The following is a 64,715-nucleotide window of genomic DNA, read 5'->3' as shown; positions in this document are numbered from 1 at the left end:
GCCCTAGGGAGCTGAGGGTCCACAATCATGGCTACAGAACCTTCTGTGACACCCGTAGGAGATGACTGCCACTTCTGGCGGGACTGTAATCCAGGTAAGTATAGCCGAATGAAGCGGGCCCAGAAGTGGTCAGCAAGCACTTGTGCATGCTTCCACCGCCGACGACTCAGGAGCTCGTCTTTGGCATAGACAACCTGAGGCAGGGAACCGTCCGGCCGCCCCATCAGCAGGCAGTTTGGTGTCACTGGATCTGGATCGCTGACATCAGATGGAACATAGCCCAGTGGCTTCGAGTTAAGGATCCCTTCCACCTCGACAAGCACTGTGCGGAGGACCTCTTCTTGAAGTGGTTGTGCACCAACTGTGGTGTAAAGCGCCGTCTTCACCGAGCGGATCTCCCGCTCCCACACACCCCCAAAATGAGGTGCAGCTGGGGGATTGAAATGGAAGTGGATTATGCTTGGGGCTAAAAGCAGCTGAAGATCTGAAGACATTGCCACAAACGCCTCACGCAGCTCTCTCTCACCAGCTCTAAAGTTTGTCCCTTGGTCAGAATAAATCTCAGCAGGTGTCCCCCTCCGGGCGACAAACCTACGGAGCGCCATCAGAAAGGAGTCTGCATCAATCGAGGTCAGGATGTCCAGGTGCACAGCTCGGACAGTCAGGCATTTAAATATTATTCCCCACCTCTTCTCTAAGCAACGTCCCACCCTGACTTCGAATGGCCCAAAGCAGTCAATGCCTGTAGAATAAAAGGCTGGCTTAAAGAGGCGAAGACGAGCTACAGGTAAGTCGGCCATTTTGGGCACAGCAGGCTTTGCTCTCCATCGGCGGCATTCAGTACAGGTTCGTTGGAAACGACGAACTGCCTCTCTGCCTCGCAGGATCCAATATGTACGCCGGATTTCAGCGAAAACGCGCTCTGGTCCTGGGCGTCGCAGACGGCTGTCGAAGTCCTGTATGAGCAGACGGGTGATTGGATGCGAGGGATCTAGTACCAATGGGTGTAGGTTTGTGTAGGCTAAGTCTTCAGATCGGCGAAGGCGACCGCCAACCCGAATGAGCTCTCCAGTCTCATCAAGCTCTGGGGACAGGGTCAAGAGGCAGCTACTGCGTGGGATGGGTTTCCCTGCCCTAAGGAGACGAAACTCGTCAGGAAAACTGTCTCGCTGGGCTCTCTTCAGGAGCAGCGTCTCCACTTCACGGTAGTCCTCAGCAGTTGGACAGCTATCCTCTGCAGCCGCCCCGTACAGCTCCTGGACAGTAGCTTCCAGCAGCTCCTTTCAGGTGTTATGCCGGTGCAGGTCTGTGGCCGCTTGACTTCCAGATGCGGATGACATCCCACAAAAGGTTGCCCTGCGTAGCTCGGTTGGGTCTGGAGGGTCTCCCAGGGTGCTGGTAGGGTCTGCTGGCCATTGACCTGAGTCCATGAGCAGGAAGGGGGGCCCTTGACTCCACCGGTTAGATCTTATCAGGTCCTGTAGGGTCTTGCCACGAGTAATGTCGTCAGCAGGGTTTTGCACAGAATCGACATAGCGCCATGTGTGGGGGTGGGTCAGCTCTTGGATCTCAGCTGCGCGGGTGCCAACGAAGACTTTGAAACGGCAAGATTCTGAGCGCAGCCAAGTCAGCACTGTTGTAGAGTTGGTCCACAGGATGGTCTTCTCCGTCTGCAGAGTAAGCTCATTACCTAGGAGCTTGGAGATCTGGGCTCCTATAAGCGCGGCGTACAGCTCCAGTCTGGGCATGGAGTGTAAGCGTTTGGGGGCTACCCTGGAGCGAGCCAGCACAAAGGCCAAGTGTACTCCGCGATTACCTTCGACCATCCTCAGGTACGCCACTGCCCCATAGGCCTGCTCAGATGCATCGCAAAATATGTGTAGCTCTCTCTCTCTCACTGGTGTAGCAGCATTCTTGGGCAGGTATGGTCGAGGTAGGACGACCTGAGGAAGAAATTGCAGCTCTTCTTCCCACACTCTCCACTGCTGTAGGAGGTCTGGAGGTAGCTGCGGATCATCCCAACCTCTATGCTTGTCCCACAGGCATCTAACTAACATCTTAGCCCTAGTGGTGTAAGGTAAGATGAAACCCAAAGGGTCATATTGGCTGGCAAGCACCTTGTAGATATTACGCATAGTGTGCGCACCATAATGGACTGGGCGGCATTTATATCCTAGTGTGTCAGTGGGGAAGCGCCAGCTGAGGCCAAGTGTTGATTCAGGACTGTCAGTCTTGTCCTGTGCAAGCCAGAGTTCAGTGCTGCTAGACCGAACCTCCTCCGGAAGGTGGCTAATGACATCTGGTTCATTGCTGGCCCACTGGCGAAGCACAAATCCAGCTGAAGAGAGGAGGGCTCTTAGCTTGTCCACCAGGGCTCTCGCTTCTGTGGTGGTGGGCAGACTCTGGAGGCAATTATCAACATAAAAGCATCTCTCTATAGAACTCCTCACCTCATCTCCAGGTTGACTGTTCTCTCTCACATGGCACTGTAAGGCGAACGTAGCACAGCACGGGCTACATGTGGTGCCGAAGGGGAGTACCTGCCATTCATACACTGCAGCAGGCTTGTCTTGGCACAGGTCACGCCACACAAAGCGCAGGAGAGGCCGGTCCTCAGAGAGCAGCCGAACCTGGTGGAACATGCTCTTTATGTCTCCACTTACAGCTACCGCATGCTCGCGGAACCTGAGTAGGACTCCCAGCAGCGACGCCCCCAAGGTTGGGCCAGGCAAGAGAAACTCATTAAGGTTCTGACCTTGGTGTTGGAAGGAGCAGTTAAATACAAGCCGGTGTTTGCCATTATGACTAACTAGGTGATGGGGAATATACCACGCCTCGTCTCCTATTTTCCACTCTGAGGGATCCAGCTTGACGACAGACCCAGCCTGGATCAGCTTCTCCGTTTCCGCCTGGTATATCTCTGCCCTTTCAGGATCTCTCTGGAGTCTTCTCTCCACACCCCTCAGGCTGGGCATCACAGCATCGAGAGTGGCCTGCAGGCATGGCATGTCTTTGTGGCGCAGCAAGGGAGTGGCATAGCGCAGTATGCCATCGATCTCCACCCGGGTTGTCTTGCTTTCCAGCAGGCTAAGAGCTAGGTTGTCTTGCTTTGAACGTGTCACTATCTTGTCATTCCTAAAGGGAATGGTATCGACCTGCCAGAGCTTCTCAACATGCTTCATTAATTCGCTCACCTGAGGTGGGACCGAGGCTACCAGGCACTGTTGTGGTCTGGTCAGCTGGCAGATGACACTTGAGGGGCCTTGTAGCGTCCAGCCCAACCTGGTGCGGATAGCAGCAGGACCACCTGGGGGCCCCAAGCGTACAGGCTCAGTAGGAGTGATGAGGTGTGGGTGATCACTGCCTATGAGCAGTAAGGGTTTGATTCTCTTGAATGGCTGGAGGGGTAACCCGTTCAGATGTTTATACTTCTTCTGGAGTGATTCTATGGGGTAAGTGTGATCTGCTAGATCAATGCGAGCTGCTGTGAAGGCATTGGTGATGCGATACTGAGCCTTTGGCCTTGCCCTCTGTGAGATGGTAAAGGATACACAGCTGGCATGGAGCGTTTGTACATCCTGTCTGATTGTGCGTAAAGGTAGGGTTTCAGGGGTGCCTTGGAGACCTAGCCTCTGAGCAGCGGTGGGGAGCAACATGGTCCTTTCAGACCCGTCGTCTGATACTGCATATGTATCAAGTGTTCGGCCGCCATGACAGAGGAGAACTGGGACAACCTTCAGCAAGACTCGGCTGCTTTCTGTAGGTCGGTCTAGGTACAACACATCTGTTGCACTCTCACCTCTATCCTGGGACACTGCTGCTTGTGTTGGTGCCCTAGGTCGTCCACTATTAACGTCATGAAGAATTTGTAAGTGGCGTCCCTGGCACAGGTTACAAGGCTTCTTCAGGTTGCACTGTGCCACATGGTGGGAGCGGGCACAGTGCCAGCACCTTTTATTGGCTTTTATCCAGTCGGTTAACTGGTCTTTGTTGAGTCTGCTGATGGCTGCACACTGACTCAGATGGTGATCTCGGTTACCACAAAAGGCACAGTAAGGTGATGGCTTGACCTTGGTTGGACAGTTGCTTGGAGATTTCACCGCCTTGGGCGTGTCGTCTGATCCATGCAGCACTGTGACAGAGCGTTTTCCTGATCTCAGGCTTCTGATTATTCTGTTTGTCCTTTGCCCCTCTGGGGGATAGCTGCCCATCAAAGTCCTGGCACCAGGACTCATACTTCAGCCAGGCAGCTAGGTCAATAAGGGTGTAATTGTGCCCAGAGCGATTGAACATGCATCTGCGGAACTCAGCTTGCTGCTCTGGCGGTAACTTGCTAAGCAGACGAGCGACATGAGAGCCGCACTGCAGCTCTACCTCTCCATCAGGGCCCAGTGTCTTTAGCATCCCCACCAGTGACTGAATCTGAAGAGAAAATTTCTCAAAGGCAGCAACATCACCACGTCTGACGTCAGGTGAGTCCATTACTGTGGCAATTCTCTTAAGGGCTAACTGATGTGGCTGGCCAAACTTCTCATTTAAAGCCATCATGGTGTCTGTAAAGGGTGTCTGGGAGTGAATGTAGGCATCAGCTACCAATCTGGCTTCCTCCAACTTCAAGTGGTCTACTAATACTTGATACTTGAACAGTTCAGTACTGTCTGGGGGTAACAGGTTCTCTAGGGCAATCTTGAGATGAGCGAACTCACCAGGGTCTCTCTGGGAGAGGTTCGGGATGGTTGGACGGGGTCCCCGGTAGGCTGTGTCCAGGCTGATGCTCCGATAGGGCGGCCTAGAGTACGCTGGTGTTGGTCCTGATGGGTAGAGACGGTGCTGAGGAGGCGGTGGGTATTCAGCTGGCTGAGGACAAACAGCAGGTGGGTCCGCAGGCACTTCATGGGGTATGGAGGTGAACTTTGGTGGAGGTGGAGCTAAACCGGACCAGGGCGGGCGCTGTAGCACTGTGCCCGCAGGAGCTTGGCAGCTGTTATGGTAAGTAGCTCTTGGCGGCCCATGGGCTGAGGCTGCTGGCGGCGGTTGGCTGGGTAAGGACCGATTCTGCTTGGCTGCTAGAGTCTCATTCTTTAGGACTTGAAGTTCACTCATCATTTTGTTGAGGCGTTCTAGCATAGGTTGGTTGCTCAGGGATGGTGTTTCTTCACCTTCGCTTAACCAAGGTGGTGGCGCCGGCCAGTCCTCCTCCTCATCATTGTGCAAGGGGTCGGGATAATTGGTACACACCTCTTGTGATGGCTGAAGACTGCGAGCACTGTTCACCAGCTGTAGCATCTCTGTACGGACTGCTCGTAAATCTGCTAGGTCTTCTGACATGCGCTGCCGTGACTGCTGAAGTAGGAGCCGTTCATGCTGAATCTCCTCTAACTCTGCTCTTAAGTCTACCGCTTGGTGGGCTGTGTGATAGGGGCTGTGGCGAGGGGTAAGATGATCTCGTAACCTCTCCTGTTCTCCATCTGGACACAGCTGGTGGGCTAACCACTCCTCCTGATCATGTAGCAGACTCCTGGCTGCATAGCAGGTATCCGCTCCCTGGGGGACAGCATTCTCCTCTCGCTGTGGGCGTATTGGAGTTGTGTGTGGAGAGGTGAGGGGGGTCTTCTTGGCCTCTCCCTCCAGGTGAGTCATCCATTTTCTATCATGTCCATACCTGTGTGCGCCACGATCGTTGAATTCAACTTCGTAGTCTTTATAATGTAGAGGGGGGAGAATATGACGTCGGGGGCGTGCACCAAAGGCTCCAAAATCTTGGACATCATCCATCTTGACTAGGGTAAGTGCGGTGTGTATCCGGCTCGAAGGACCATCAATGTAAATGAGAACGGTATTGCTACGGAGGCTAAGATGCGCTGGTCGTATTTTTAACCGCCCTCAACCTGGGGTGTCGGCCAAAACACCACTTAAGGCCTGGATGTAACTTTAAGGCACAGGTACTAACTCCACATGGACACCAAATAAAGGTTGAACAGCTGTATTAAACGAAATCGTAACAATAAACATACAGAACAGGAACGTAGCTCACCAGTATAAACATCATACTTCTCTTAAAACGAAAGTGGGGTCCATTAATGATGACGTAGGCGCTGCACCTAACTTGAGCGCCGCCCCATTTATAGATCCAAGGACTTAAAAGGTAAGAATTGAACTTCGTTATTCCAAACTGAAACTATCTCCCATATAAACCATGTTCATAAACAAATACGAAATGAAACTAAACAGTTTATCGCCTTTTGTACACTCTGTTTAACCAAATCATTCAGTTCTGACTGCTTTAGCTGAAGTTCTTTTCCTTTACAGTACTTAAAATTCAATTCTTTTTCCAAACTGTGACACTCCAGTTCCAGTCCTTTTATTCGGGTTTCTTTCTTTTTTTGAGATTCGAACAAAACCAAATGGAATTATTTAAGAAACCCTTGACCGCAGCCCATACAAACATAGGATTAGAAACACTATTTATATTCATTTCAGTGAACTCTTTCAGATTTGGCTTTAATCAAATAATGTATTCCTCGCTTTTCAGAAGTGTGGTGTTGAATCTCCACCTTGTCGGTTTATTCTGCATGTGAAAAAAATCATATTGTAATAACTGGATTGTGGTCAGACAGGTATCGTGGGAAAATATTAATCGATTTAACAGACGGAATCAGCTTTGCAGAGGACAGAATATGATCTATTCTACAGGACATTTTATGAGAGGCAGAATAATAAGTGTAGTCCTTAATGTTTGGATTCTTAATCATCCAAATATCGATTAAGTTCAGGCTTTTACAAAAGTGACCTAAAGCCTTAGATGAAGTGGCTTGGATTGGTGATAGCATGTGATCTGTCCAAATTCTTCATCAAAAAAGGTGTTCATATCAGATCCAATAATTAAAGGCGGGTATACACTGTGCGATTTTGGGCTGTCCCAGACGAAAGATGACAATACTTGGCGATCTTTGGTCGTGGCTCCAAAACAGCAGTCCTACTTCACACTGTGAGAGAGGTTCAAAGATAGCCGTTGTCACTGTCTTGCGACCAAAGATAGCCTGGGACAAAATTCTGACAGTGTCAAATTTAGGATGACCATCTCACAATGTGACTGCTGCTACGACCTATGTCTACTAACCAACTAACTACTAACGCTGCATCTACTAACACTGATGACATTTTAATCTTGTATACTGACTTGCATTGTAGCCTATGATTCAGTAGGTGTTATCATTGTACAGTCCACATACATCAAATTTGATGTCGTACCCAAGTTTACTATCCATGTCGCACAGTGTGGCTTACAATAAACTTGTAAGATTGCTTAAATCTCACCGTCTGTGGGTGCCATAAGAGATAGTCATTCAAGGAAAGCAGCTCTTTTGTTGGAGTTGGAAAAAAGTTTGCATTGTAAATGGTTGGAGCATATACATTTATAAAAGCCACCTTTTCCACTTGTATAGAGGTACAACAGTAGGCTAACCTCCCTGATGAATCAGAACTAATCTTCTCAATTTGGAAATTTATGTTGCGTTTCATTAAAATCATGCCCCCTTTGGTATGGGAACCATCTCCTGAAGCCACAATGGGTTTGTAATGTTTATTTTGTATTCTACCGAAATCTAATGGTCTGAGGTGGGTCTCCTGCAAAAGTACAATATCTACTTTATGTCTGTAGCAGATCAAGAATACTGGTGCGTTTGAAAGGTGAATTCAGCCCCTTAATATTTAAGAATAATATGGTGTGGTTACCCACAATCACCAAATAATAAACAAAACAAAAGGAACATGCTCCTAGTTGTACTGAGAATAATCCTGTCTCGTAATGAGTTACTAGTTGAATCGACTGACCTCAAAGATCCAAGTTTTGGTTCATGTGTGGCTGCAACCACACCCCCACCCCTCCCCAAAACCCCTCTATTGCCAACGTATGTGTCATTCACAAAGCAAAGTCTATTAACAATGAACTTGTGCCCAATCTTCCCCTTTAGAATAGAAACTGAAAATTGACTAAGTGTAGACTGACCATACATCAGGATATAGCATGTATGAAATCTTTGAAAAAAACTATATATGCAATACAATAATATCACAACCTAAGATTCTTTCTTTAACCTAAAAAGAAGTTTCAATTAACCAATGTAACCGATAGATGTTTATACAAAGTAAATTGTCCCTTATCTGTATAAAGAACAGAGGAAGCTACATTACCGCTCAGTCAACACAAACTGAGCCTGTTCAGCCCTCCAAAGCAGATGCGGATTGTGTCTAATACTGCAGTAGCAGGGCTAGGATCAATGCTGCTGTAGTATTAGCTGGTTTATAGTCTGACAGACATAATTCAGGTCCGGAAGAGAAATGATTTGTTTTCGCCGTTGACTTTAACCCTCAGAATAGCTGGGTAAATCAAAAAGATGTCGATTCTCCTCTGGCAGAAACGGGCTCTTATTCCTTTGAAGGCATTCCTCCATAGGGTGGTACCTGCGCTGTATTTGGCATAGAATTCCAAATATGTGCTGCCCGGTAGAGATGGTTTTGCCTTCCTTGTGTCCTGTGTAGCACACAGCCCCTACCACTGCTGGTAGTGGGTTAATCTAGTGAATGAATAATTAGTTGGTAAAGACTGCAATTCCACTGGACCAGAATCAGAGGATCCTAGACTCGAGTGGGAGACGGAAAGGGCTATTTGCAATATTCAATGATCACGCAAGACAAAAAGTTTTGAACTGGTACCTTGTATTACTTTGAATATAACAAAATAAAATAAATAACATTTGGTTCAGTATGTAGTTTAATTATGCAATAAATTACTTCCTTTATAACTATTTCTTTGATCTTGAACCATTAAATAACTACACTTATATCTAACTGGGTGCACCCTAACAGAGGTAATCTCAGTTCTAAATCTTTGGATCCAACATCAGGTAGGTATCAATATCAAAACAATACCTGGTTCAATACCATCCTTTACAGCTTACTTCAACCTTACAACAATTCACTATTCACTGTATCACTGCACCACGGCTCAATAATACACTGTAACAGTAATATGAGTGCCATCATGTCCATATTACCTTCTAGCTCTCCCTTTTAGCTATGCTGTACTAGTTAGTCTTGCTGGAGTCCCTGCCTGCACTCGGCACACGATGTATATTTACCTTAACCATTATGTGGAAATGAACATCTAACAATGTGCCTCTCTCTCTCGCTCGCTCTCTCTCTCTCTCTCTCTCTCCCTCTCTCTCTCTCTCTCTCTCTCTCTCTCTCTCTCTCTCTGTCGAGCCACACATGCTATTCCTGAGACACCAGTGATCCTGACTCCTCCCGCCCTCTGGACTGACCCATCCTGGTGTTATCATCTTCCATCCCCCGTCAGCCTCCTGTCTACATCACCATCCCCTTTGTTCATGCCCCAATTTACTTTCAGCTGTAACTGCCCACGTGGTCGGCACCTATTGCACACCTGTCTGACTAAGGAGGGGTCTCCTCTCTCTGTGGTCCTCCTCAAGATTTCTCCCATTTTCCCATTTCCCTCTTGGGTTTTTGGGGAGTTTTTTCTTGCCCGCCATGAGGATTAAGTCAGGGGGTGCCGTCATATTTTGATTTGACTGTTGTGGCCTGTAAAGCCCTTTGAGACTGTAAACAGTGATATTGGGCTCTAAATAAACTTGAACTTGAACTTGAACTTGAACTTAATATGAATACTCAGTCCACTCGCTTAAACCAGTGAGGGTTACAACTCAGTCCGTCCACTGGCACAGGGAATGCTTTGAAGAAGAGTGAAAAAGGTAAATGTCTTTCAAGTCAAGTCAAAAAAATAAATAAATAAACAAAGTCACAGTCTGGATTTGGGGTTGTGCGCGTGGTGCTGGGAGTTGAGTGCAAAAGTGGGGCTGGCCTGGTGCGGTTTGTGGGGTTTATCCTACCACCGTGGCAGGAGAGAAGTAAAGTTGGCAGTTCTTGACTCTGGCTCTTCAATTCAGAAATCTTCAATCCAGGGGTCTAGAGATCTTGTCCGGGTTGGCTTGTCATCAAACTCAATTCAACTCAAAAACCTGACCTGCAGTCATTAACATGGCCAGAATAGTTCCTTAATCAATTGCCTTTTGGATTTGTCAGAATTTGTTAATTCCTTTAACTTTCACAAAATATATACAATGTAAATTGTACAATCAACATATTTTAAATAACCTTCACAGTAAATGAACTTATGAGTAAAGTGAAATGAGATTTCCATTCCGACCTAACATTGTATACACTTTTCATTTAAACTACAGTGAAACAATATTACACAAATTACAACTATAGTGTAAATTGAATATATTCTTACGTCTCCTGTTCCTTTAAATCAAAAGCACTATACCACTGAAATAAAATACTCAACAACCCATAACTTAATATGGTGCTTCAGTATTAACCAGTTCGTTAGTTTTACCAGCCAAAGAAAACATTGAGCAATTAAGCCCTCTATATGTTGCGTTTTTATTCTCTTTCCAATTGAAATGTTGAATGACTTTACTTTGAGCCCAGCAGCCGTCGATTAATTTCATTGCTTATCAGTTAATGCTAATTTTGTTAGCTCTAGGCTTATTCGTTTGAACTTGCTAGCTTAAATTAGCCCTTGCGGCGCCAGTTATTCATTTTCACCACAACTCACCAATTCGCGCATCTGTATCACTCGACAGATTTCCATAAGTAGGGTCTCACACACACACATCTACGGGCTTACAACAAAGTACAGGCTGTTACCGTTCTGTTTTGACCACTTTATATTGTGGTTTTATATTTGAATTATATTTTTACCGTTCAGCCACCAGTCCTTTCTCTACAGTGTCACCCAGCGTCTGACTAGTGTATGCTGTATAGCCTACCTATTGTGCTGTGGACTTATGTTCTGATTGGCTAAAGTGCAGCTGTGTTGTTAACCCTTTGTGTTGTGATTGGCTGAAGCACAGCTGTGTGGTTAACCCTTTGTGACCTGGGTTACACCTGCAAGATTGCCTGATGGTCAGAATACCGAAGAAGTTGAAGAATCATCTTGCTGGCATTTGACAACTTTGAGGGGTGCATGCAATGAGCTCTATCGATCTCCAGCAGGAAGGTGGGTTTCATCTCCAATTCAAGGATCCATTTGGGCAGCATGGCTTTCAGGAATCAGCAATACAATTGTTAGCGTCTTTTTTTACTTGGCGAACACACCTCTGGAGGTTGTGTACTTTGGTAGTTAGTGTCTCTACCTTAGCTGCTTGACCGTTGATGTCTTGATGAGAACGTAGCAAAGCTCCATTTTCTGAAACCAGCGCTGAGGGGAGACAGTGCTTTCTCTAAGGTCTCCGTTAGCATGCCACTCACCACATCTTGTAGTTTCTCTCTCGGCCTCTGCAGTCTGTTTGATTAGTAATGCTACATCTTCGTGCAGCAAGCTAGCCTTGAAGCACTTGCTTATCAAATCTTGTTGCTTTTGCGGGGAATCTCCTTGATTTTTGAGCAGCATCCAGAGAACTTCACGTATCGTATCAAAAACCAAAACTGCAGTTAGAGTATCAGGTATATCAAAAGAAGGGAAGATTTTTGGCAGGAGCTCAGCATGGTGAGACCATTTTGCAGGCCGCCTCACCGGGAGTCTGAAACTGGGCTCATCCCAGTGTAAGATTATAGTGACATCTGAACAGACATGGTTCATGATAGGAGAACTGTATAACCTGATGGTCTTATTACCATAGATACAAAGAAAGCTTCACACCTTTGGCGCCTCGTTACTGTTTGAGCCAAGAGCAATTGATTAAGGCAGAATACAACCAGCAGCCATCACAGACAAAAGGGGACTAGCATTAACACCTAGATTCTGATTTGCATCAAGCAAGGTTGTACACCCATTGTCTATTTGCTTCATGGTATAAAAGGCCAATCACTGTAACAGTTCTCTTTGCAGGCAGACACGCTGCTGGTTTCTACCACCACCGAAAAGCTTTTCTCCAAGCGCGCTCTTGGTCCGGTTCATTTACTTGTAAAATCACAAGAAAATCCAACAATTGGCGAGCCAGCCAGGAGGGATTGGTACAAGAGAAACTCACTGACACAGCTACGACGAGGAATAATTCAGCAAGGAGATTTTCCGGTTGAAATTTCAAGTCGGAGATCGTGAAGACAAGAGTCGGTGGGCCAGTTAACATCTCACAGATCTTAACTTGGTAAGAAACGTACTACCCCTCTTGAAGAACCTATTTTAGCTGTTTTATAAGTAAACAGACCAGTAAATATAAGCGCATGTAACTAACTGAAATTTTGGTAAACACTGTTTCTAAGGGCTCTGTTAAGTTAGGCGGAGGTATCGAAGTCTAGGCTAGGGAAAGCCTATATAGACAGCTCACGTGGTCTCCCCGTAAATACTTAGTTGTGACTTGGCCACTGTCACAGTTATATGTTTCGATTAGACCTGAGATTGACGGAGTGTGTACTATATTGTTGTTAGTCATCTTGCATCGAGCCGGTTATCAGACCTCTAATCGGAGGTCGATGGAGAGACTAAGTGACTAGGTTGCTAGACACCTTCCTATGGTTAGGAAAGGGTGTCGTAAGCTCTGGAACAATTCAATACTGTATAATTATTTTTCGCCGTGAGTTAATTGGTGCTTTTCTTGATTGTGAGTTAAGAAGTAGTGCATTATACTGGTATTGTAAGTTGTTAAGTGAGCTTCGTGTTCCAACTAAGTCATGAAATGTTCTAAGTAAAGTTAGAAATGCTGCAACTGGTTGCTGGACACCTTTCTATGGTTAGGAAAGGGTGTTGGTGTAAGTGACACAGAATTCAACACTGTATAATTGTTCTCTATGAGAGAGTTAAGAGTGCATTATACTGGTATTGTAAGTAATTGTGGTTGTGTTGCGAGGTGGAAGTCTGACGGTGAAAGAGTCCGAGAATGGAGTTATTTTGTAACAGTAGCCTAAAAGCATACTTGAAAATTTGTACTTTTCTTAAGGTTATATGCTGAAAGAATTTGTATTTGTTTTAAGTCGCTAAAAATAAGCAATCTAGCCTTCTGTGGGTGAAATTCTCAGCCTGGGCCAAATGAGTCCCAACACCACACAATTCCTGTTCTAAGACAACCAGTAGGAGTCTAACATTGCGTCAGATGCAGTATTTATTATATACTGAGTCAGGTCCCGGGGAGTGACTGACGCCTTCTCACAAAGCACCGGTTTTTATACACGTTTTCTCAAAAAAAAAAGCTACACATTACCTCATCTCTTTGTATGTAGGGCGCCTCTGCCGGCCCATCTTCACAGACCCCTCTTATCGCTGGTTTACATTACTTCATTACTGTTTATTTCCTTTACATTTAGCATATGTCGTCACCAATAATTACTGCCCTGCTGATTAGTGGAGTAAGATATATCGTGAAACCTGGAACGTTTCACCCTCTCCATATATTATGACTGACCACAGCACTCTGACAGAGGCGCCATCCTTATCTCACATGCAGTCCCCTAAAGGGCCTTACAGGCCTCTTCTCTTTGAATACAAAGGATTGTATAGTTATAACTGTTAATATAAACGATTACATTGATTCACCCCTATAATAATGAATACATTATTGTTAACTTGTTTATCATAGTTGCTACAATGGTTATCTTAAAGGAGAGTAATATTTCTCCAACACTTCCAACTTGATTTTGGAATGAAAGTAGTCTGTTTTTGTTTAGTTTTCGTGTTAAACTGTATACAGCCTTGCAACGGTGTTTCGGAAAGATTAACCTATTTAAGGTAAATTGTTAAATGATAAGCTTTCCTACTAAGATCCGGAAAGAGTCAACTTTCTAACAGGCGAGAATTAGCGAAAAGAGTCCACATCATAGAATTATTTGGTATGTTGAAAGAGTATCCGTCTTCACTTTGCAGATCTCAAAGTATTCCTGGTTGTAAGTCTATATTGTATTTTGAAAAACAGACTACATCTTTTTAATGAGTCTGTGCATGTGAAGATAAAAACTCTGTTCTTGTTAAAAAAAATGATAAATTTCAGTTTCCTGTCGGTAACTGTGTTCCTTGGAGTGTATAGTCATTTGCACCAAGACAGCTGTGTGTATTCACACTTAAACATCCTTAACAGCACCGCTAACACCCGCTCTGTCTGCTCTTATACCTGAGGAAATCTGTTGTTATGGCTGCTGAGTTGTCGTCGGCTGCGCAGATCCGTGTTCATGGGGCTGGGCCACTGAAACCTACGACAGAACGTCAAGGAAAAGCTCTTCCAGACGTAACAATCGCTCAGATGATGGACAGCCTAAATTCATATATGGAAAAAAGGCTTGGACTAAGGAAATGAGATGACGACATCCAACGGAAATACAACATTAGACGTTCCGAGAACAGACTCTGGACCTTGCCCGACATGAAAAAGGCCTGGGGAAAGACACAGCGGATGTCTGCAAGCAGCAGACGTGACGGATGGTCTGTTATTTTGTCCAAGCAAATTAGACATCTGCATAACTGTGAAATCAAAAGACTGAAAAGTGAAATCATTGCAGAAAAGCAAAGGTCAAATCATTATCTTCTCTATTACAAGAGAAGGAAAAAGAGAAACTTAGCTGAGAGTCAAAAATGGCTAAACTTAATCTCCATCCAACTACAACCAAAAGACTGATAAAGCAACAGCCTCTACCAAGACACATGAAGGAGACACCAAGAAAGGGAAGCCAGAACAGCTCTATCCATTCAAGGAGCTGAAAGCCATTGAAGAACAGCAACACCGCCATTGGCTAGAGGAATTTCCATGACAATAGCAGCAGCTCAGGTGGCTCAGACGGCAAGGACACACCTGCTCCTCAACCTGTGACAAAGGACTCCACGACAAAGACTACCAATTCAGCAAAAGTTAGGCTTGCTCCTGTAGTAATCAAACACCGGAGAACTAAAGTGGAAGTTCAAAGTGAAGAGGAGTTTGAGGAGGACGGCCAGAGACGGACTCACACTGTGACAAAGGTCAAAAGATACCTCCAATGTAAGACTTATCAACCAGCCACACCGGAACAAATTGATAAGTGGTCCAAGGATTTACCAGATGCATATAAACAACCACGCAAGGCATGGCAAGTTCTTGTACGCTTACGAAAAATTTACACTCTACACCCACTAGACGCTGCTATGATCCTGAATTTGAATTTAAGAGACAGCGATCAAAAGAAGCTCACTGAAAGTGTGGAGACAATGGTAGGCGAGTCACAAGATAATATTGATGCAGGATGGGAGGCTGTACGAACCTTTTTATATGAACTGAAACCTGCAGAAATCAACTGCGCAAAAATTACATGCATGCAGAAAGCGGGAGAAAGTGTTGCAGAGTATGAAGAATGCTTTACACCGATTTGGCTGGAACATGCTGGCTTAAACGACGATGATGATCTGAGCAAGGACACTGGCATGCCCTTGAAAACGGCATTCGTGAATGGACTAAAGCAAGAGATATCCAAAGCCCTTAAAGTCCGTTATGCCTGGGATGGTGTTGGGACAGCTTTCAACCAAGTTGTAGACTGGTCAGCAAGAATTGAGAGGACACAGGATGCCAAACTCAGAGCCTTGCAATCTAACGCTCTGAGGTACAACAAAACTGGAGCTGAACACAAAGATTTGAAGGGCAGGAGACATGACCTGAAAAAAAGAGGCGGACATTGTTATTACTGCCACAAGCCAGGACACTGGAGTAAAGAATGCAAAATAAGGCTCAGAGACCAAAACGAAGATGATAATGATTTAGACAGAATGTTCCAACAGCTAACTGAGGAACAAAAACGAACTCTTCTCAATGCTGTTGAGCCGCAGGAAAACTAGAGCTCCCCTCTCTGCAGCACCTGCTAGCGGCAGTCCATCAAAAGGCCGACAGACTCTATGTGTGTGCAAAATAAACAATCAAGATATTGATTTCTTACTGGATACTGGAGCCGAACTGACTGTTATACCCACAACATTTGCCAACAAAATAACATTCTCCTTAAGCCAAGCAAACATAACAGCTAGTGGAGCTGGGGGTGACAACATCACCCTGAGGAAATCAGAACCCATCACTCTGTGCATTGGACCTCACAAGGTAACAGCTGAAGTTTGGGTAGGAAAAACTACACAACCGTTATTAGGACTGGATGTACTGTTGAAAATCAATTCATCACTAACCTTTGAGGATGGTAAGGTGACGTGGAATCCGAGGAGGCTCGAAAAGACGGACATGCAGCATCATCTCACATGGTCAGAGGATAAGGATGACTGTGGACTGTTACAGATGCCTCCTGTATCCTTCACTGAAAAAGCACCACCAAGTACTAAACAATATCCCATCAGCAAAGAATCCATTCAGGGAATTGTGCCCATTGTCCAACAGCTGGAGAAATGTGCCATTCTTCTCAAAACCCAGAGTGCATCCAACAGCCCAGTCTGGCCGGTGAAGAAAGCTAATGGCACGTGGCGCCTGACAGTGGATTATAGAGAAGCCAACAAGTGTATAGACAAGTTGACACCTCTGGTGGCTAATCCTGCAACCATTTTTAACAATTTGAAACCTGAACATGAATGGTTCACTGTCATAGACATGGCCAATGGTCAGTGCCTCTAGCAGTTGAGTCTCAGCCCTGGCTAGATTTCACTGTTGCTGGGCAACAGTATCAATGGACATGTTTGCTACAAGGATTCCACAACAGCCCCACTGTTTACCATCAAGCTCTCAGAACACACTTGACATCTCCAGACATGCCACATGTGACAGAGATCATACAATATGTGGACGATGTACTGATTGCTTCAGAGACTGAACAGGAACATGAAAAGGACGTCAAAGCCCTACTAGACCACTTGTGCTCCAAGGGCCACAAAGCTAGCTTGGAAGAGGCCCAGATCATGCAGAAGGATGTCATCTACTTGGGACAGAAGATATCCAAGGGTGAAAGGACCATAACACAGGACCGAACTAAGGCAATCAGAGAAACACCTGAACCCACAACCGTCTGTGAATTGAGAAAATTCTTAGGACTCTGCAACAACAACAGATTCTGGGTAGACTCGTACACCGAAATTGCTCAACCCCTATACGACCTCCTAAAGGGAAATCCACATCCCAAAGAAGAGATTTCCTTTAGTGAGGAAGCCCAGACAGCATTTCAGAAGCTGAAAAAGGCTTTAAGTGAAGCACCTGCCTTAGGAGTACCCGACACAGGAAGACCTTTCACTTTGTTTGTGAATGAAAGAGACGGGTATATGACAGCGATGCTGGCACACGAACATGGGGGCGAGTGAAGGCCTGTGGGTTACTATTCAGCAAAACTGGATAATGTGGCTTTGGGCTTTGGGCCCTGTCTGAAAGCAGTGCAAGCAGTTTATCTGGCAGTTGGGCTAGTTTCTAGTCTGGTGCTGGTAGTAAAATGTCCACATGCAGTACATGCCCTATTGACAATGTACAGAGCTTCAGAAGTATCAGCAAGTAGATCGGGAAACTGGCTGGCTGTGCTAGAAGCAAGCAACATCGTCATTGAGAAAGCCAGTGTGTCCAATCCTTCCACGCTGATGATGCCTGCAGAGGCTGATGGAGATCACCACAAGTGTGAAGAGATTGTCACCACTCTGGAACTTGATCAGCACATCAAAGAAACTCCACTACACAACCCTGACTTGGTCCTCTTCACAGATGGGTCATCAACTGTAGAAAGAGGAATAAGGAGTGCCGGATGGGCTGTGACATCAGACACAGAAGATTTGGCAAAAGGATCAATGCCCGCAGGTACATCAGCCCAACAAGCAGAACTCAAGGGCCTGATTGAGGCATGCAAATTAGCTCAAGACAAAACTGCAAATATCTATACAGACTCAAGATATGGGTTTGGAGTTGTTCACGTTTTTGGACAACTGTGGAGACAAAGAGCGTTCATGACAGCAGCTGGCACACCAGTAAAGAATGGACAACTGGTAAAAGAATTACTAGAAAGTCTTCGGCTACCAAAAGAAGTCACTGTCCTTAAGGTAAAAGCACACAGAGATGCAACAAATGAAGCCAAAGGGAATGCCCTAGCAGATGCTGCTGCTAAACAAGCCGCAAAGGAGGGGGGAGCACACACAACGGCACAGACCACTGGAAAAAGATAGACAATCAATTTTACATCAAATGCAAAGTGAAGCATCCAAAGACGAAATTTGGACATGGATGGAAAATGGAGCAAAACTGCAACATGATAACATTTGGCGATACGGTACACAAACCGTGGCCCCTGAATGCCTTCTGCCCTATTTGGCAACGCAAATTCACTTGCTGGGTCATGTAGGTGAGGACAAAATGTTCCACAGATTCAGTCGAGTATGGTGGAACACCAACTTCCGAATTCAAGCGCGACATGTGATAAGAAGCTGTATCACGTGTCAAAAGAACAATTCTGGAACCAGAATTAAGACACCTGCTGGGGGAACACCAGCCCCACCTGGTCCATTCCAGCATCTTCAGATGGACTACATAACTTTGCCTAAGTGTGGGAGGTTTCAGGATGTGCTTGTCATAGTAGAGAAATTCTCCAGATGAGTGGAAGCATTCCTAACCAAACATGGAACAGCAGCCCACAAAGCCAAAACATTGGTGAAGGACATCATTCCCCGGTGGGGCCTGCCAGAACGCATAGACTCAAACCAAGGAACACATTTCACATCCAGTCTGTAAAGAAGTGTGTCGTATGGTAAACATATAATGGTCATTACGTTGTCCTTACAGACCACAAGCCTCAGGCCAAACAGAGAGGATGAATCATGTCATCAAAGAACGTCTGTCCATCTGGAAGGAATTCGTTGCCCCAAGGCTCCATCCATTGTGCTCTGTAGCATCCGAGCAACGCACAACAAGGAAATTGGACTAAGCCCTTTTGAAGTCATCACAGGCCGGCCCATGCCCCTACCCGGAACAATGGATCTGTGCAAAGCTGACGTGGATCTAACTTCTGACAGCCTGATGCAGTACTGTGAACAACTCAGTCTTGCAGTACAAGGTGCTGAGAAACAGGTTTAGAGTGTCTGGCAACCACCTCCAGAGGGGTGCCTGGTCAGTTAGTAATGATTCACAAACCTCAAAGGGTAGCATTAGAAGCCAAGTGGGAAGGTCCATATCAGGTTCTTTTAGTCACTAATGCAGCAGTTAAGGTGCAGGGAAAAGACAAGTGGTACCATGTGAGCCATTGTAAATTAGCAAATCTGCCTAGAGATTAGGGACAGAATGGTGGTAGTATTTATCAGTCCAGAAATGGCGGGACTAGAGTTATCTAGGCTCTAGCTTGTCGCCTGAGGATGAAGAGATCATCATATTACCACTGATAAATACTGTAGCTTCCAGCCAAAACTAAATAGGGATATTTTAGACGTTTATACAAATGACAATTAATTTTGATGTTGATACTTTGGCAAGATGCGTTTCCGGGACAAGTGAACCCTATGAGGGTTGGATAGAGGTTGAATGTGATCTGCTAGACAACACTAAGAGACAGCTATTAGTGCCGATGCTGGTGAGCACCAGTTCTTTTGAGAGGCCAGTCGTAGCTTTCAATGTGATTGAAAAGTTAGCACAAGGTGATTTAGTGTAGCAGATTAATATATCATTCCACTTCCCATGCATTGTTTTTCTCTTTGAGCCTGAGACCCCCGCCCTTGTGCCCATGCAGACTTGGGAAGTAAAATCCGCCCTTCTTCCCAGTCTGCGATCAATGTCACAGGGGTGGGTTGAAAAGTTTAATCACCTGTTAATTTATTCAATCTAATGTGTCAAAAATCATATTTAAGTTATTTTCTTTATGACTCATAAGAACTTATGTACTAACAAAGAATACACTGATGAAGTGTAACGGTTTTTATTGAGTTTTCAATTTTCAATCAGCAATGTATTGATATGTGAAGTGATTAACATGTTCATATCAGCTGTTCGACAAAGTGTCACTAGGCAATGCAGCAAGCTAACATTTCTTTCTTTATAGTGTTTTTGTACGGTGTTTTAATGTTACGAGTCGGCAAAGGTCCTGAAAATGGTTTTGTTGTTGTCAGGTACATTGTTTGTTTCATACATTATCTTTATACATATATAAGATTCTGTAGTGTACATATAGTGTTATTAGTTATACATTTTGTGCACTGTGTTTTGCCCAGTCTGCGGTCGATGTCACAAGGAGTTTTTGTATGGTGTTTTAGTGTTAAGAGTTGGCAAAGGTCCTGAAAATGCTTTTGCTATTGTCAGGATACTACACATAAACGGCTGTGATCAACAACTTAAAGACTCGGATAGGTTATTAAAAAAAAATCACAATGCAGAAGTAGAAGTAGAAGAAGAATTAAGACTTACATTAGCAACAGGGAGAGTAGCATCCTCCAGTCAGTTTGTCCACAGTTTAAGCTCAGCATTAGATGTGGGATCTAAGAAGGCTAGGGCTGTCTTTACAGTGCTGAAGAAATGCAACACTGATAGTCACATTGCCAGTGTGGGACGTCACAATGTTATCATTCCAAAGTATGCTAGGGGCGGAAGTGAACTGTGGTGGGTTGAACAGGAAGCTACTTGGAGGTGTCACGGGTTGGACTATTTCTGACCTCTAGAGGTCACCATAGGCTCTGTATCCTGGTTATGTTTACCCTGCCCTCTCATTACCTAGCACACCTGTACCTTATTGTCTCTGTCATGTACTTGTTAACCCAGTGTATTTAAGCCCAGTCCTTTGTCTATGTCCTTGCTAAGTTTTTGTAATTCCCTGTGTTTCTCAAGACCTAAGCCTTTTGTCCTTTGTGATTTTTTGGATTTCTCCTGGTAAGACTCTGCCCGATCAAGATACCTCTTCTGGATTGTCCCTTGTAATATTGTTTGCCTGGTTTTTGACTGATTTTCCTGACCTGACTGGCCTGCCTTTTGGATTCTGATTTTGGACTTCGTATTGGACTTGTTTGCCTGTGTCCTGTTTTGGATTTTTGTCTTTTGCTTGGATTTTTTGTTCCTTTGGACTTTTTTTTTTTTTTTTTTTTTTAAATAAATCAATTGAACCAATTCTTGTGTTGCTCTGAACTTGAGTCTCCATCAGTCTCTGGTAGCACAGTGGATAAGTGCTTGACTAAAACCTTGGTGACCTGTGATCAAACCCCAAGTCTGACAGGAGTGCACCATGGCTTGTCGGTCTGGAGGTCAACTTCCACATGAAGATACTGCTGTTATCACAGTGACAATACAAAACAACAGAAAATGACATCACACTCCAGAACAGAACAGTACCTGGGCAGTTACATGAAAAATAACTCAATGCTGTCGGACATCGCTGGGTCACAATTAGCAGATTATTGATTCACTCTTAAGTACAGACCTTGAACTGCCAACAGAGATGCTGACTTCCTGTCAAGGAGTCCAGTGAAGATTGAAGATGTGATAGGACAGTGCACACAAGAGTGTACCTCTGATGTCTTCTCTGCCTTAGGAAAGGGTTTGGAAGCCCAGAGCAAAGGAGACACAAATTGGATATCTGCAGTCACTTGTAATGTTAATGTGCTACTAGAAATTGATACATTTTCTTTATCAGTCAAACCTGTAGCATCAGAGGAGATTCAGGCAGCACAGAGACAAGATCCAACCATCAGTAGAGTGTTAACACTGTGAAAAAAAAAAAACGTCTGAGGTACAAAGACAAACTAAAAGAAGAAGCACCAGTTTCGTCTTGCGACGAAAAACACTATCAAGAACTCAGTTGTACCCAAAGGATTCAAAATGGTGAACTATAAGTACATTCACGAGGAAATGGACCTAGACGTGGATAAAATGGTGTCACTTGCTGGAGAATGCCTCTTTTTGCCAAAATGAGAGAAGAAATGGAACATTGTGACAAAAGTATGTCATTGCCTGAAACAATGAAAACCAAACAGAACAACAAGTTTTGAAACCTTTGCTCCATTTGAAATGATCTCAACTGGCTATCTCCGTTTGGAAAGTAAGGGGGGAGTTGAGTACATCTTGGTGATTGTTGATCATTTCACAATGTTTGCACAAGCCTATGCCACACCAAACAAATCAAGAGGCTCAAGAGGACAAAGGTATTATACTCGGAAAGCATGGAGTACAGTTCTCGAGCCCAGAGACCATGGCTGTGTCCGAAATGGCATACTACATACTACTCGCATACTAATTATGACGTAAAAGTAGTAAGTAGTATGCAGTACGTGAAAAATAAAAATTTTGCAGTACACTACAGTTACCCGGATGATGTACTACTCTGGCGAAAATTTCTAGTATACATCCCGAGCTCACTTCGCTGACTACTGCATCCCATGATGCAATGCGGTAACCTCTAACTTTCCGAAAATTTAAAAAAAAAATGGCGGACGGCGACAATGGCAATGTAGTGTAGTGCACTACACGAAACGTCTCGTAATTGTACCATACTGCATACTAGCGTGTGGAGTAGTGTGCAGTACGCAGTGTATACTAGGCTAGTATGTAGTATGCAGTACGCTAGTATGCCATTTCGGACACAGCCAACGTCTTAGTCAGGCATCTCTCAGAGAGAGGATATTTTGCATGTTTGAACTGAATGTTTTAGTAATGCTATTAAATAAGGTACGGTCACTTAAATCTTTACGTTTGTGTGACGACATTAGTAGTGACCAGGATCTTTTGAAAAAAAAAAAACCCTGAAAAGAACGGAAAAAGCAAGGAGGAAATCTGTTACAAAAAACTTGTTGATGTTGAACTGGGCCTTTATTAAAAAAGTTGCCTGGAAAGAAGGAGCTGCCATGCAAGTGTCTTTCTAAGGGTGCAACAAAAATGTCCAGATAATGTAGTTACAGATCTAACCGGAACATCCAGTGGGGTGGGACCCTATAGGCTTTTTGATGGGGTTTTAGGTAACATTATCACAAATATTCCCCGAATTTAAATACACTGCTGAAATATTAACTGGTCCACTGGTTGGGGAATTATTTCTATATATAAATGATAAAAGATTTATACACACATTATATTTGTCAAACTGAGAGGACACTGGGAGGAGACTGGATGCAAGCGCAGGTTTCAAGTTTCCAGTTTATTTATATGACACTTTACAATCAAAAATGGTCTCTTTACAGCGATCAGTGCCTAAACCCCCAGTGAGTAAGCCCAAGGTCACAATGGCAAGGAAAAACTCCCTAATGAAGTGAATGGGAGGAAGAAACCTTGAGAAGAACCAAGACTCAATGGGGATATGTACAGTTTAAAATGAGTCCAGGGTAAACAGATTCAATGGTTACGCAATTATTTACAGTATATGATTTGTTCACAATATAAAAGATTTAATATACAAGGTTCTAGGAGTTCTAGGTGGTATCATATATAAATTAATTTGATAAGCAAGCAGTGTTCATATCTGTAAGTTTGTCTTTAAGACCAACTGTGTAGTGGCTGAGAATGGCTGGCATTGCTGCAGTTAAAACTGTAATTTTGATGTGACTATAAAGGACGGGTTGTTCTTGGTTCACAGTCAGGTTGAGCTAGCATCACAGGTGGGCCACTGGCTCAGAACAGGGGCCTCCAGGAGGTCTGGGCAGGAGGGACAGAAGTATATAGGCCTCAAGTAGCCAGAAGTATTGTAGGGGTTTCCCTGCCTGACCGCATGGGTAATCTGAACCCATCTTCTCAGCTTTCATTGTAACGGTATTGGATACAGCAATGGAGCCAGATACCAGACACAGTGATGACGCAATTTTCGCCATAAAACCGCGGAAAATTCCAAACTTTCTCACTCCAGCTCTCTTCAATTCTCTGACTCTCTAGCAGCGGCTTGCTCTAGCAGCAGCTCGCTAGCAGCTGGTGTCTCTAGTGGGTGTTCCTGCCTGCATACAGAGACTCCGTTACTCCCTGGCATTGGATCTCTCGGGCGAGTGATCCTATCGGGATAAATTTCTCTGCCGAAGAAAAGAACAAAGTAACAACGAAATGAGATATTTGTACAGCCAAAGTTTTAATGTACCTTCTCTCGCGCAGTTGCGACTTTAACTTCAACCGGCAAATTACACTGTAACGCACACAGTATTCGACGGAAGAAAAGGTGACCGGGTCCCTTTTTATTTCTTTAAACGTCGACAAACTAGATCAAGAACCCTTCAAGATCATCGGACGAGCATGGAGCCCCGAAGATCTTCGAGCGACAAGGAAAAGAACTTCTCCCTGGACCTGCGAATCGCAAGACGCATATTCGGTCGCCACGCAATGAGCTATTCAAAGTAAGGCTGGCATCTGGGCACACTTTAAGCTTAAGATTATATGCAGTTAACGTGAAGAAAGTGTTATTTGAATTCTTTTATGATTTAAATGTACACACTGTATTTCATGTACAATGTGGTTTTTAGCCGTTCATTATTTTCTTTTGGTTACAACTCATGAAGGATAGATCTGGCATGCATTCTTTCTCTCTCCAACTCCCTTTTTCTGATTGCACACATCCAACATTGGGATTGCAGTGTGACTTAAGGGTTGGGTAGAATTGCTGAGTTTAGGGCCTACTTGCTTGAGACTAGCTCTCAAGTTAGAGATTCTTTGTTCCCTCACACACATGCGCTTCTCGTTGCCCATCCCCACTTGGTGCCTAGCATACACGCCTGCGCACTACATCCTCATACCACACATACCTCTTGCCCCTGCGCCTGCGCACAGCCTCTCTCCTTCACCCCTCCTCCTCTTTTCTGTGCGCCTGCGCACAGCATCTCTCCCTCGCTCCTCCTTCTCTTTTCAGCGCGCAGCTAGGCACATGCCCACATACACGCACACTCTCTCTCTCTCTCTCTCTCTCTCTCTCTCACACACACACATACGCACGCATCTCTGCTCTAACACTCATTCAGTCCTACACTGAATACGTGTACATAGACTCATCACCATTATATTACCATTTACACTTTGATCATTCTATTTGCTGCTGATTATTGATTGTACCATATCAGTATTAGTTTGCCAAGTAGTGTTGATTATGTTAATAAATAGTATCTTTGAAATAAACTGTTGTCCTGTCTGTTTCTGCCGCAGTATTCACTGAATGCCAACCTCTGCCATCAAAGTACTCCCAATTACCTTCATCAACCTGGTTGTTCATGAGTGTTATGGATTTAGTAGTGTAATTGTAATACATTAGTACTGCAGTACTCTCTAAGACTGTAGCACAGTGTTACAGCTAGCTTATCCCATTAATCTTATGTAGCGCGGTGAGGAGAATGTATTTTAGATACATTAATGTTAAGTAATTAGTAGGAAATTTAAAGTTGATATAGTTCTTAGTTATTCATTAGAACTAGTTAATTCATTTTCAAAAAGAGAGTTCATGAATAAATTAGCAATAAGTTTAGATTATGTATTTGCCTAGAAAGTTCGATTGGGTCATTAATGGGAATTCTGGGATATGTATTTCATGTGTGTATGTATATGTGTTCCAAGTTCTGATTAATATTTGTTCTGATGTACTGATTTTATATGTTGTGTGAATGTATAAAATGTAGTATTTTTTGTTATTTCAGTGTAGAAATATAGTTTATAATTAGTAGAGTTAATACCTATGACGTCAGAGGTCATGGAAGTGAGAGAGAGAAGAAAGGCAGAGAGAGAAGAGCAGGTGCGCCATTGCGATAGAGAGCCTGAGTTTTGTAAAGTGTAAATGTATAACGTGAACAACGTTGTAATTCTCGAATACTGCCTTTTAGTTTTTAAGGTACTCGAACAGAATACCCATAAAGAGCAAGAAAGATAGTATCGTGTTTTGCTGTTGGTAAGAATTAAGTCGACGGAGCCTTGCCGTTTAGCTTAACCTGTTGAGGATTGCTACGGAGGACTTTGCTGCTACTCGCGGAAAGACTGCTTCGGGATTTTGGATCTTTGCGGGATTTTGGTGCGTGTTGCTGTTGCTACGTGGGACATGCAGATATTGACGGACCGGTAAACCACCCGAGACTGTGCTGGAATAAGGTACTGTGTGTGTTTTTTTCCTTTTTGCTCGTTACCCAGTGAAGCGGCCATTTTGTGCTGGGCCACAGCGAACCCGAGCAACGACTCAGGCCTGCAACGGTTTTGTTTAGAGTCATTTGCCGGCTTAGGTCTAATCAGTGTGTGTGTGTGAGTCCGCGGCGTGTGAATGTGTTAATGAATGTTATGCTCATGTATTGTGTTGCTGCAAAATGTTATTAGATCATTGATCATTGCTGAGGTATTGACAAATACTTGTTTTTTTACTGAGTGAACTTTGTTTAATAGTTCTGTAATACCAAATTTGATTGCTTGTGAATATTTTGGTTGTGTTGACATCTATTTTTTCAATAAGTAAATTGTTTTGTGTTTAAATTTAAATCATTCGGTTTCTGGAGTTTATTGTTAGGTAAAGAACAAGAGTTTGGGGTTAGAAATTTACCATTTAAATTAACAGTGGCACATAAATTAATTTCTAGGAGTAATATAAGAACCCAGGACGCCCTTTTAGCATCAGGTGTAGGGTCTAGGGGCGTTACACTTAGTTGTTTAATTATAAAATATTGAACACCCAAATTAATGGTTAATAAATTATGAGACTGATTTATATGAGACTGATTTATTAATCCTATCACACCTACATCTTTTGGTGCCCCTGTGTTAGGATTGCAGTTGTACCTACAGTATATAACTCTTTACTCTTACTCATTTCCCACCTATACTCTTACTACTACAGGTCATGGAAGTCGGGAGCTGATGCTTGGGAGTGGAACCTTGTAGACCTCAGAATGGATACCCCAGTGTTGAGCCAGAGAAGTGAAGATAAAAGAAATGACGGAACAAGACTGTTAAACGAATTGAGCCATGTGGTACAGTTTTTTGAGATGTTTAAAAACAATTTTGATTCTGATTCGAGTGCAGTACTGGTGCCCCAGCAGCCCTAATTAATGCAGCCTTGACCCAAAAACTAAAGGCCAGCAGGGAAGCAGTAGGCAACATAGCAATTTGGGATCGAGACATCAACAACTCTCCATTCCATCAACAAACTGGAGTGATCCAATGTGAATAAAGAGGAGACAGCATGGACATCTCAGTTCACCAAAAATAATCCATGACCACAGTCCACCACCTCAACCTCTTTGGCTAAGATAATTGCCTATATACAAGGCTGAATAGGTAGGTCTTTAGTCTAGACTTATACTGAGAGTGTGTAAGAATCCCAGATATATTGTTCCATAGTTCAGGAGCCATGTAGGAGAAGGACCTGCCACCAACAGCAAATTTCATTATTTTTGGTAAGAGAAGAAGGTTTGCACTTTGTGATCCAAGAGGGCGGTGTGGGCTATAATTGTTGGTGACTTAGGCACAGAGGGGCTAGACCATTAAGAGCCTTATATTAACAGCAGAATTTTATAATCTGTACAAAACAGATAACTAATGTAGACAGGACAATTGAACTAATGTTCATACTTCCTGGTTCTTGTAAGAACCCTAGCTGCAGCATTCTGAACCAACTGAAGTTTTTTAATATACATAGCAGGGCATCCAGCTAGTAGTGCATAATCAAATCTAGATGTTATGAATAGATGGACAGCATGCTTCTCGCCTTGGCTATATTACAGAGATGAAAAGAGGATGTTCTTGCTGTTACTAATGTGGGTAACAAATATTAAGTCACTGTCCATCACAACCCCAAGATTATTATAATCCAAATATTTTCCCAAATCGTAGTCAAACAGGCAGGGTGGACGCTTGAAGGCAGCAGGAGCAGGGAATTTAGGAGCAGCAGGAACAGGCTTGGTTGCAGAGAAAATGAAAACGCGCAATGTGGAGAAAGAGGTAACTTGCAGTGCTCTACGCCTGGCATCTTCTAACCCCTCACGTAGACTCTTCAGCTTCTGAAGGATATGTTTCCGTGTGGCTGGATCTATGTGGATTTGCACCTCATCAGCAGAGAAACTGAAGCTCTGGAAATGGATGCATCCATTTGGTAGTGAAGTCTTCTGTCACAAACTGAGAGCAGACTGGATGCAAATGTAGGCAATTTTTTATCATCTGAATCCAAATAGTTTTCCAAATCATGGTCAACAAACAGGTATGGTCCAGTTCACAACACACTGGCTCCTAGGGGCTGGACAGATCTGAGGTCAGGCAACAAACTAGGGTCAATACACCAAAAGCTTACAAAGGGGAACAACAACCAAGACACAGGTCAGTACATACAGCTAGTGTAAGATTTCACAAAGCACATATGAAAACACTGGGGTATACTGTATATGCACAGAAACAATGAGGGAACAAACTGAGGAAGGGTGCACACAATAACTGGGGAACAAGGTTATTAGCCTGTCAGATGCAACTTAGCTCTGATTGGCCAGGAGCAGAGACAGAGACCTGACCATCTACTTCTCTGTCTCTGTCTCTCTCTCTCAATGTAATTATTATATCTCTGTGTAAATATGTTTATAAACATAGCTTTGGTGCTATGTTATTCATGAAACACTGAATGTTGTTATATTTAGGCAACAGTAGGTTTATACAGCAAGCCTTGGAGATGTGAGGTTATTTTGTAATTGAAATCAGGCACTATACTGTGTGAAAGTAATTGCAGACAGAGTCTCAAATTTAAAGTAACTGTATTTGCATGGTGTTTGACATGAATATTCAGCTGAAATCCAACTTAGCATTCAACAATGTTTAAAAAGCATTTAAAGTGAAAAAAATCATGAAACAATGCATGGAACAATGAAATATTGCGTCTAAAATAAAATTTAAAAAATAATGAAACAAGCTGCCCAGGCAACAGTGTCTTGTAAGATGCTGTATGGGTCCACAGCTCACTGACTGAGATTCATATTTAAAATACATTATACTGCTAGACTTAGCATTATGCAGTGTCATAACTCTTTTTGTCCTTTTAACATTTTAGGTGATTTTTTTTAACATGCATGTTATGGCAGAATACCACAGATACAGGCCTGCAACAGCACACAGCACAATAGCAACCATTTGTCAGCAGGTATCAAAAGCATCAGATATCAAAATATAAAAATAAGGAAAAAAATCAAATGAACAAAAGCAGTACATAGGATATATTAAACACATTTTTCATGTATATTAAATGGAACTGAAGTGGGCAATCAGTCATATATTTATTTTAATCACTGTCTCTCTTTTAGTTAACAAAGCTGTACACTGGCATGTAATTAAAATTTAGAAACAGTGAGTTTAACTCACTGTCTCTGGAAACAGGCCAGTCTTCTGTAGTCCAGTGGAATGCAAGAGTAAACTTGGCAGAGGTAGAATCAGTAGTACAAGTTACATTTCTGTCCAAATTGTCATCCACTGCTTCTTGTTTGAGCCTTCAGCAAAGAACCCCTCATTGATCTGATAATGCTCCTCTCTGCCAATTTTCACTCCGTGGTATTTGGGTACAACCCTGAAGTACCCAGCTTGGACAAAGAAGCCACACTGTGAGAAAGACAGAGGGTATGAATTTACTGACCTGGCAGACAAAAGTACACCGTGACTTATCCACAGGAAGGTAAAGGTTTCTAACTAGTGTTAAAGTTGCGTCAGAGGATCAGGTCTCAGACTCAGAGGAGCCTTGACAAAGGAAGAAGACAAGATTTAGTAGCTCTGAATTGTTACTGAGAAGTGACAGACAAAGGAGAGGACAAGCAGTACATCCTGCAAAGTGTAATAAGGAAAAAAGGAACAGCAGTACAGGAGGAAATCATTGTAAGAAAGAAAGAAGAATGTTAGTTGAGTAGAGATGACCTGAAAAACTGTTGAGATAAATATTACCCAAAAACTTAAGTGTCATAAGGCTAGAGCAGAGAGGCCTGACGCTGCTTAGTCTCCCTCTGTGAGACGATCATTCTCAGAGGGCTGGGTCTTCATCTCTGCTTTCAAAGCTTTGGCCTCATAAAGCTCTCTAGTGCTGGCCCTCCGGAAGAAGCCACACTGGGGATTAGGGTACAGAAATGACCAATCAAACACAGCTGGGGAGGAGGGTACAGATGTAACCAATCAACAAATTCAGTAAGATGGATTTACAGAGACGTAATTCAGATGTCTTTGTAAGAGGGGGACAAATCAAACAAATATGAAGTATGGTATTTGGGCATAACATCATAAAGAGTGATAGCATAAATTTAGTAAAAGATCAATTCATTACATCATAGTGTGTCCAAGTGTGGAAAAGTAAGAGATACAACACCATAAACACCCATACAATTACAACTATGTTTACCACAACTTTCTCAGTGCAAACCAATTTTTTCCAGTCTTCTAAACTGAGAATTCAATCTAAAACTCTGCTTAGGTTAAAAGGCTACAGCTAACACTTTGGTTATACACAAGCAGGTAAACAAATCTAGAACTCCAGATTTTATTTGGGGAATTTGATCACTGTCATTTTGGTGCAAGTCAAAGTCAAGATGGGAAATATTTTGGCTGTAACAATGGTTGAAAAGATTAACTTTTAAAAAATAACGAAGAGCATGAAAATGGAAAGTGCCCTACATTCGCCTTTTGTCAGTTTTGCGTAAATGTCAGTAAATGGAGTAAATGTCTCTAACGAAAGGTTAGTTCTTATAGCATTACACCTGCCTTTCTACAGAACGACTCATGTCTTTATAAATCAAAGTTCCGTGTGTCATGGACAGAAGGGACGAATGGTGAAGCGCTCTTACCTTCCATAAGACCAGAGTGATTAAACCCAGCAGCAGGACCCCCACCAACACCGACACGATAATAATCCACAGTGGAGCCTCGTATGGAGCATCCTCCTCAAACTCAGGCTCTATCTCCAGAATAAACTGAACATAAAAAGAGAGCATTCATTCAAACTGAGTGGAGTGGCTGTGGACAGAAGCCCATTCAGAACACATATTCACAGTCTGATTGTGCAGCTCGACTGTACCTCACTGGGTACATTTTTCATCGTAATAGTTGCTTTTGTGGTCGTCAAGGTCAGGATGGCCTGGCCATTCACAGTTACCCTCCAAGCATCTTTGAAGTCCTGGGGGGAAATGATTTTACACATAATCCTCAAACACACCTCTGCTGGTAATGGATATGGTAACTGTCGTAATAACAAGGAGATATTCAGCAACAACCTGGTCATACATTATTTATAGTACATCTATGTTACAACACAAAAATGTGTGATCAACATCACCTTCACTAATTAACCTCCCAATGTTAAAGCATTACAAAAATGTCCCAGTGATTTAAAAAAAACACAAATTATTTAAGTAGTCCTCTAACCAAGCGTTGTTTAGACTGATTATTTGGGGTATTTGTGCTCACCTCCAGCATTGTACTGTTCCACAGTCGGGCTCTGACGGTGACGTTGGCTGAATCAGTCATGTTTTTTAGGGGGCAGGAGAACCGGTGACAGCGGGCACCACCTGTGGCACAGTTCTACACACAAGCAAGTTCACAAGCACAGTGAATACTGGACAGTGGAAAAAGGTCAGTGCACATTTGCCACCGTACTGTAGGCAAAAATTTGATAATTAATACTGTTATTAATAAATCAGTTGATTCATAAATCATTGATCATCATCAATCCATTTTTTTTTAATTTTCATAAAGTAATTTTCAAGGAATTGTTACAAATGCGCTTGTGCTCCAAATGACTGTACAATGGCAATTCAGTAGCAACAACATTCAGCAAAAAACTATGTACAATAGAAAGAATTAAATCTTGAGTGTTCTGGAAGGGGTAACCCAGAGACGACCCACACTGAATGAACTCAAATAAGCCCATGTCTGAGGAGGCTATGCTCTCTTACACATGACTGAGTCAGTGTCAACAGACAGCCAACCAGCTGGCAGACTTGGGGAGCTCAGTAATCATGGTGGCTCAGTGGTTATCACTGTTGCATCACAGCAAGAAGGTCCTGGGTCTGAATCCTGGGTGTCTAAGGTCCTTGCTAGGCATGCTAGGATTAGTACTCCCATTAGTGACCTTGACCAAGGCACTGGCTAAAAGACCTGGAGTTGGTCCCCGGGTGCCAGAGGCAGCAGCTCCCACTGCTGTGTGTGTGTGTGTGTGTATGTGTGTGCGCTCACTGGTGTTAGGATGGGTTAAATGCAGAGGCTACATTTCACTGCTCACTGCTCAGTGTGTGTGGAAAAAGTACTTCCTCTTCTTCTTAAAACACTCAGGAAGGATCTACTCATGTAATTCCATTTTATATGAGCCAACAGAAATTTCTGAGGTAGCTGCAGCACAAGCTAATGTATGCCATCTTTTAATTTATCTTATGAAATTATTCATAATGCTAAAAACACAAACAAATTCTAAACTGTAAGAACAAGCTGTATGGGATATTTAGAAGAGTTTTGTCCGAATGTCCCAAAATCCTTGCAATCTTCTCAGAAAAATTTGAGTTGTACATTCCTGGCTTTCAGTGGCTGTTGTGACTAATCAGGCAAACATAACAATCAACACATAACAGCAGCTGTGATTAATCAAGTACACATTTTCATCAACAAAGCAGCAGCCAATGTGATTAATCAGGCACACATCATAATCAACACATAACAGCGGCCACTGTGATTAATCAGGTACACATTATAATCAATACATAACAGCAGCCACTGTTATTAATCAGGCACACATAATAATCGACGCATAACAGTAGCTGTGATCAATCAGGTACGCTATATAATCAGCACATAACAGCGGCCACTGTCATAAGTCAGGTACACATTTTAATCAACACACAACAGCAGCTGTGATTAATAAGGTACACATTATAAACAACACATAACAGCGGCTGATGCACTCACCAGCTGGACAGACTGCTTATGAAGGCCCCTGGTTTTGAAAGAGGCCTGAGATTCGGTGTGTTCAACCTCTACTGAGCCTTCATCTCTTTTTCTCCGGCTAATCTTGCGCTCTGAGACCTAGCATACAGGAAACAATGTAATGGATTAGATTTTGGCAAAGACCTTTGAAAATCAGTTGCTAGATTACCAAACATTTTTGGTGTTAGCTTGGAGTGAGTAAACAATTCTAAAAATATCCCCACATTCAAACCTGTAGGTTTTTGTGTATAGAGTGCTCATAATCTTTCTAACCTTCAAATATTTTAGGAAAGCTCAAATGGGGGCTGAAAATATAATGTAACATAGTGTAATGTAATGTATTGTGATATGATGTGATGTGGTTTAATGTAATATGATGTAAACTAATGCATTACTTCTGACATCATTAGCCAAACACATTCAACATCCAATGCACTGTGTGGTAGCACTGAAAAAGACTTTTCATTGTTGCAATATTTCAAATTCTGAAAACCTTAACCTCTTTTGGAAAAAAAATTCTCTTTATTAGAGTGTATTAGAGTGGGAAAATGATGACATTTTTAACACTATGTAAACCCAACAGTAAAAATTGAATTCACACAGATTCATGGAGTCTGTTTTGATTGAGTTTGGTTCTGTTTTGATTTATCTTTCACACATTAGACCAGTGCTTTAATCACAAGGGCCACTGTCTGAATGGGATGTCAGCCTGGTTTGGTTGATTGTTTTGTTTTCCCCTGGGAAACATCAGTGTTGAAGGAAAGAAAATGCAGCAACACAAAGATGTCATTGTCCTGACGATAGCAAGGAAGGCGCTACCTTATTCCAGTGGGTAAAAATGCCATAAGAACAATATTACACTTTCAGTCAATTACAACACATTCCTCTGAAGCTGTGGATGTGTTTTTATTATGTTACCAGGACTGAGAAGAACATCTATAGAGTGTCCTGGGGTCACAGAAATCTGCTCACTCACCGTCAGGTTCAGAGGATTGACAACATTCCCTGGGGGCTCACAGAAGTGACTGGATGCCCCCATGATTTGGATTTCTGACAGATACAACAGCCACTTCCCATTGGCTACCTCATAGGGCCAATCAAAGACAACCATTAGAGTACCCAGGCTCCCTAGTGGCTTTCCTTGTATGGACACCTAAAAAGGCCAAAACAAAATACCAAGTGAACAACCTTGACATCACACACAAACAAAAAAGCACGTTATTAGAAGTACACATCTAAATCATCATCTTTGGGTGAATAATGCTATTATAATTTCTACTGAGATTTTATACAATGAAGGAAAAACACATTTTAAAAGAACTGTTTTTAAAACCAATTTGTTTTCTTTACACCAGCCAGACCACTGGGGGTGACTTAGTTTTTGAAAGAACAGACTGGGGTCTCCATGGATGTTGCTGTTAGGTTCTGGGAACTTTGTAAACATGAAAGAAATTGCAGTGTCACAGGAACTGTGGTCACCCACCTTGTATGTGAATTCCACAGGGCTTCCGATATCATTGGTGGATTTCATGGCTGATTGTCCTATGACTTTCCCACTGAAGTATACCTGAGATCTTGGGTGTTCACTTGAAGGGAAAGGAAGAAGTTTCCAGAAAGGGTGAGACACTAAAAAGTGGGAGCCATGAGAATCTGAGAGAGAGAATGAAAAACGAAATGGAGGCATCTGTATGTCACTCACAGATGAAACGATGCGTCTAATATGTAGTTCACCTTAAGGATCACATGCACTGGCGTCAGGTCACTCTGTTCACTCAGTCTGAAAATCACACAAAGTAATTACATTATCTGTACTGATATCATTTAAGTTTATAAGTTAAAATGAATCATCTCTAATGCATAAGAGGGCCAGTGTGACAGAAGCTGCAGGTCTGTCTGATGGATAAGTGCTGAGAGAGTTCTGGGGGAACAGGACATTTACGTTGATAACTGTAGATCAAAGTCTATCTGTGGGGTGTCCAGAGTGATCATTGAAGTCTCAAAGAGGATGGCGATCTGAGCCTGCATTTCAAACAAAGAGTTTTCTTAAATACTGCCCTTCAAATATTGGTGACTTGCAATACAGATGCACAGTACAAAACACATACAGTTAGAGTAGTAAAGAGCAGTAAGTACTCACAGATGCTATGCAGTACATACAGATATTAAGTATTTTAAGCATTCTGTAAAACTAAGAACAAGAATTGTCTCTGAAAACCGAAGCGTGAGATATGGTCTAAGGGAGGCTGTGGTTTCATACCTTGCGGTTGCTGCTGAATGGATTGCCCAGTTCACACACAACAGCTGAGTTCACAGGCGAACAAAAGATACTTGAATCCTGTCACAACAGAGGCACTTTTTTACTTTTATTTCCCCTTAAATACTGGAAGGGCAAAAATTATGAAGCGAGTGAACACTCAGGAATCCCAGTGGCAAAAAAAATCTATATAGACAGAGTAATATACACCCACTGATCACTTTATTAGGAACACTATACTAATACTGGGTAGGGCCTCCCTTTGCTCTCAAAACAGCCTCAGTTCTTCATGGCATGGATTGCACAAGATGTTGTAAACATTCCTTTGAGATTCTGATCCATGTTGACATGATTGCATCATGCAATTTCTGTAGATTTGTCAGCTGCAGATTCATGCTGCAACTCTCCTGTTCTACCACATCCCAAAGGTGCTCTACTGGATTCAGATCCGGTGACTGGGAAGGCCACTGAAGAACACTGAACTCATTGTCATGTTCATGAAACCTGTTTGAGATGACTTTTGCTTTGTGACATGGTGCATTATTATGCTGGAAGTAGCCATGAGAGAATGGGTAAATTGTGGCCATGAAGGGATGCACATGGTCAGCAACAATACTCAAATAGGCTGTGGCATTCAAGTGATGATTGATTCGTATTAACAGGCACAAAGTGTCAAGAAAACATTCCCCACGCCTTTACACGACCGCCACCACCCTGGACTGTTGACACAAGGCAGGTTGGGTCCATGGATTCTGTTGGCACCAAATTCTGACCTTACCATCTGTGTGCCTCCGCAGAAGTCTAGATTCATCAGACCAGGCTACATTTTACTAAATTTCAAGTGTCCAGTTTTGGTGAGCCTGTGCCTGCTGCAGCTTCAGCTTTCTGTTCTTGGCTGACAGAGGTGGATCCTGATGTGGTCGTCTGCTGTTGTAGCCCATCCGGCTCAAGGTTTGACATGTTGCACATTCTGAGACACTTTTCTGCTCACTACAATTGTACAGAGTGGTTATCTGAGTTACCGTGGCCTTTCTGTCAGCTCGAACCAGTCTAGCCATTCTCCGTTGACCTCTCTCATCAAGAAGGCATTTCCATCCACAGAACTGCCGCTCACTGGATGTTTTTTGCTTTTTGCACCATTCGGAGTAAACAGTAGACTGTTGTTTATTAAAATCCGAGGAGATGAGAAGTTACAGAAATACTTAAACGAGCCTGTCTGGCACCAACTGTCAGTACATCTGCCGGGATTGGGGAATTTGGCCACCCTGCTGGCCATTCTGCGTATTGTTATGCCTTGTGCTTTTGTTTGTTTTGGTATTGCCATGAGCTTCTGTTTGCCCCTGTGTACTCCTGTTCCCACCCCCCACCTGATCCCTATTATTACCTGGTTTGTTTCCTCCAATAGTCTGTCTCTGCTGTTAATTGTTCTGTGCATATAAGTCCTGTGTTTGTACCTGTTCCCTGTCTGATTGTGACCTTTTGTTCTTTCTGCCTGTCTGTGTGAGTTTTGCCTTCCGTGATCTGTAGTTTTGACCGTGTTTACCAGGACCTGTTTTTGCTTAACGTTTTGGATTTGGTTGCCCTGTGGATCTCTGGCTTTGACCTTGTTTGTACCCTGTTTTGACCACCCTTTTGCCTAACGATTTGGATTTGTTTGCCCTCTGGATTTCTGGATTTGACATTGGACTGGACACTGTTTTGAGATCGCCTAATTCTACCCAGTGGGTCTGCGATTGGGTCTTGGTCTGCCAAATCCTCACACCAACAACATGCCACGATCAAAATCACTGCCATCACATTTTTGATTTTATGCATTGCACTGCTGCCACACGGTTGGCTGATTAGATAATTGCATGAATAAGTAGGTGTACAGGTGTTCCTAATAAAGTGCTCAGTTAGTGTAGAAACTAGATATTACAATATCCAAGAAGGGGTTAAGTCAAGGGCAACTAGATTTGGTTTGTAGATACTTGAAGACGTCTCACCTCTCATCCAAGAGGCTTTTTCAGTTTTGACTGACTGGTGGGGAATCCCAGGTATTTAACCTCTGTGGGGTTGTCATCAAGGCCATTCATGTCACTTGGATAGTTAGTTCTCCTAGCTGTGACACTCATTAGAGTCGGAGTCATATGCGGCGAGGTGTGAATAGTTGTTAAATACCTGGGATTCCCCACCAGTCAGGCATAACTGAAGAAACATCTTGGATGAGAGGTGAAACGTCTTCAGGTATCTACAAACCAAGTACAGTTGCCCTCGACTTAACCCCTTCCTGAATAACCATAACCTGAATATTTATGGACATCTAGGTATTACATCCAATAAAAATACAACCTCATGCATTCCAATAAATACAACCTTATGCATTCCAGTATAAAAACAATCTCATGCATTCCAGTAAAAACACAACATAATGCAATCCAATAAAAACACTGCTGCACAAGGAAATGCATGGCTCTGCTTCTGTGCATTTGACCTGTGAACTCTGACCTTGGGGCGGAAGCCGGAGAACTGGAGAGTAGGAGAGACGGTGACATTGAGAGTGGTATAGTGAGCGTCCTCTGCCCTCTTTTCCTCTGATGGAAGGTTCGTCACATTCACATCCAGGATCAGCTTTCTGATGCTGGTATTAAACTGCATGACCTGGTGACCTTTCTCACTGTCCAATCACATACAAACATCACACTGTTCACTTTGTGACTTCTGTAACACTTTCACTACTGCTCAACGTATGTGTAAAGACTTTCAAAAGAACCAGTTATTTCAATATTGGAGGAAAACACATACTATTTGAAAATATGACAAAATGTGGTTTAGAATAGTAGAGTAACAGTATTGACATAAATACTTTTATTTAATACTTGTTGGTAAAGACATGTCCAATCCTGGTTTGAGAGCACTGAACTGAACAGCACTGACCTAGGAAAAGGATGCATGTTTTCATCGGAAACCCTGGCAGCCATCTGCAGGTTACTTTCGCACTTGTTGTCTGATCCACAGGCTTTCTGGAAATGGATCTGAGAATCGGGAGAGAAAACTGTGCTCTTTCAAAAAAAAAACCCATCAACATTAACCATTTACTTAAACTGGTTATGGTTCCCAATGAGACATTCTGAGTGTCAGTCTGAAACAATTTATCACTACAATGGCATTCAGTTCAAAGGTTTTTCTGAACATCACTGAAGGAATGAATGAGCTAACTAACACTATTATGTATGTGGCTGGAAAAGAGATTTTACATTAACCCAAATCAGAAAAAGCAAACACTCTGTCAGGGCTCATTGCCCTCTACGTTCCTTTGGCATGTGCCAACAACTTGCCAAAAGAAAGTGGGGTTTTTTTTCACCTCTTTGTTCTCCATCAGAACTTCTCCCTCGCTGATCACAGGGAATGCGTTCAGGTTCTGGAGGCTTGGGCCTGGTTTTGTATCTGGCTCCAGCAAAGACACAGTCAAGGAGAACACAACTGGTGAAACTTTGTCTCGGATGGGTTTCTGCGGAAAAAAAAAAACAGGAACCAAACAAAGCTTAACAATCATGGAAAGTACTATCTCTAAAAACAGGGTTGAGCATTGCTGGAGATAACAATAATAATGACTAACTGCAGTTAGAGTAAAACTGATATTAATGAGCTGACACAGAAAGGCACAGACACGTTTCCAGTACTTTAGAATGATTTTATAACATTTATGAAATTACCTCCAAAATGTTTTAAAATTCTATAAATTCTTCTTTTAAAAGCTTCTCAAGGCCCCCATACTTAGATAAAGTATTTTATAGAAATGAAACATGTATATACTGAAACTGAATGGGGGTCAGCAGTCATCTCCTACCACAAGTTTCAGTTTTAAAGTCTGGCACTGTGAGGAGGGCATGGATACGGTCCCTGTGTAAACGTCCTTGTTGTCGAGGAAATGAAGACGGCTGTGTGTGCCATGGTGGAGTACATCCGCCTTCACTGTGTAATTCACCTCTGGAACACATTGCATTCAGTCTCATTTTAAACAGAACACCTGTTTCATATGTTGGTATCACTGATTGAGGTATTTGTAATGTTTCAGAGGCTATACATCGTAGTCAGCAGTTTCAGTGTGTAAGACATATCAATTTGTATGAGAGCTTTAGCAGAAAGTTGTACCACACCAGAGCTAATGTTAGCTATGTAGTCCAGTCAGTGCCTATCAACCACATGTTTATCCATAGTTCATTAACATTTATCTATTGCCTCTTTAGCATTTTCAGGTCTGCAGCTTGTGTTCTCTCCTGCAGTTGCTCTACAATGAATCTGACAATGCTACAGACACAGGGTCTATGCCAAAACAAATCTTAATGCTGATTTCATTATGTACAGTCCATAACAAAGTCACATATATTATATTTTTATCACTGTCTTCCGGACAGAAAAAATGGTGACTCAGGGGAGTGGTTCAGAGGAATGTGAAGTGCAGCCAAAGTCATTGTTTTAACTGTTAGTAAGAGCTGGGCATTAAACAGTGTTTGTCTGATATGCCAACTCAAGAACACTGCTGTTCTTTCACCCTTCACCTGATCTGGTTGAAATGTATAACACATCTGCCCAGAACTTACCAATGGTCTCCCTGAAGCTGGAATCTCCTGTGCTGACCGTGTAACTGAAGCAAACTGTTGCCTCCACACTGTAATACACAAATTAATCATTACTATATCCTTCAATATAAAAATGCTCTGCAATTTAGGGTTAGCTTTGTGATTTTGATGGTATCACTATAAGAATCTGTAGGCTCCTTTCATGACCTGGAACTGAGTTACATGGTGTCAGAGATAAAACAAACAAATAAACAAAAAAACAGAAACTCACCAGGAGTCACAATTCTCAGGGTCGATAGTCTGTGGTGTCAAGGTCATATTCCTCTTCAGATGAATGACGGGCCTGGTCCTGAGGACACAAACCCAAAAGTGAACTCATGTATTTACATGTATACCTCAAACACGTCACAACAACGACTTCATCTGGCAATACTCATAATGATGCCAAAATATTTGCTGACAAAGATGGAGCTGGGTTGTTTGGAATGCATGAACTGATCATAAGGCATTTTTGTCAAAAGTTCTTGCAAATGAGAATGAAGCCTAAACCTAAAGTTTGCTTGCTTTGACTGAAAAGCTTTTGTTTGCTATGCTGTGAGCCTGGACCAGCCCTAGACGGCAGATGTAAAGTCTTTTAGTGGAACAGAGATGAGTGAGCAGGGAGACGGACGGGCACAGCCACTCACCTGCTACAGGACAGAGAGGGGGTAAGAAGTACAGTGTCAGAACTCACGGACTGAAACAAACGCACTCTCAGATTTACTGTGGTGGAAAAACTCCTCCCAGCTTTGGGGAAACACCATCATGGGTCAATCCCCACAGTGAAAGTAGGTGATTTTATAGGGGGATGGGGATGGGGGGGGGGTTGCCATCCCCCTTGTTATTACCACAATGACCAAAATGCATTCCCCTTGTTAACCTGCCATCCTCCAATATACTCTATAGAGTATTGTCAGTGACCATTGGGCTGTCTCCCCATTGGCCATTGGGCCATCCCCCCTGTTTAAAAATAAATCGCCTACTGGTTCCAGGCCTGTTAGTAGGTGAATCTACACACACCAGTATATGTCATACATCACTCATCACTTTACCTCAACAAGACCACACGGTCATCCAGGGACCCCACCACCATGTCAGGATAACTATTCTCATCGACATCCACTCCTCCTCTGATGGAGTACCCAAATGTCTGGAAATTTCCACCTGGGATCTCCTTTCCCTCTATTACCTGACATGCCAAGACATAACATAAGCATGTTATATATTTACGTTTCCATAATATGTAAAGCCAGATTAAACAAACTATCAAAGAGCTCCTTAGCATTTAGATGCAGGCTCTGGACAGCCTGCGACAGGATTAAAGGAAAGTGCAACCTGCTACAGGACACTGTCACCTGCTACAGGACAAAAAAGCATTCAGTTTACCTTAGATTTTTAATGGCAGGTTGTCAGACAGATTTTTGAATTAACATCTTGGTGGACACTTGTCTGCTTGGCTAATTACTTTACTTGGACAAATCTGGACCAAATTATGAAAATGGTCATGCCATACATGGACCAAAACCATTTACATAGATATTTATGAAGAAGCATAGCTTAAGGTATTTGGTACACAACTCCAGTTACACCAGTTCTCTCCTACCTGACTCGGCTTAGGCAAAATGCCAGTTTTACTACCCGTGAAAATATACACACAGCCGGATCCATAGTATGGAGCACCCACTGCAAGGTCTGAGAAGAACAGGAGAGAGAGAGAGAGAGGGAGAGAGAGAGATAAAAAGAGAGAGAAAGAGAATGAGAGAAGAGACAGAGAAAAAGGGATTCCAGTATATCATTTAAAGCTATTCTATGCTTATGGAATAATAAAAATATTTTTAGCATTTTACCTTGAAAGCCATCTTGGTTGGCATCACCAATGGCAGCTACAGCCATACCAAAGCCTGAATTCTTGGGTCCCTTGAGGATCATTTTAGATGAAGCTGCACTTTTCTGGAAAGAGCCATTCTCGTTCATGAAGACATAAACTGCCCCTCCTTCCTCTTTCATCCGATCAAAATAAAATGGAGCCCCAACAATAATGTCATTCCAACTGCATGGAAAGGATAGATATAAATGCAAAAAGATCACCGCAACCATTCTTTGTCAAAGCGATGCTGCAAGCAGCTATAGCAAGTTGTGATTTATCATGAACCTGATACCAGAAATAGCTCAAGAAATGTGAATGAAAAGAACCAAGCCTGTTTCCCTCTGGCTTGAGTTTCAAACCCTCTCATCCTCTTTGATCAAGTCACAGTTCTCTGACCTTCTGCCTTGTAAACACACTTTAAAACAGCCCATCCCTCCCCTCCTACAGCTGCCCCATGCCAAGGCTTTCAGACCAATCACAGTTGGCTACACACCTCCCAGCTCTGACTCTGAGTCAAATACACCTGTTATGTCACTGAATACTCTGACTTTCCACTTTATCTAACGGCTGTACCGCTAAATTTAACTCTATTATCAGCTACTAAATCAAAGGAAGACATTAATTCAGCAAAAGTAAATCTTCGGTTTTCAGCTGCTCCAGGTTTATTAGCCTAGCTTTTCAGCCCTTACCTATCGTTGTTCACATCCAGGACAGCGATGCTGTTGCCAAAATAGGAGCCAACCTGTTCCCCTTCAATAATGACTTTTTCCTTTAACTGGTCTTCGTTTTGGATGATATTGGCCAGAAAGACAGAGCCCTTGGCATTGTCTCTGGGAGCACCAGTCACTACTGTCTCCTTCTCCCTGCTCAGCAATCCATGCTCTATTGCTACAGAGTAACCTGCAATATAAAAACATATCCCCTTTGTAAGAAATTAATAGAATTGGTCAGTCAATAACTCTTGAAAACAGCTCCACATTTAATGAGAGTCATGTACCACAAAGAATTTAAATGTATGATTTTAAATGTACTTATTATATTGACAAACACATCACAGCATGCAAATACTTGAGTGAAAAAGACTCATAATACTTCACTAAGAAATACTTAAAATTATTTGTATCCAACTTAGTAAACACACAGTTTCAAAAAGTCATTTTCTAAACATTTACTAAGCCATTCTGAGCAGGGTGATGAGAGAATTTGGATCAATGCTGAATGCCTTACCTATGTAGATATTTCCTCTCCTCATGTCTGGAAAGTTGAAATTTTGACTATCTAGCCTAGCAGTGTCTCTCCAAATGACATCTGCGTTTCCTGTGGGATATAAGTTATTAAAAAACATTTTAGCTTAAACATTTTGGTAGAAGAGTGATGTGGATCTTTTGACCCTGCTACTGAAAAGACACACACACAAAAAAAAAACACAAAGGCACGTACAAGCTTGTCTGATTAACCGTCCATATGATGTTGTTATAAACTTTAAGACTTCTGGATGCTATTACTGTGATGTAGGTAACCTTTGTGATGCTGTATATGGGCAGTGTAATGTTGTGTTGATGTGTAATTCCATGTTTATTAATAGTGTAATGTGCTGATGTGTGATATATTATTATGTAATGCTGTATATATTAGTGGTGTAATGTGTTGTATAATGTTGCAGTATAATGTTGTGTGATATGTTGTTGTGTAATTCTGTGTTTATTTTGGCAGTATAATGTTGTGTGATATGCTGTTGTGTAATTCTGTGTTTATTTGGGCTGTATGATATTGTGTGATATGTAGTGGTGCAGTACCTTGCCAGTTGTAACACCCTGGAGAGCCCACGATGACCTCAGATTGGGTAATGGCAGCAGATATACCCATGGTACACATTCCCTCCCTCAACTCATTCCCATTAGGATTACACACCTCATAATATGACTGCCACAGGAAGTCACCGGGATCATATGACAGGTCATTACTACGGATATAGCACCTTCCAATCATACGCCAGTTGATGCTACTCATGATTCTCACATATCGATGACCACAAGCCTGTGGAGCAACGAAAGCTTAGTTTCAGGCAGGGTCTGTCAACCTCTCCCCTTCTCCCCTGTCTCCTCATTACATTACATTAAAATTCAGTCACACAATACGTTCACTGCAACCTTGGCTGAAAGAGAAACCTATGATCAACATATGAACCTATAATTACAACATCTGTATTCAGAACTCAAATTAGATTTTAGAAAGTCCAGAGGTAACAGCCATGATACATTTGCACTTTAAATAAACACATATCACATCTTGGTATAAATGCTGTTACAATGAGGCAGAAGGGGACAGATCGATTATTAACCAGCATCCTTAACAGAGACCTGAGCTGGAGTCACAGATCAAACAAGGTTCGTGTAGCCGCCAGTGACTCACCAGAACACGCCCTCCTGGTAGTTTCTGACTATCCACTGACACACCAAGCCACATCCCATCCAAAACCTCATCTTGACCTGTCAAATCTACAATGCATGATTATTACATGCTATTCAATCTAATTGATCGCCTTATGGAAATTCTTACTTTTCTTTTTTTTTACTGAGAACATGACTGACAGAGGGAACAAAGACATCTTTGATAAAAGTACATGATTAAAGCCTGAGACAGGATGTGCTTACCTGAGCTGACCAGGTTCATTCTAATGCAGTCCGTAGGGTCTGTGCTGATTGGACAGGCGTACATATCCCCAGTCTCATTGGCTGGTACCTTAGGCTCCGCCCTCTCTTTTGGTGCCCCCACAAGAAGTCTGACACACAAATGTAGCGTCATTTCACATAACCGTGCTCATGCCATTACCACTGTGGTCATTCTTATCAGACCCATCTAATAGAAGTGTTTTTACCATTTTATAAATCAGACTTTTCAGACCAACACATCAACAAGTCCAGACTAATGGCTGCTTATGTCAGACACTATGAGTACAAGCCTAGGAGCAGCCAAACAACTGTCATCCATATGACAGAATGACACTTTTTCAAACCCACCATTTGGTGTCACACAGTTTTTGTTAATACGTTGTGTAATTTTCATGCTGATCAGCTGTACAAGTATGGGCATGTTATGGTGAATTTCCTTAGCCTCGGGGAAAAAAAGAGTTCTGAAGTTTACACCATTCAAATGAGCCAGATTTCAAAACCAGGCCTCGTCCGTTTGGAAGCCTGTTTATAATTACATATTTACATTTATTTGATCAATTTGATTTATATGTATAGCAAAACATCCAAGTGCTGCTAAACTGTTGGCAGTCATGGAATGCCTCTTATCCAATCAAATTATTCTACTGGAACTCATTGTTGTATAATACGAATATGATTGGGATGTCCTCTGAGCCCCCAAAGATCGCGAAGTTTTGCACCAGCTTTGGCCACCAGTTGAATAAGCCCTGTTTTGGACATGGATTTGGGATGATAACAGTGATCAGATTTACCCGCCTAAACTACCAGACCAGGTGCCAGGTTATGGTTGGTTTTACACTGTGATTGTACAGCATTATTTACACTCTTCAGACAACTGTAAACCATGCTGCCAACAACTGCAGCAAAAACAATATCACCTCTGCTTCATTCGGAATACTGACACAAACCTATTGGTACCCATTTTCCTTTGATTTTTATCTGTAAATTTTGCATGTTGTTATGTATTTTGTAGTTATTTACCGTTATTTGTGTGTGCATCAAGTACAAGGCTGTAACTGTGATTTGGTTATGGTACTCTCTTCAGCCAGTTTTAACAATTGCAATGTTTCTAATCCCTCATTTCCAGCAACCTTCCTTTTGTCCTTCTGTGTTTGCCTGATCGTCTTTTGTTTCCCCTGATTAATATGCTGTTCATGCTGTGATAAGGTGGTGACTGAGTAGAAGGCAGACACAGGTGACCACGAGGAGAGTTAGAGGAGAAAAGGAAGGGGGGGCAGCGAGGAGGAGGAGGAGGAGAAGGACAGTGAAAGACATTTTTGAAAAAGACACCCACAGGACTGTCATCCTGTTTGTGGGTCTAATTTTATTTGAGCTCTTCCACCTCCACTTCATTCTGTATGGGGTTGGTTCTATTTGTGTCATTTGACTGTAAATCAGGTTTGTCTGAGCAGGAGAAAGGATATGAGGATGGTATGTGAAGGGCAAGTGAACTGGACCATGGATGGACTTTACCAATAATTAAACCCAATCAGGCTACTTGTGTCGTGTATCTCTCCTCATCTTAACCACTGTTTCCTCCTGTGATGTAGATGCTGGCTGGGGAAATCACTGTGTTTGAGTCAGGTTGCATTTTATGTCTAATATAAACCATTTCTGTTTATTTACATGTCAATTACTTTACGATACACAGTGAAACCATAAAAAAATAGTGGACAAATGCATCCACAACCATGCAACTACGTTTTTGAACTTTAATAAATAAACAACTAGTCTTTAACAAGACAAATAACAAATGACTTCATAACCACTATGGCCAGATAAGTATTCCTTTCCATTCAACTTTTGGCCCTCAACAATAAAAAAAAAACACAAAACAGTTTAGCTTTCAACACCTTTTACATAACTGTTTCTTTTCATGGCCATAGATTAAAATAAAATAAAACATCAGTTGCCATTCAAAAATCCACTATTTCACTAGACACTTTTCAGTCCTCCTGATGTGCTCTGGTATACTTTCCATGACGATCAAATTTTTCCCCAAGTCCTCGATTACTACCCAAGTAGGCATGAAAGTCTTTGCAAGAAGTTGTATTGTGTACACAGAAGCCCCTTCAGTGACTCAGCAGACAAGTGATTCCTTTCCTTTGTCCACTGGCTTCGCATCAGTGAAAAAACACTCTACATTTGCACCTTGAGAAGGAATAGCAAAGAAAAACTGCAATCTTCAGTAGCTTTGAATGAAACTCAATGCTTTTGGACCTTTCAAAATATTTGGTCCACTTCTTGTGTGCTTGCAGATCACTGAAATCTCTATCACTGTTGCAACTTTCTGTGAATTTCTTCAGGTTGGTGACCTGATCAAAACACTTTGTCATCAATTGGCACCCCCTTTTCTCCCAGGTGTTTGACACAGGCTTCTATGTCATTCCAGCCAGGTGTCTAACTCATTCTTCCACCTAAAAGAAGAGAACCTCCATGGGTGCCATCCATTTCTCCATGTATGTCAGGGAAAACAGGGGACTCAGTTGCAGACTCACTGATGAATAAATAAAATGTTTATTGTGCCAGGCAGAAGTCTTTCAATACACTTGGCAGAAAGCGGAATCCAAAAAACAAGCAGAGGTCGTACCACAGAGCAGTCAGAGGGAGGCAAACAATCCAAAACGGCAGACAAAGGCAAAATCCAGAGACAGGCAAATGTTCAAAAGCAGGTACAGGGCAAGGCAGGCAGGCAGGCAGAAGAGGCAAAATCCAACAGGCAAAAAGTAAAAAAAAAACAGGCAGAGGTCAAAAACAGAAGACAATCAGGATAACAAAAGGCTAGGCCGACACACTGTGGAAGGCGGTACGAACTGACAAACAAAGGGTAGAACAGGCAGGGTTTAAATAGACAGACTAATTACTACTTCAACGAGACACAGGTGAGCACAATAAGTGAGGGGCGGGGCCAGGGCACATGGAAAACCAAAATAAACAAAAGCACATGACAAAACCAAAAACAAATGACAGCTGTCACCAGACCTGACCAGCAGGGGCACAATAGAGAGCAGGTCACGCAAGAACCCTGACAATGTACTCCAGGCGTGAACTGTACAGACCCTGTCCTTGAGCACTGAAATGGTCACACCTCTTACTAACTCCATCCTTGTGCTTTTGTGCCAATAGTCCCTCAACTTTAAGGGATATGAAGTTGTTGGTCTTGCGTTCAAGAAGCATGATGTGAACTTTGTTCAAAATGTTCTTCACTTCCACAACTGAATTGTTCTGCCTTTTCATCTCCTGAATGTGATCGAAACACACACGAGTGAGTGCACGTGCCAGAGGTAAATCTCACTTAACTCATCTTCAAAAAACTGCTTGATCTTCAAAAAACTGCTTGACAGCCATCGCATCTTGCTGTGAGAAAGGAGACTTCTGTATTCAACCTCAAGAAATTCACAGTACTCCTTTGGATTCTCTGTGCATACAGTGTACATGTGAAAGTATTGATATATTTTGCAAATGATGTCCCTAATATCAACATCTAGCATGTCTGCCCCGTAATGAACACAATTGTTCAAGACGTGTGCTGGGCAGCCCACAACAATTAAAGACTTGTTCTGCAATGACTTCTTTAAGTTAAAAAATATTAAATATTCTATCCTTCTTCATCATGCCGGATTCTCCCGAACATTTTATTGCAGGTGTCACCTGTAAACGCAATACATTTTGAAAAAATCCCTTTCTTTTCTAGTGTCTTTGATGTATAGTGCGATCGAATCAGCTGACTCATTTGGAGTGTTTTTAACTTCAATTAAGTTACTTTGCACGCCTCCATTCTTCAAATCAAAATTCTGTATAAGCAGTGCAGTCCACTGATCTGTAGCTATTGTGATGCTTCATGGTGTGGAATGCAAACACTCCCTCTGCAGTAGTATGTTACTGCATCTTCTGTTTTACCTGGTCTCACAAAATAGTCAGTTGATTTACCTTATGAATTCTCCTTTAGCTGCAGTTTTGTGTTTTGCAGAGCTTATGTGGGCCTCTAGATCGCTAGCACCTTTATTTGATACTAACACATACATGCCTGTTGCAAGGTCATGCATTCTGCTTCCCATGGATCCCGACCAAGATGAAAACACAGGAATTTTTTCTGTAATTCATCTCTGTATTTACATTTGTGTTTGGGCAAATGGCCCTCTTTAAGTCTCTTGGCTGTTGCTGTGGTGCTGAGGGTAATGACTGAGATGCAGTTTGACCAATGTTAGCATGAAGGGCGTGTACATGATCGACAGGACCTAAAGAGAAAGGTCAAAGCAATGTGAAAACACACACAATGACTGGCGATTGCAGAAGCAAAAATCCCGGACATTTCTGACGATTTCCCGGCCGGATGCATTTTTTAGTTCCCAAAAAGAGGACATGTCTGGGAAAAAGAGAACATATGGCTAGCTTGTCCTCTTTATCCCAGGTGGGGCTTAGGACTGCAACAACGCTCTGCCATTTGAATTAGTGTTTGGCTCTGGTTTCTGCTTCAGATCCACCTGCTCTAGTTTAGCCATCACTGCCATCTGCTCCAGTCTAGCCCTCACTGTTTTTGAGGCTTTCTTATACCATGCCCAAACCAATGCGTCCCATGAGTCCTGATGCCAAGGCTGATGTTTCTGCAGTTAGTGCACAGGTCTTCCCTTGTGATTTTATTTGACCAATAGCTGTTGCAGATCCTGCAAAGGAAGCTACTGTGAAATGCCACAACCTTTTTCCTGTCTGTATTCAGAATTCTCTAGCAATCAGAACCACACAGAAACAGGGAGTTCACATTGTTGTTGTAAAGCCAGACCTTGGTTTGTGGTGCATATTGTTTAAAACTCAAGATGGAATGCAGCTTACTGAAAGCATTCCTGGAATTGCATAGGTCAAGACCTAACACCTGGATTTATGAGGTATATGGAGTCTTCAGCTTGTGTCAGTGCTTCTCCAAGTGTTTGTTATATTAATAAACACAACCTGGGATTTCTACTTGTTGATGTTCAGACAAGTCTGTTACGAATATATTTTAAATCCATTAGATTTATCCCGAAGATAGAGGTGTTTTGATGAGATGAGAGCCAAATGATCCACAAAGTCAAAGTCTTTTAGTGTGTGTCCAGGGTCTGGACACCTGGACACACTCTGATGGTGTAAGGCCCATCATCCAGTCAATGGTGATCAGGGGAGAGAATACAGCCATGTTTGATATCTGACTTTATATGGAAGAGTTCTGTTGTTGTATTCCTGAGGATAATACTACATTTGGAGTGCTCATAAAACAACTCAGTGAAATTCACAGTGTTGAGCAGTACTCTGAGGATGTTCCACAAGCATTCCCGGTGAACACTGTAACATGCTTTTTTAAAGACAATACAGTTCATGTAAAGAGGTGTTTTCCACACAAGGCACTGTGCGATGATGATGTGGGGTAAATATCTGATCTATGCATCTTCTTCCTTTGTGAAAACCAGCTTAAATGAGTCTCAATACCTCAATCAAAGAATCAGGTCCTCTTTAACTGTGTCCTGCAGAAGACTGTGCTGGGAATGCAAAAAAGTTCTATACCTCACCAGTTTTTATATTTGCTAGTTGCCTTTCTTGGGCAGTCTGAAAACAAGGCCTTTGCTCCAGCCATGTGGGATGATATCATGGGTCCAAATCTTTGTGAAGATAGTCAACTTGTTTTTGTGTTGCTGTGGTGATGCTTTTAGAAGTTCAGCATATAAGCAATCAGCACATGGTACTTTGCCCTTGTCCATGACCTTGATAGCTTGACCATCCCCTGTTTCAGATGGCAGTCCCCTGTCTCAGACAGCAGTCTTCTGTTTCAGAACGCAACCTTCTGTTTCAGAACGCAATCTTCTGTTTCAGACAGCAGTCTGCTGTTTCAGACGGCAGTCCGCTGTCTCAGATGGCACTCCCCTTTTTCAGATGGCAGTCTTCTGTTTCAGACAGCAGGCTGATGGTGATATTTAGAGTACGGTCACAGAGTGGTGGATCTACTGGGCCTTTTTATGTTCTGACCAAATGAACACCTCCTCAAAGTACAGAACCCATGTTGTGGCTTGATCTGTGTCTGTAGTAGATAAGATGCCATGTTTGTCTGTCTTACACAAGTATATTCCTGTACTACACAAGAATAGATTCACACTATAGATTCACAAGAAGTCCACACCAATGATATTCATGCAGAAATGCAGGCTAATACATTACATTGGTCATCAGAAATGTCTGCACATCAGTAAACAGGGGCACAGCTTATGATCCTTGTGTTTCACTGAGTTTTCCTTTGATCAGTGCTAACGCTCTCAGGGGAACATACCTCACAGGCAATTGCGTGGGCCACATGATGGTGTTCATGCTTCCCTTAAATTACAGGAAACGCTTGGGTTCACCTGCATGGTTTAAAATTCCAATACACTTTTTTCTCCACAGCCAGGGCCTGTAGCTGCTGTCAGTGCAAGTGCCTATGGACAACATGACTCATGCAGAAATGCATTCCATGGGCCTCATTAACAACATGTTCAAAAAACTATGAATATACGTGCACGTAAAAAAAAAGAAGCTTGCACCAGATTTATATAGAATTACACAACTGTGCATACTTGTGCACACTGATCCAAATTATTTTTCATAACAACCTTAAGTCAAAATCATCTTTAACATAAGCAGACATGACAAAGGTAACACCATATTACATACTGTGTCTGCTGACATCTGAAACATCCAGATTTGTGAGGTTTGCTGAATTTAACCTGATATGACTTGTCTTGTCAGCTGTGTCAGGTGTGTGGGATTTAACCTGGTATGAACTATCATGTGCTGGTAAGATATAAGCTTCAGTGTCTAAACACAGGCCATGAATAACAAACACACAAGCAATGTGCTACATGAAAGTCTTCCATATTTAGCACATTTCCAAATCTAAATTGAATTGTATATTTGTATGCTGGATAATTTACTGGGTGCATGAGAAATAATTTCTTAGGTTTATTCAAAATGACATCATGGGAATAAATGTGGTGGAGAGATTACAGTGTTGCGTCACATCTTTGGATGGGCATCCTGCATCTGAAATGAAAAGAGTATAAAAAAACCATTTTTTGTTCCATCTCTGAATGTAGACAAGCCTAAATAAGTCATAGAAAAATCTTTTAAACTCTGATGCTTGTAGGGACAGTTAAGCTGGCTGAGTCCTGCGCTGAGTGCAACTCAACATTTATTATTCAACAATTACACCCTGGAAAGGACATTCTGTACCAGCCACCTCTTGTCTTTGTTTCTTTGTGACTATGTGCATAGTAATCTTGAACATCATATCACACTGAACAGTGATATGAACTGGATAAAGCACAAAGGCGTGTCTCCCTAAGAGGTCAGGTCTCAGCATACCCCTGACAGTTCAGAAGGGCTGAACGGTACAACAGCCCCTGGAAGGCCAACCACTCCCCTGTTTGTCCTGATGCCTGAGTCACCTTCAGAGACGCAGGCTATGACAAAGAGACCAGTCCTCATTCCAATAAGTTTTACAGCTGTCCCTTCATCTGTCAGTGACCCTCAGACACTGAAGTACTGCTGTCCTGCCTCATTCTGACAGAGTTTCATTAATGTTCTCAGCTCAGTATGCAGTGCATTACAGCCCACACAATAAATCCATGACATCCACAGGACTGTTCAAAAACATTCATAAATACGTTCATAAAACATTTATTCAAAATTTACAGCATCCATGACATTGCTGTGGCATTGCTAAGGCAATATCAATTACAAAACTGTCAAAATGAAAGCCATTTTAAATTTATAATAAATTCTATCCAGTATTACTGATGACACTAATGCAACTCAGTGTTTTATGAAGCAATTCACAAATGTTTTGCAGATCTTGCACGGTGTGTAATATTCTCTCTCTCTCTCTCTGCGTGTGTGTGTGTGTGTGTTTGCGTGCGTGTGCGTGTGCGTGTGCATGCTATTTTTTGATCAGATAGAAAAATGAGGGCTAAAATGTGCTGCATACCACATAAAGGAAACAGATGGGTCACAAAACGCAAAACAGTTTCATCCAAAATCATGATGGGTTTACATTCATACCAGGCTTAGTTTCATGTGCTTCATCTATTTGATATCTCAGTGTTACAGAACACAGACGGAAGAATCCAAATACAAGCGTGCAATAAAACCAGCCTTGTATACGTGGTGTGACTGTACACAAAATCCTCCTCTCAAGGCCAACGACGCCAAAACAACCCACATGGCTCTAGTGCAAACTCAAGTCCAGACAAGCACAGAGCCAGGCCCAACATCTGAGTGAAATACAGAGAAATGAATTGGACACATGATAAAACATCTCTCTCTCCCCTCAAATCACGTACACACTTTCAGGCTTGTCTCCAAATTCTCACTATTAGGACACAGCGTGTAGTAACACTGACTAACTGTGGAGCTAAGAGACACACACAGTGGCCAGCACCACATCAGAGATACTTCCACCTTTACAGCCCTTCTGCCCTGTCTCAGAGATACTTCCACCTTAACAGCCCTTCTGCCCTGTCTCAGATACTTCCACCTTGACAGCCCTTCTGCCCTGCCTAAGAGAAGCAGCCCCAGTCCACATGTGATAAGAATGCCTTCTTATCCCACTGTCAAAAAGTTCTTCCTTCTCATTCCACAGCACTGTCTCCATTGATCAGATGGAACTGTCTCAGTGTTCATGGGAGTGCTGATAGTGTGTGAGTTTAGCCTGGGTGCATGCAGAGCTCTCCTTTGACCAAACACTGTGGGCAAAATTTACCAAAGCATTGCTGCAATAATATTGTTATAAGATGAAGTACCTTGTTTATCACACACACACACAATATGTGGTAGGAGCAATGGGCAGCCACGGGCCAACTCCAGGTCTTTTTGCCAGTGCCTTGGTCAAGGTGATTGTGGTCTTAGCGGTAAGAGAAAACCAGAGCACACCCACGCAAACTCCATACAGAAATGACCTGAGACAGCCAGGATTCAAACCCAGGGTGTTCTTGCTGTAAGTTAATAGTGCTAACTACTGAGTGGAGCCCAAACAATTGCCTCATGTGAGGATCAAACTCACGACCTTCAGATTATGAGACTGGTGTGCTACTTACTGTGCTAACGAGGCCTATTAGGCTTGCTGTTTTTGCTCTACAAACATACAAACCTGTCAGTTCTGGAGAGGAATTTTACTTATGTCAGACCAGCCCAATGTCTTTTGTCACACACACTTGTCAAACTATCACACATCAGACAAGCCTTTTAAAGGATGTGTGAATTAGTTAAATAGATTGTTTTTTTCAACTGATACTGATTTTTCAGTCACCCTTAATAGATTTAATAGACCTTCCAAAGAATTGTTTGCTTGGGCATTTTATTTTTCTGCCCAAGGAAATTAGCACTTACTGTTTACCATTTGTTAAAAAGTCCTTCAAGCCAGACTGGGTGATTGCTGCGGTGACAGGATGTCCCAGATCCATCCCCAAGCAGAGTCAGAGCCAACAGTTCGCCCAAGGCGTCAGACTCATCCACCCGCTTATCTAGATGACTTCGAGGTGGATAATCCAAGCCACGGTCAACAGCTCCCAATGGCACATTCAGAGTATCGCCACTGGACCCCACATGAGGGAATTGCCGAGATGACACCCCTCTTCCGTAGGCAGTGGCAGAGTCAGAGTGGAGATAGAATTGAGGAGGTGTGGGAACTCTGTCAAGTTGTATGTGACTCTGCTCCTCTGCATTCCTCTGACCACAGTCTAGATAGTACTGATTACCATCTCCCCCCTCCAGCAACGGGCCTGTCAGCTGACGTGTACCCGGCCATCCGCCAGGTGCAGGAAGAGAACCAACAGCTGCGTCAGGCCGTCATGGACATCACATATGGAATGAAATGGGACAGAAGAACCGACCCTACCCGCCTCCAGCATCCAGTGCCTGCTCCTCGAACCCAAGTTTCTGGGCGACTGACCAGGCAGCCTGAAGTCAGAGTAGCTCTAGTTCCTGCTCCACGAACTAGGACTGCTGCAACATCAGAGGCTTCAGAGGCAGACAGTGTTAGCAGCATCCATCCTACTGTGCTGACGATTACCCACACAGTCAATCCCAACAGCATCAGCAGGGCTCAGTGGGAAGATCCTACTCTGATTTACTTCTGCCAGACTACCGCCCTTGACATCACTACCATCATGGCCCCTCACCTCCCAGCAGAGAGAGAGCTTACAGGGGACCCAAGCCCAACATTCTGGATTTCACAAGCGAAGACTCCCATCAATTTGCAAGGCTCAGGCTCTCTCTCGAGAACATATTACCCGACGACATTACTGAGCGTTTTAAATACCAAATACTAGTGGAGCATCTGAAGTTTGAAGAGGCCCTGCTAACTGCAGACTCATACTGCAACTAACCACACCCTTATACAGATACCATCAATGCTTTAGCCGACCTCTAGGGACAACCCCATCTACTGGCCTTGCGGAGAATTGCAGAGGTTATGTATGGCCCCAATGTCTGCATCGGGGACATCCAGGCCTTCCGAAAGTTCGCCCTGCAGGTTTGGGCTCTGTTGGGAATGCTTGACCAGATGGGTGACGAGGGCGCCATTGAGCTCCATTGTGGGTCACACGTCGGGAGGCTCCTGACGAAGCTGCCACATGACCACAAGGCCAACTTTAAAAGGTACATCCATCCAAGTAGACGCCCCACACCAACACTAATGGATCTTGCAGACTGGCTTGAGTTTGAGCTGGAAGTGCAGGGTACAGACACAAAGACCAGCCAGGGGGAAAGATTGGAGGGGACCAGGCTGCAGAGGGATAGAAAGAAGGACCTTAAACAAACACCACGGACGGTCACGATTCTGCTGGGGGCAAATTCAACCCCCATTATTGTATAGAGAACCTTCCACAGAAATAAAGGCCCCAGAAAGAAAGTTACAGGAGACAGTGCAGACCTACTGTCCATACTGTGACAATAACGTCCACTATCTCAACCAATGTGCCAACTTAGCTCAACTCACCTGTGAGCAGAAGACTGCAATTCAGATGTTGATGATGTGGTCGTAAACACCAGGCAGCACAGTGCAGGCTAAGGGCCACCTGTCAGACTTGCAAAGGTAAACACTTAACCTCCCTCCATGACCTAAACAACAGACCAAGGGAAAGGGATTCTGCAGCCTTGACCTCCACAAGCGAAACCCTGTACCTGGACAGGCCCGCGAGTGGTAGTATTGTGCTCCTCCAAGTAGGCAAGGTGCTGTTACTTCATGGCCCACATACGCCATTCTAGATGATGGGTCAGAAAGGACCATCTTGCTTCATGATGCAGCACGGCAGTTGGGACTGGAGGGACCCCGAGAAGATCTCGCTTTGAGAACAGTCAAGCACGACACAGATTATTACAGAAGCCAGAGTTACCTTCACCCTCTCTCCAGCGTCGCAACCAAGAAAGATTTAAGATACGAGGTGCTGCATAACACTTAGGGCTTGCCAAACACAATCATCCAGTGGAAGCCCTACAGAAATATAGGCACCTTCAAGACCTACTCCTCCAGCCTGTTGACAATGTGCAGCCGCTGCTATTAATAGGTTCAGACTATCCGCACCTGATCTGCACCCCATTGAGCCCGTATAACTAGGACCACCAAGAGGACCTGCTGCAGTCAGAACAAGACTGGGCTGGACCCTACAAGGCCCAGCAAAGCTTATCACACATCAACTCTCAGCTCAGCAGTGCTAGTACGCATCCATGACATCCCCCTCAATAGAGTTGCGTCAGCATGTTGACAAGTTGTGGCAACTAGATATCCTCCCTTACAGGAGTGAGAAAGTGGTCATCCGCTCCAGAAGGGATCAAGAAGCCATCAGTTTTGAGTCCAAAACAGTGCGAGCAGAAGTGGAGGGTGTCCTTCGTTATGCAACACTGTTGCGGAGGAAGACCATGCCTTCATCTGCAAGCCCTAAAGCAAGCTGTTCTCGCTCACCTCCGAGGGACAGAGAAACGTTTGGCAAAGGACCCAGAGCGCACAGAGGTGTACAATTTCAGAGATCCACAAACTGGGAAAAGGGTGGATATGTCGTTAAGTTGGACCCTGAAAGTGTCAGCCAGACCAGTGAATCGTGGTACATCCTGCATCATATGGTGAGCCACAACAAGAAGAATCGAATAGTTTTCAACTGCTCATTCCAGTATCAGGTCATCAACCTGAATGAGTGACTCTTACCTGGACCTACCTTGGGCCCCACCTTGCTGAGAGTGCTGTTGAGGTCCCGAGAACATGCCGTAGCCTTTGCCAGTGACATCAAAGGCATGTTTCACCAAGTGTGGCTGCTTCCAGAGGACAGACCGCTCCTCAGATTCCTCTGGCGAAACATGAAGCGCGATGCCGAAGCCAGTGTCTATGAGTGGACTGTCCTACCCTTTGGCACAACATGCAGTCCATGCTGCGCTACATTCGCTCTGCAAAGGCATGCTCTGACTAACAGCGAACCTGAAGAAGATGTTCACACAGCAGTAGAAATCAGTTCTATGTGGACAACTGGCTGCAGAGCCTCACCACTGCCAAAGCAGCCTGGGATTTAGTGGATAAACTTCAAGCTCTCCTAGCTGCAGAAGGCTTTGCACTACGTCAGTGGGCCAGCAACGTCCCCAGTGTCATCAGCCACCTCCCAGACAAAGACAGATCAGAAAGCAACGAGCTCTGGCTTACACAATCGACTTGATATCACTAAATTCATCCTGGGTCTCCACTGGCACTGCCAGACAGACACCCTGAAATACAAGTGTCGATCAGTAAAGCATGATGTCCCGACGATGTGTAGCATCTACAGGACTTTAGCCAGTCAGTATGACCCATTAGGCTCCATTGTCCCATTCACCACGAGAGCCAAGATCCTCGTCCAGCAGCTTTGGGACAAACAGCAGGACTGAGATGACCCCCATCTGCCTGCTAATCTCCTGCAAGCCTGGCATGCTTGGGAAGATGAGCTTCAGCATCTGGAGAAGATTACCCTACCAAGGTGTTACGTCACTCCCACCTTGGACATCGCAGGCTGCACAAGAGACATCCATGTCATCTGCGACGCCTCGGAAAGTGCCTATGGATCAGTTGGCTATCTCCGCACTGAAGATCCGTGAGGACAGGTGCAGGTGGCATTCCTTGCAGCACGCTCTAGGGTGGCACCCAAGACACAACTGTCCATGCCAAGACTGGACCTTTGTGCTGTACTGACTAGGGAGACCTGCTTGTGGACGGATTCCTCTACTATGCTGGCATGGATCAAGTCCAATTCATGCCAATACAAATCTCTGTAGGAACTCAAATAGCAGAAATCCAAGAGTTGACAGACGCCCAAGCCTGGCACTATGTGCCTTCAGGAGGCAACCCCGCAGACAATCTCACACGGGGCAGAACCCTCCTACAGCTCTCGGAACAAACCCGCGGGAGTCAAGGACCCCCCTTCTTGTGGAAAGATCCCGATCAGTGGCCAGCCCAACCTGAGATAGCGGACCGTACCACTGATGTGGAAGAGCAGAGGCTCACCTTCTGTGGTCACACGACTGCTTCTGCCTGTCAGTTACCAGACATCAGTCATTTTCACAGCTACAGAGACTTGATGGAGCCCACAGCACAGAAGCTACACGAGGCAGCCAACCAAACAGGAGACCCATCAGCAGACCTATCAAGAAGCTGAGCTTTGTTTGCTGAGACATGCTCAGCTCACCAGTTTTCCCGATGAGGTCAAAGCCTTAACAGCAGGAAAACTAGTGCCCACTAACAGCAGACTTCTCGCTCTCGCACCCGAGTTTGACCACGGTATTGGGCTTATCAAAGTTGGCGGGCATTTACACCATAGCGATCAGCTGGATCAGGAAGGCGGCACACCCTGTCACCTTAGATCCTCAGCATCCCCTCAGCCGTCTCTTAATCCACCAGCGCAGCTGCACACAATGCAGAAAATGGCGCGGGAAGCCCGAAATACCAAAGATGGGGGCCACCCTCCCGCCTTCGATTATTTAAGCCTGCCCTCTTCTCAACCGGGGTTGACTGTTTTGGACCCTTCATTGTTATAGTTGGTCGACGGAGCGATAAAAGATGGGGCATCATCTTCAAATGCATGACCACCAGGGCAGTGTGCGTAGACCTGTTCACAAGCATTGACGCAGACTCGTTCTTCATGGCGCTCTGCCGTTTCATCTCCTGTAGAGGGAAGCCCCATGAGCTGTTGTCAGATCAGGGAACAAACTTCAAAGGAGGAGAGAAGGAACGTTCGGAAGTGTTTGCTGCCCTGCAGCCCACTCTGCAAACTCAGCTTGCCAAGCACCAGATTAAATTTACCTTCAATCCACCAGCAGCTCCCCATTTTGGAGGCACATTGGAGAGAGAGATAAGGTCCCTCAAAGCAGCGCTCCGTACAACCCTAGGTGCTCAGACAGTCACTGAGGAGGTCCTGAGGACAGTTCTCATAGACATCGAGGGGATTCTGAACTCCAAGCCGTTCACTTACGTATCCTCTGATGTGGCTGACGTGGATCCAGTCACCCCCTACACCCTTTTAATGGGGCGGCCTGACTCTGCTCTCCCCCAAGTTGTGTACCCAGCTTCAGAGATGCTTAGCCGCAAGCGCTGGAGACAAAGCCAAGTCCTCGTTGACCACTTTCGGGCACACTTTGTTAAAAGGTACCTGCCAAACTTGCAAGCCCGCAACAAGTGGACCACTGATGCCGGGGACATCGAGATGGGAATAGTAGTCATGATCGTTGATCAACAGTTGCCAAGAGTACTCTGGCCAGTGGGGACGGTGACCAATACTAAAGCAGGTGTTGATGGGAAAACCCGATCTGCCATGGTGCAAGTGAAGAATCGGACTTACACCCGCCCAGTCTGCAAACTGGTTCATCTGCCAACCCTGCCTGATGACATGAAGTGACCTGAGCCTTTTCCAGTATGCAAATTTACTTAGTAAATTTGGAGGCGTCAATGTTAAAAAGGCTCAGCAGTTTCCCTGTTTATTTACATGCTTATTCGGTCTTCCATTATTCATATTGGGTAAGAGAAGACATTACGGACATTCTATAATGAAGATGAAAGCATCTTCAGAGCAGCAAGTGGGGGTTTACCAAACAACACTTAACATAGTTTACTGCTGAGTCAAGTCATGAATGAAGTTCCTTTGAAGTTACTCTTTTTTGATTGACACATAGCCCATACTATATGTTACTATATATGACTATACTATATAGACTATAACTATAATATATTAAGCTTTCACCTTACCACAGTTAATCAACATATGTGTACCAAAATGTGTGTGCATGTGCATACAGAGGAACAGGTGCAGACTTTCAAGCACATAGACATTTAACCATAGGCATAAAACAAAAATTTCAGCCTGTGATGCAGAAGTTGTGATGTGCAGATGCCAACAGTCAGGATAGTGACAAGCAAGAAACTTACAAACCAGGGACTGAACTGTACCATCTGAGAGAGAGAGATGCCTTCTCAAAGACAATCATCTTTTGTCATATTGGCAAAGCGTCCCTGTTTCTCTGCACTCATAAAACAGTGGGTATCATTAAAACAGTGGGCATCAGGACAGAGTAAAACGGTGGGTATCATTGAAACGGTGGGTATCATGGTATCATGACGCAATAAAATTGTGTGGTTTGAGTGCACAGAACAAGACTCTGAACGTTACATTAACGTCACAGTATCAAGGCGTTTTCCTGGTCTGTCACTGAACAGCTTCAGAATCAGAACTACACTCTGTCTACACGAGAAATCTTTCCCCAGGGCTGTGTCGGTCAGGCAGTCTCTCTGTAGCCACTGTGTGGTACATCTGTTTTTGATGAGCCAACTCATGTTCTTATTTTTGACTGCCGAGCCAACCTTGGTTTGCACTCCTACCATAACCCAAGCACAGTCCTTCCTACACGTCACACAGAACTTCCCACTGTACTGTTGTTCATGGATTCAGTCAGCATGTGTAAAAACCTGCTTTAAAAAAAGAAAAATTACACCTGAGCGAGCGAGAGTTCAGATTGTGTATTTATTTAACTGGACCTGCTTTCCTGCTGTTCAGGAATTTGTCTGAATGATTTCATGTCAAAACAGTCATGTGACCATTTAGACATGTAGGTTTAAACATCACAGTAAATATATTTAAGACATAAACATAAAAAGAAAGTAGCAATATAAACCTAAGAAAAAACAGTTCACATGTCAGCAGTCTGATTGTTTATCAAGTATGGTAACACTACCGCTTACAATGCTACAGCACTACAAACACATAATAGATTTGTTTCTCTAAGTCTGCAAACAAATATCTGTCAAGTTGTAGTCCACCCTCACACACACACACACACACATACACACCCGCAGGCACGCACGCACACTAACACACACAAACACACACGCAGTGGTTCCAAATCAAAATGTCAAAGCTTCAAAGAGCCCAATTCCTTTCCCTCATACAAAACAAACTGGAACAAATCACACATCCCATCTGTTCAGTCTACAGCACATGTTGTATTGCTTAAATGGGATGTTCAATCAGAGTGGGACTGTGGTTTATGCCCAAGGTTTGATCCTTTTGAAATAAAAGAAAAACAGCGAGTATGAATCGCTACATGTTTGCTATGTTTTTCACTTGTTGTGAAATCTCACTGTAGTGTGAGGGAGCAAGGCTGCACTCAAAAAAATTAAAACTGATGTTTGTTTATTTAAAGCAAATAACTCAAGATGAAATAACTTGAATTCGTGAATTTCCATGTATTGCTTGAAATGTTATAGTCGAAAGATCATAAATAAGCCAATAGTTCAACCAACTAAAACTCGTCATGTAAAATGCACTAGAATGAATTATGTTTATCCAAGTCTAACAGAGGACCCTACCATTAGATGATTGCAGGTGCAGTAACCATGTGAAAAACACTGGATGGAAAGAAACAATAAGAGTTCGTTCCAGTAAGGCAGCTTACAGCTGATGCAGCTGAGACTTGGTTTTCAATTGTTAGCGCATGCTAAATAACACCAGGTTTATTGTGTTTTTTTCAGGTGGTGTTTCATTTAAATGAAAAAGAATCTGTCATTATGTTTAGATTTATATGTTTACTGAATGAGCTACTTATGCCTCATGCCACTGTGCCACTTATGTGTGTGATGTACCTCATTCCGCTGCGTGGAAACTTTTCAAACGTGTGTCAATTCATTCTGTGATTTTTGAAAACACAAGTTTTTTTGTTGGCTGCAAAGTGGGTAACACTGGGTAACGCTACTGCCTCATAGCAAGAAGGTCCTGGGTTCAATTCCCAGTCCGCTCCAGCAGCCCCCACTACCCTAACTAGGACAAGTGGCTTTAAAAGTGAATGAATGCTGCAAACACTGGTTGTTAGACCAAGCAGGCTGTAAATGGTTTCAGTTAAGTCACCAGTTTTAGCATTGATGAGTCAATGCTAGATCAGATTTATTTGTTAAATTTACATATTCAAACTGGATCACTGACAGCTGTAGTAACTACCTACTCAAATAAATCAAGTTCATCTAACTTGATCACATTAAATTGAAGTTACCACAGTAAACTGCATTCATTTAATCTGTCTTAATTTTGTTAGATCAATAAAATTACTTAACTTTGAATGAAGATGATTTATTTTACTTTCCACAATTAAATTAAGTAGATGTAACTTTTTTTTTTCCAGTGTAGGGGCCATACCAACATGCCAATGACATTAATCTTCCCTAGATGACTGCATCAGGGGTCGTCACTGTTCACAGCTGTATATTTGATCAGTCTAGAGTAACAAATCTCAACGAGTGAAACAAGTAAATGTTCCCGACTGACCCCAGAGTTAAGCTTGAGTTTGCATTTGCCCACTCACTTTTTACTTCCATTAGAGTAAATGACGCATCACACTGTTAGACTTTTACCTCAGAACACCTTTAGCAAACAAACAAAATAAAAACCGTGGCTTAAGTAGGTGAAGTTCACATAACTCGGTGCTTTTTGTTCTCTGGTTTTTATAGTATATTGGAAATATGTGAAACCAGAGGTGGTCACATGTTTCACAGTAACTGGTGGATTTCAAATCCTTTAACTGCTTCTCACTGTGTGCATTGTAGAATCTGCAATGACTACAGTGTAAAATCTCATTTGTTATCCTGTACAGACTCGCTGCCTTGACGGAAACAAGTAAAATTACAAACCTGAATTAAATTACGCTTGAGTGTGTACATTCACATTCTACAGTTTAGATCAGACATCCGCATTAACACTGTCAGACCCCAGACATTAGCGTTACGGGATCAATAGTTTTCATCTCTCTCTGAATTTGAATCACGATTAGGAAAGTGAGATTGGGTGTAAATCATTTACTGAAGCCGCGCCCTGACAGTTCAAACAACACTCTGCTCTTACATATCCAATATGGTACAGCAAAACCCCTTCTGAAACGTATGGGACTTTACGTGAATGATCGCTGACCACGTAATTCAAAGTTGGTGAACATGCACTTCAACAGTTCTCCCCCATATTTTATCATATGCAAGTTAAAACTTTATTAAGGAAGGGAACAAAGTGATTCAAGTAATATACAATGCAGCAAAAATGACAGAATTATCAACCCCGAGGGAATGAGAATGAGAATTACAAATCCTGGGGGTAACAACAGGAGCATTACGGGCTTCAGATGATCCCGACAAACAATACAGTGATAACAAATTACTTACAAGTATTTCTCCTGTCCAACTGCCTGCTTATGAAAGGCGACCGACAGTCCAAACAAACTGCCCGACGTCTTTCCCTCCTTCACTACTGGGAACCGCACGTCAATGTTAAACGCCCGGCACGGTTGAGTACAGAACAGCAAAAGAGCCAACAAGAGGTGTGGATCCTTGTAGAAACCGTGGCAATGAAACTGAATCATGTTAAAGACAGTATAGCTCTGTTGTGGAAGCTTTCTACAGTTCATAATTCATTTCCTAAAAGCTCATTTTATCAGCGCTGAAGAGAGTCAGTCCTCCCTAACGGTTATATAAACCATATACAACATGCGCGGACGTGCACTCCTGTAGAACATTAGCCTACTCGTTCTTCCGGGGAGTTGTCCTTTACTCGTAAATGAAGTCGCTTCACCTGCAGCTGCTCCACTGGGCATGTGGTCACCTTGATAACAGACAAACGCTGATTTGTTAGATTAATGACAAACACTCCGGATGTCCTGAGTGTGTGTGTGTGTTAGAGGGAGAAAGGGCAAGAGACAGCGAAGGAAAGAGAGAGAGATATTTTGATAAATGTGTGTGATAAATTTGATAAAAGTGTGTGTGTTTGTGTGTGTGTGATTCAGAGAGAGTTGTTATTCATTGTGTTGAGCAAGTGTTTGTGCAAACAACAACAACAACAACAACAACAATAATACAGTTTTTATGATTGCTTACACACTTGTGGAATTTCGCTAATTCTGTCAAAACGCTACACACCAAATAAGACACTTGGAGATAAACATCTCACCTCTGTCAAAATGAAACTGCAATCAAAACCTAACAATCCTTTATCAAAATGGCATTTTTGCAACAAACTGATACACACATGCACCATTTGAAATCCTCTTTGAAAGCAGCAACAACACACTGATGCACTCTATACAAAATACGTCTGTCTTTAGTATTTCGTATACCTTTTAATTTTCTCATACAGGCTGCTGTGAGAGACTGTTCCAGTACAGTACATCTACTCTACATTTCAATGAACACACAAAAAAAGAAAAGCTTCAGAAGAAAAGTATATACAGCTTATTTTTTTTCTGCCATTGTAGGTTTTTACAACAACAAGAAAACACAAAGAAAAATAGAATTGCAGTACAGTAATCAATACAATATGTTACGCTAAACTCAAAAATAATTACAGTAAAATTACAGTGCAATGGTAAACAAAAATTAGTATTGTAAGGGATCAGGTGGATGGTTTATGGATCCCGCCCTCTGTCTGGAGAACACCTTGAAATCTCCTTGCAGGACCCCCACAGACACCCCACCCCCACCAAAAGCTTACCTGAGGTCTATTTGTAGTGCTAAGGCTCAGACTGATTGGTGTTCAATTACTGTACTAGTGTTTTCATGTGTGTTTGGGTGTTGCCAATTTCAGCTATGTTTTGCATTTCTAATAGAAGTGTTTTCCCATGATTACAAGAGGTTTCATTCATGAACAATGTGTCTAATGTAAGAAACAGTGTGTAGTGTTTTGCAAACAGTGCGTTGCAGAACTGTAAATGTGACCGGTCTGGTCGGACACCGTTAGAACTCTGCGTTGTGTTGTATAATGCGTATAATAAGACGACAATCTCTGGTTGACCAACCAAGGGGCAGGATTTATTTTTTACAGCGTCCAGTCGACTGTGTGACACACAAAAACAGAAGTACAAAACTTCACGCGATCGTATACATGCATGCGTCTCTCTCCTCATGGCAGCGTCCAGTCGACTGAGGAGAAACCCCCAAATTTTTCTTTCTTTTAAATGCTAAGAGCTAGTATTAAAGTTAAACGA

General features: G+C 43.1%; 1 protein-coding gene across 1 annotated transcript; it reads right to left on the bottom strand.

The window, feature by feature from the left end:
* Positions 1-29,194: 29,194 nt before the first annotated feature.
* On the bottom strand, positions 29,195-63,098 carry itga3a (integrin, alpha 3a). Its single transcript, XM_030782974.1, has 25 exons — positions 62,902-63,098; positions 44,145-44,272; positions 43,903-43,988; positions 43,287-43,527; positions 42,718-42,807; positions 42,180-42,390; positions 41,471-41,673; positions 41,227-41,315; positions 40,676-40,812; positions 39,856-39,933; positions 39,606-39,673; positions 38,852-38,991; positions 38,366-38,512; positions 37,939-38,036; positions 37,510-37,678; positions 35,026-35,103; positions 34,708-34,787; positions 34,468-34,545; positions 34,252-34,354; positions 33,745-33,921; positions 32,751-32,867; positions 31,260-31,373; positions 30,871-30,969; positions 30,641-30,766; positions 29,195-29,414 (listed from the first exon to the last, which is right to left on the bottom strand). The coding sequence occupies exons 1-25, from the start codon at positions 63,096-63,098 to the stop codon at positions 29,262-29,264; spliced, it is 3,207 nt and encodes a 1,068-aa protein (XP_030638834.1). The 3' UTR covers positions 29,195-29,261.
* Positions 63,099-64,715: the final 1,617 nt, after the last annotated feature.

Source organism: Chanos chanos, chromosome 8, assembly GCF_902362185.1.
Source record: "Chanos chanos chromosome 8, fChaCha1.1, whole genome shotgun sequence".
Taxonomy (NCBI): domain Eukaryota; kingdom Metazoa; phylum Chordata; class Actinopteri; order Gonorynchiformes; family Chanidae; genus Chanos; species Chanos chanos.
Note: the sequence above shows the minus strand (reverse complement) of the source record. Positions and strands in the feature narration are given on the sequence as shown.

Bases quoted from the DNA above. Each gene is read 5' to 3' on its own strand.
- itga3a (XM_030782974.1), bottom strand. From the start codon at position 63,098: ATGATTCAGTTTCATTGCCACGGTTTCTACAAGGATCCACACCTCTTG. The intron at 44,273-62,901 runs GTAAGTAATTTG...TTTGTGTGTCAG, and splicing joins GTTGGACAGGAGAAATACTT to ACTTCTTGTGGGGGCACCAA. The intron at 38,037-38,365 runs GTGAAAAAAAAC...CCCGATTCTCAG, and splicing joins TTCTGATGGAGAACAAAGAG to ATCCATTTCCAGAAAGCCTG.